Here is a 63,880-nt window from a genome sequence, read left to right on the forward strand (position 1 = left end):
CACCAAATTAAACTGTTCTGTGAACTTGCTTAATTATATAGCCAATCTACCAGTAATCACTAAAAGAGTCAAAGCAATGCTTTCAACACCGAGAAAAGAAAATCCATAGAAAAGAACAGTGTACAAAAGCTGTCAGCCATCTGTGGGAGAAGTTTAATAATATTCCTCAACTTGAAATGCATGAAGCAGCTCAGGACTATCAACACCAACTGGGCTCACTTGAGCTGAAATTCCTGACGGGATAAAGACTAAAAATGAATTCATCGTTATATCAAGGAGCTGGCAAGATAAAGTATTTAAAAATATGACCAGGCCTAATGCTCTAAATGAATCCTGTCTTGGGTTGAATTTCTCAATTATTTTTGTATGTAGGAAAAATAGCTTTAACTTTCAAATTTGTCTAAAGAATTTCACTCTGCCAACTCCTGAGTCTGCCCTCTTCTTTATGTCTGATGTTGAGTGCAGTGCAGAGGGAGATAAAGTACACTTTGAAGTTGGTGAGATGAAAAGAGAGAGCAGCACCAAGGCAGCTGAAAGGAGTAGTTTTTTAAACCTTGCGATTAAATGAGTTCCTTAACTACTCAACTCTATCTTAGCATTTAAGATTTACAAAGCAGTTCAACTGAAAACATACAAGTTCAGTCCAAGCTGACTTTTAAAACATTATCAGCCAACAGCTCTGTGACTGCACAGTAAAGAAAATAGCAATACAAGTTATTCTGTACAAAGGTTTCTGCTGTGCCTGTTAATATAAACAGAGTCTTTTTGAAACACAAGTGAGACAAGAATTGGTTAGGTCCCCCTGCTTCAGGGGGCAGGCAGTAGCTGAAACAGTCTTCTAACAGCAACTCATTTTCCCCCTCATCTTTCTAGTAGTGGACCTGAAGGTGAAGATAACTCTTAGAATCCCCACCCAGAAACCTGTGGTCCTACTATTGCTTGTGTCCCTGCACATCTTAAGGCCAACCCTATTTTTACTTTTAGTGACGTCTATTAGAAAAAGTAAGCAGATTTTAAGAAGATTTTATTTTTTTATGACAGGTTTCAGAGTAGCAGCCGTGTTAGTCTGTATTCGCAAAAAGAAAAGGAGTACTTGTGGCACCTTAGAGACTAACAAATTTATTAGAGCATAAGCTTTCGTGAAGTGAGCTGTAGCTCACGAAAGCTTATGCTCTAATAAATTTGTTAGTCTCTAAGGTGCCACAAGTACTCCTTTTATTTTTTTATATCTACTAAAGATAGTGTACAAAGTATCAAACTTGTGTTTCTGATATCTGGGTTAAGGCTCCAAAACTGATACCTGAAGTTTTGGGATTGGGAATATCTTGCTGTATTCTCTCTTGATTATTCTAAATTTACATCTAAATTTAAAATATGGCTTTAATTGGTGTTTGTATATATTTTTTCTTTCTTTATATAGGAATTAGATACAGTGCTCCTGTCAGCTAATTTCTAAGTTATGTGCAAAAAATCTAGAGTTTTGAGGTACCTAAGTAGCCCCTGGAATCACGGTTAAAGCTGCCCCCGCCCCAAAATCTAAAATGGTACCCCTATCTACAATGCTACAAATGCTCAATCCCATCTCCACTGCCAGACAAAACAGCAATGTAACTGTGTTGGGAGCCTGATTAGCATGCTGTAACTGGATCCCTTGTTAAGTCCCTTCCTACAACGGGGCCATTCCTTTCTATATGGGACTAGGTTCCTGTGAAGGATGTGCGTGACCTAGCACTTCACAAACATCCCTTTCGACCGGTGCTCAACTCACTGTGTGTGCAGGCTCAAAACCACAGCAGCACCCTGCAAACCCTACCCCACTATCACATGAGACCTCTCCACCTCAGAGTCCCTATCACACCCTGACACAGACCCTGGTCTACACTACGAGTTTAGGTCGTATTTAGCAGCGTTAGATCAATTTAACCCTGCACCCATCCACATGACAAAGTCATTTACTTTGACTTAAAGGACTCTTAAAATTGATATCTGTACTCCTCCCACAATGAGGGGATTAGCACAGAAATTGACCTTGCTGGGTCGAATTTGGGGTACTGTGTTCTCAATATGATGGTATTGGCCTCCGGGAGCTATCCCAGAGTGCTCCATTGTGACCACTCTGGATAGCGCTCTCAACACAGATGCACTGGCCAGGTAGACAGGAAAAGGCCCGCAAACTTTTGAATCTCATTTCCTGTTTGGTCAGCATGGCAAGCTGCAGGTGAATGCAGATCTCATCAGCAGAGGTGATCATGATGGAGTCTCAGAATTGCAAAAGAGCTCCAGCATGGACCGAATGGGAGGTACGGGATCTGATCGCTGTATGGGGAGATGAATCTGTGCTATCAGAACTCCGTTCCAAAAGACGAAATGCCCAAACATTTGAAAAAAATCTCCAAGGGCATGATGGACAGAGGCTATAACAGGGACCTGCAGCAGTGCCGCAAGAAACTTAAGGAGCTCAGGCAAGCCTACCAAAAAACCAGAGGCAAACAGCCGCTTGGGGTCAGAGCCCCAGACATGAATCATAGAATATCAGGGTTGGAAGGGACCTCAGGAGGTCATCTAGTCCAACCTCCTGCTCAGAGCAGGACCAATCCCTAACTAAATCATCCCAGCCAGGGCTTTGTCAAGCCTGACCTTAAAGACTTCTAAGGAAGGAGATTCCTCCACCTCCCTAGGTAACGCATTCCAGCGCTTCACCACCCTCCTAGTGAAAAAGTTTTTCCTAATATCCAACCTAAATCTCCCCCACTGCAACTTGAGACCATTACTCCTTGTTCTGTCATCTGGTACCACTGAGAACAATCTAGATCCATCCTCTTTGGAACCCCTTCTATGATGAGCTGCATGCCATTCTAGGAGGTGCAGCTACCACTACCCCACCCCTGTGCTTTGACTCCATCAATGGATTATCATACAACAGGGAAGCGCATTTTGGGGACGAGGAAGATGATGATGAGGAGAAGGTTGAAGATAGCACACAGCAAGCAAGTGGGGAAACTGTTTTCCCCGAGAGCCAGGAACTGTTTCTCACCCTGGACCTGGAGCCAATACCCCCCTAACCCACCCAAGGTGGGCTCCCAGGCCTGCCAGGCAGAGAAGGGACCTCTGGTGAGTGTACCTTTGTAAATATAATACAGGGTTTAAAAGCAAGCGTGATTAATTTGCGGCCAATACAGCTACTGGAAAAGTCTGTTAACATGTCTGGGGATGGAGTGGATATCCTCCAGGGACATCTCCATGAAGCTCTCCTGGATGTACTCCCAAACCCTTTGCAAAAGGTTTCTGGGGAGAGCAGCCTTATTCCATTCTCCGTGGTAGGACACTTTACCACCCCAGGTCAGTAGCACGTAGTCTGGAGTCATTGCATAACAAAGCATGGCAGCATATGGTCCTGGTGTTTGCTGGCATTCAAACGACATCCGTTCTTTATCTCTCTGTGTTATCCTCAGGAGAGTGATATCATTCATGGTCACCTGATTGAAATAGGGGAATTTTATTAAGGGGACATTCAGAGGTGGCCGTTCCTGCTGGGCTGTTTGCCTGTGGCTGAACAGAAATCTACCCCACTGTTAGCCACGCGGTGGGAGGAGGGGTGAAGCGATCATCCCAGAGAATTGTGTGTGTGTGTGTGGGGGGGGGGGGGTTGTTGGGTTTGTGCTGCATGTGAACCCGAAAACCGCAGCCCCTCCTTTTAAATTGCCAACCCATTTTAAATGGCCAACCCAATGGCTGTTTGGTATGGGAAATAAGGGTGTTGCTGTTTGAAACCATTCCCACGTTATGAAGGTTAAAGAAGCCAAAAGACTGTGGCTTACCATGGCTGTCTACAAGCCGAATTCTGTTGCCTGTCAGCCCTGCGTGTGTGATCTCTCACAGCAAACTGGCAGACCCTCAATATAAGAGGCAAAAGGCGACCTTGTTCTGAATGCACATGTGCTATGTAATGTTAACAGCAAGATTCACCCTGAAAGAGTCTACCCATTGTTCTCTAAAATGTGTCTTTTTAACTACTACTCTCCCTTTTTTTCCTCCCGCAGCTGCAAATGTTTCAACGCTCACACTATCATCTCCTTCCCAGAGGCTAGCGAAGATCAGAAGGTGAAAAAAACGCACTTACAATGAAATGTTCTCTGAGCTCATGCAGTCCTCCCACACTGAACGAGCCCAGCAGAATGCGTGGAGGCAGACAATGTTAGAGTCCAGGAAAGCACAATATGAACGTGAGGACAAGTGGCAGGTTGAAGATGATAGGTGGTGTCAGCTTGCTGACAGAAGGCAGGAGTCAATGCTGAGGCTACTGGAGGATCAAACTGATTTGCTCCAGCGCATGGTTGAGGTGCAGGAAAGGCAGCATGAGCACAGACCACCGCTACAGCCCCTGTGTAACAAACCGCCCTCCTCCCCAAGTTCCATAGCCTCCTTACCCAGACACCCAAGAACGCAGGGGGGAGGGGGGACCTCCGGGCACCCAACCACTCCACCCCAGAGGACTGCCCAAGCAACAGAAAGCTGGCATTCAATAAGTTTTAAATTGCAGTATGGCCTTGTCCTTCCCTCCTCCCTCACCCCTCCCGGGATACCTTGGCAGTTATCCCCCTATTTGTGTGATGAATTAATAAAGAATGCATGAATTTGAAGCAACAATGACTTTATTACCTCTGCAAGCAGTGATCAAAAGGGGGAGGGGAGGGGAGTGAGCTTACAGGGAAGTAGAGTGAACCAAGGGGGCGGGTTTTCATCAAGGAGAAACAAACAGAACTTTCACCCCGTAGCCTGGCCAGTCATGAAACTGGTTTTCAAAGCTTCTCTGATGCGCAGCGCATCCTCCTGTACTCATCTAACTGCCCTGGTGTCTGGCTGCACGTAATCAGCGGCCAGGGATTTTCCCTCAATCTCTCACCCCGCCATAAACGTCTCCCCCTTACTCTCACAGATATTGTGGAGTGCACAGCAAGCAGTAATAACAATGGGAATATTGGTTTCGCTGAGGTCTAACTGAGTCAGTAAACTGCGCCAGCGTGCTTTTAAATGTCCAAATGCACATTCTACCACCATTCTGCACTTGCTCAGCCTATTGTTGAACAGCTCCTGACTACTCTCCAGGCTGTCTGTGTATGGCTTCCTGAGCCATGGCATTAACGGGTAGGCTGGGCCCCAACAGTTATTTTCTGGTCTGGGAAGAAAGTCCCTTGCTGCAGCTGTTGAAACAGACCAGAGTTCCTGAAGATGCGAGCGTCATGTACCTTTCCCAACCATCCCACGTTGATGCTGGTGAAACGACCCTTGTGACCCACCAGTGCTTGCAGCACCATTGAAAAATACCCCTTGCGGTTTATGTACTCGCTGCCTTGGTGTTCTGGTCCCAAGATAGGGATATGGGTTCCGTATATCGCCCCACCACAGTTAGGGCATCCCATTGCAGCAAAGCCATCCACTATGACTTGACACAGCTCAGTGATAGCGTTGGCTACTTGGATCACCGCGGCCCCCACAGTAGATTTGCCCACTCCAAATTGATTCCCGACTGACCAGTAGCTGTCTGGCGTTGCTAACTTCCACAGGCCTATCGCCACTTGCTTGTGAACTGTGAGGGCTGCTCTCATCTTGGTATTCTTGCGCTTCAGGGCAGGGGAAAGCAAGTCACAAAGTTCCAGGAAAGTGCCCTTACGCATGTGAAAGTTTCGCAGCCATTGGGAATCATCCCAGACCTGCAACACTATGCAGTCCCAGCAGTCTGTGCTTGTTTCCTGGGCCCAGAATCGGCGTTCCACAGCATGAACCTGCCCCATTACCACCATGATGTTCACATTGCCAGGGCCCATACTTTGAGAGAAGTCTGTGTCCATGTCCTCATCAGTCTCCTCACTGCGCTGTTGTCGCCGACTCGCCTGCTTTTGCAGGGTCTGGTTCTGCATAGACTGCTGGATAATGCGCGTGGTGTTTAGAGCCGTCATAACTCCTGCGGTGATCTCAGCAGCCTCCATGCTTGCCGTGGTATGGCATCTGCAGGAGAGCAGAGTGGCAGCGGAAGCGGTGGGTGGATGACGATGCTGACAGCAATATGGCACCTGTACGAAAAAAAGGTGTGAAACGATTGTTGGCCACTGCTTTCACGGAGCGAGGGGTAGGCTGGCAGCAGACAGTGCAGTACTTCTAGCTGTCATCATCTCCTGGGTGCTACTGGCTGGGAGATCAGCCTGAGGCAGAATGGCCCCCTCAAAGACTGAGCTCACAACCCTGGGTTTACTAGGCCACGGCTCAAACCACTCAGGGATCACTCTACCAATAGTCCAGCCAGGACTGAATCTCCATTAGACAAAACTTAAAGAAGAGAATGACCAGAGTCACTCCCATTTAGTCCAGGCGCCTCGACAGACCTCGCTGATTCCACTCCCACCCCACAGTCCCATCCATCACCCCCCCCATCCTCCCACCGCACCCTGCAGGTCCCTATCACCCCCGCTCCCACCCTGCCATCCGTCACCCCCACATCACCCCGCCTCACCCTGCAGGTCCCTATCACCCCCGCTCCCACCCTGCCATCCGTCACCCCCATCCATCGCCCCGCCTCACCCTGCAGGCCCCTACCACCCCCACTCCCACCCTGCCATCCGTCACCCCCATCCATCGCCCCGCCTCACCCTGCAGGTCCCTACCACCCCCACTCCCACCCTGCCATCCATCACTCCCAGACTGCCCCATTGCACCCTGCAGGTCACTATCACCCCAATCCCACAGTGCCATCCGTCAACCCCACATCGCCCCGAGTCACCCTGCAGGTCCCTATCACCCCCATTCCCACCCTGCCATCCATCACCCGGACATCGCCCCGCCTCACCCTGCAGGTCCCTACCACCCCCGCTCCCACCCTGTCATCCATCACCCCCACATCGCCCCGCCTCACCCTGAAGTCCCTATCACCCCAATCCCGCCCTGCCATCCGTCACCCCCACATCGCCCCGCCTCACCCTGCAGGTCCCTACCACCCCCGCTCCCACCCTGCCATCCATAACCCCCATCCATCGCCCCGCCTCACCCTGCAGGTCCCTACCACCCCCACTCCCACCCTGCCATCCATCACCCCCACATCGCCCCGCCTCACCCTGCAGGTCCCCATCACCCCAATCCCGCCCTGCCATCCCTCACCCCCATATCGCCCCGCCTCACCCTGAAGGTTCCTATCACCCCCACTCCCGTTCTGCCATCCCTCACCCCCACATCGCCCCGCCTCACCCTGCAGGTCCCTATCACCCCAATCCCACAGTGCCATCCGTCAACCCCACATCGCCCCGCCTCACCCTGCAGGTCCCTATCACCCCACTCCCACCCTGCCATCCGTCACCCCCATATCGCCCCGCCTCACCCTGCAGGTCCCCATCACCCCACTCCCACCCTGCCATCCCTCACCCCCATATCGCCCCGCCTCACCCTGCAGGTCACTATCACCCCCGCTCCCACCCTGCCATCCGTCACCCCCATCCATCGCCCCGCCTCACCCTGGAGGTCCCTATCACCGCAATCCCACCCTGCCATCCCTCACCCCCATATCGCCCCGCGTCACCCTGCAGGTTCCTATCACCCCCACTCCCGTCCTGCGATCCGTCACCCCCACATTGCCCCATTGCACCCTGCAGGTCACTATCACCCCAATCCCACAGTGCCATCCGTCAACCCCACATCGCCCCGCCTCACCCTGCAGGTCCCTCTCACCCCCACTCCCGCCCTGCCATCCCTCACCCCCACATCGCCCCGCCTCACCCTGCAGGTCCCTCTCACCCCAATACCGCCCTGCCATCCCTCACCCCCATATCGCCCCGCCTCACCCTGCAGGTCCCTCTCACCCCACTCCCGCCCTGCCATCCCTCACCCCCATATCGCCCCGCCTCACCCTGCAGGTCCCTCTCACCCCACTCCCGCCCTGCCATCCCTCACCCCCATATCGCCCCGCCTCACCCTGCAGGTCCCCATCACCCCACTCCCGCCCTGCCATCCCTCACCCCCACATCGCCCCGCCCCCCGCCCGCTGCCCGAAGACCCGCCGCCCGGATGCCCCGGCCACCCCCGGGGGCGGGGCGGTGGCGCGCGGGGCGGGGGCGGGGGCAGGGGCCGCGGGCGGGGCGGGGCGGGGCGGGGGCAGGGGCCCGCGGGCGGGGCGGGGCGGCGCTGCGGGCGGGGTGTGCTGGAATGTGCGGCGCCTCCCGCCGCCCGCCGGAGACTCGCGGCCGCCCCGCGCCCTGAGCCCGGCCCCCAGCCCTCGGGAGCAGGGCCAAGCCCGGGCGGGCGGCGGCCCGGCGGCGCCGGTGAGTGGCCCGGGGAGCCAGAGGCGCTGTCCAGGGCTGATCTGCAGCGCGGCGGGGGCGGCCAGGCCCGGCCGGGGCGGGGGATCAGCACCAAGGCTAAGGGGCCGGGGCCTGGCTCGCGCTGCGCCCGCGGAGCTGCTCGGGCCGCTGGTCCTGAAGCGGCGCGCGGGCGGCGGGCGTGGGGGGGGGGCCGGAAGGGGGAGCGCGAGGCCTCGCGGCCCGGGAGGCTGGACAGCGGCTTCCTGCCCGGCGCTGGGCCTGGGTCTCCGGGGGGGGGGCGCGACCTTGGGCCGGGGCGCGGGGGCGGCGGGGGCCGGCGGGCGGCGGCGGCCTGCAGGGGAAGCAGCGCGGCGCTGGGCGCGGGGGAAGTTGCTCGCTGCCGGGCCGGGCCGGGCCGGGCCGGGGCGGGGCGGCGGCGGCCGAGGCTGCGGGGTGAGCGGGGCCGCGGCGGGGGCGAGCGGGGCGGCGGCTTTGTGTCGGGTCTCGGAGAAAATGGCCGAATGCCTGGAATGCAGCCGCCGCCGCCGGTGCCGCTGGCCCCGCCACACGCAGGAATCTGGCGGCGGGCGGCCCCCGGCCCGGCCCTGCGTGCGGGGCCTGGCGGCGCGGCCGGGCCCGGCCCCGGCCCCGGCCCCGGCCCCGAGCGAGCGAGCGAGCGAGCGGGGCCGGCGTGCCGCGGCCGGGGTGTGTCACGGGGGGGGCCGCGCGTTGCCCCTCGAAGCCGCGGCCCGCTTGGTCGTGGGGCAAACCCCGCGCAGCTTGAGCAGGCTGCGCCCAGCCCCGAAAATAAAGGCGTTTGTTGCTTTGAAAAGGCAGCTTTTGACGTCTGGCCCCCCGGCAGGAGCCCTCCGTCCTAATGCGGGAGAGTTGGTGGCGGGGGTTGCTTTTTAATATGGTGAACGCAACTTCTGGGCTCCTCTCTCTGGGTCTTTCACCCAGCCAAAAAAATCACACTCCTTCTCTCCCAGCAATTGTTGTTGATTGCAGAGGCCTTGAAGAAATTAACAGAACTGATTAACTTGTCAAGAGCTCTAGTCATCTGGAAGTTGTGATGAGCCCACGCCAAAGTCAATTAAATTGACCAATTATCACAGTCTCCCGGAGCCTAAGACATGGCTGCATAGGTAATGGAGGCGCAGCGTGGCCTCTGCAGTCGCCCAAGCTTTTGGATTCAGGGGAGAAGTGAAACCAGAAAGAGAGCTCTCTCCCAATTTCCCCCAAACTTCACATAACTCTTCTAAAGTTCAGAAAGAAAGAGCTTTTCCATTTTTTTGGGGAAAGCGGATGCAAAATGAGTCTCTTTGCAAAGAGGGTAGCCTGTAAAGCATGGGAATACGCCACTTCCAGCTTTGAATGAGAAGGGGGCAGGGGAAGGGATTCAGAAACATATCTTTAGACATATTCTAAATTTAGTTGGACAGTGAGTAATGTTTTATAAAGCTAATGTGTCTCATGATAGCGTAAAGCAATCAAGAATTTGTTTTAGATTATAGTTAAAGTAGACTTTTTTTTAAAAAAAAAAAATGATAAAGATAAAATTTAAGGCAGATTTTTCAGAGGGTGAGCTCATACTTGTGAGCAAAGAGTAAAAAGAATTTTAAAGAAAAATGAATGAGTATTTGCTCAGTTAATAAAATAAAATATTTATCTGATCTAAGGAAGAGAGAACTCACCAAATCTTTCTGTTTTTGTTCTATTTGTATTTAATAATAATAATTGACAGGCTTGGATAGATTTTCAGGCTTGGATAGGTTTCTGAAGTACACTCTTAGTTTTGGGTATTACAAAATGGATGTTTTATATTTGTAATTTAGATTTTTACTGGTGCTCTTTGTTTTTGTTTTTTGGACAGAACTGCTGTTATGGCAACTCAGGTGCTGGGGCAGTCTGGTGGGAACAGCCTATTTGCTGGCAATGCTAACATCAGTATGGCTTTGTCTAATGACATGTATGACTTGCATGACCTTTCCAAAGCTGAGCTGGCAGCCCCTCAGCTTATTATGTTGGCAAATGTGGCCTTGACAGGAGAAGTTAATGGCAGCTGCTGTGATTACCTGGTTGGAGAAGAGAGGCAAATGGCTGAACTGACAACTGTAGGTGACAACAACTTTTCAGACAGTGATGGAGAGGGTATAGAAGATACACAGGGAGCAGACAGTGATCCTGATGAACCTGAAAACATGGAATTAGGGTCTCTTGAAATTCCTAGTGTGGAAACCCAGGGTCCAGCAGTTTGCCCCACTCCTGAGACTTGCAATCTGGACAAGGACCTCCCATTGGAAGTACCAGATACTTCGGAGAGTGCGGAGGACAAATGTAAAAGCTTGAAGAGCAAGCCATTTCGTTGCAAGCCATGCCAGTATGAAGCAGAGTGTGAGGAAGAGTTTGTGCATCACATTAGGGTTCACAGTGCCAAAAAATTCATTGTAGAAGAAAATGCAGAGAAGCAAGTCCAGGTCAAAGAATCTGATTCTTGCACCACAGAAGAGGCAGATTTCTCTAAGGGGCCTATTCGTTGTGATCGTTGTGGCTATAACACTAACAGATATGATCACTATCTGGCTCACTTGAAACACCACAACAAAGCAGGAGAAAATGAGAGAGTCTATAAGTGCACCATATGCACTTATACTACAGTCAGTGAATATCATTGGAAGAAACATCTAAGAAATCATTTTCCTAGAAAGGTGTACACATGCTCCCAGTGCTCCTATTTTTCAGACAGGAAGAACAATTATATTCAACATATTCGAACTCATACAGGTAAGTCTTTCATCTGTATTTGAGTAGGAATATTGATGATGGGGGGGAACTGTACTAAGTATATCTAAGTGAAATTCTTGTATTTGCAAGATTTGCTCCACCCTGATAAGGCTCTCTGTTTGACTGTTGTACTCCTATAATATTACCAGGATAGCTTCCGACTACATGGAAGCTTTTATTTGTTATGAACTGCACTTTGTAGTCTTGAAGGACTGAGAAAACACATCCAGTGTCATGGGTCCAAGGAGAGATTAAGAGTATTTGCTCAGCTCAGCAGTCTAGAAAACACATTATCCTGAACAGAACATGAATATATATTTAAAAATGGTTCATTACCTTTAGAATTTCTGGACCTGCAAAGTGAAGGCCAGCTGACTTAAAAAACAAAATAAAATTGATATCAGACTATGGGTAAAGTTTTCAAAGGGCCTATGCGACTCAGGCACCTTTGAAGATTTTACCCTAAGGCTGAGCCAAAACTTGATCTTTTTCAGATTAAATTGCAATAATAGAAAACAAGGAATTCTCATTCTCTCTCTCTCTCTCTCTCTCTCTCTCTGTGTGAGAGAGAGAGAGAGAGAGAAAGGAAACTCCCCTACCTGCAAACCTTGAGCAACTACCAACCTGCTGAGAGGTTAAGAGCAGTATCCACTATAACTACATGAATCTTAATTGGCCAAGCTTGTGCAACTTTCCATCAACTTGATGGCATTTCTCTGTTTGGATGTAATGCAATAACTTTTGAATCCCATATTCAGTTAATTCCAGAATTTCAGGGAGTGTTCTTGGAATCAATGGGCAGAATCCTATTGATTTTGGGGAAAATTGGCAAACCATAGGGGGAAAATTGGGGACACACCAAAGCCCTGCTGTCTGTTTAGCGGTGCCACAGCTTCAAGTACCGTTGCAATTGTCTGTAGCTCAAGGTACTGGTTAATACCAGTTAACACTTGTTCTCAAACTTTTATATTGGTAAAAAGAAAAGGAGTACTTGTGGCACCTTAGAGACTAACAAATTTATTAGAGCATAAGCTTTCGTGAGCTACAGCTCACTTCATCGGATGCACACGAAAGCTTATGCTCTAATAAATTTGTTAGTCTCTAAGGTGCCACAAGTACTCCTTTTCTTTTTGCGAATACAGACTAACACGGCTGCTACTCTGAAACCTTTTATATTGGTGACGCCTTTCACACTGCAAGCCTCTGAGTGTAACTCCCATTATAAATTAAAAACACTTTTCAAAATATTTAACACTATTATAAATGCTGGAGGTGAAGCAATGTTTGGGGTGGGGGCTGACAGCTTGCGACTCCCCATGTAATAACCTTGTGACCCTCTGAGGGGTCATGACTCCCAGTTTGAGAAACCCAGAGTTAACACCTTCTGACATAAGAATACCCCGTTTTCATCCCTTTGCCCATTCTCCCAATAGACTTCAGCATGTTGACACCCTGACTTTCTTACCTCCCAACAGAAAGAAGAGAAGTAAGATGCGAGGGAAGGCACAGAGCCATGGCAGGGGCGGGTGGGGAACACTAGTATGGACGGAACAGGGGGTATACACAGAATCCTGGCTTGGGGGTGGGGAACAGGGGAATCACACAAAACCTATGATGGGGTGGAAGAATGGTATAGTATGAGGGGGACACAGAGCTATGGCATGAGGCAGGGAGCAAGTGTGTTGCAGAGAGTCTCTAAAATAGATGGGAGAGTGGCCCACAGGGAGCTTGAGGGGGGAATGGAGGGCTGCCAGGAGTCCCTCGTATGTACAGTGAGCTGGGCCTACTGAAGCTATGACATGTATCTGGGGCTCAGATGTTTCTAGGTCCCCATCGCTGCAGTATCCAAGAGAAATAGGTACATCATTTGTTAGCACACAGGAGTCCCATGTAGGAGATTTTGAACCAGTTTCCAATCTGCTACTAACAGCCTGAAGAAAAAAATTAGGGCCTCATTTTGCCTTGCACCAAGTGCGGTCTCAGGAATTTCTGTGAAGTGGCTCCAGGAGTAGGGCAGGACAGAACTTGGTCTAAATATTTTGCTATTTTAACAAGATATTTTTAAGCATGAGCAACCAGTTTCCAAATCTCTTACGTAGGGCTCCTATGCTGTCAATGTCACAAGTGCTATTACTTCTTAGCAAAATGGCTGCCAGTGCCACCAGTTTTATGTTTAATCACAATTGGTGTTTGTTTGACCAGATTCACTCCTGGGATAATGGGATCAAATTCTTTCTCTGCTTCTGTGGCACAGAAGGGGATTCACATGTGGCTGGGTTAGTTGGCAATGTGGTCACTCCTCCTGGGGGCAGCTTTAAATTTAGCCAGTGGAGATTACCTCAGGGAGAGAGACTCAATCATCGCCTCTTCCAGTTGGCCTGGGCTGGCCCCTCTCCTTCTGACCTGGTTCTTCCTACTGCGTGGGCTGTGCTAGCTGAACAAAGTGCACAGAGAATTTCTCCTTGTGTTTCTAACTCAAGTAAAATGGTTTTAGTGACTTAATCTTAATCTCCTGCACAGTCCTTCACAGTTTGAAATCTCTGTTTAGAAGTCCAGGACTGGAGTCATGAGATTTGCAGGTCAGGACTGAGGTGCAGTGGTGAAGCTACATAGAGAAACTTGTACAGTGCCAGCCTGCATTAGTCTGTGCCCTTAGTTTCTTGTCTATGTTAAAATGTACTCATATCTGCCAAATATCTTGGGTCTTGTTTAGAGGACACAGTCAGTTTAAAAAAAAAAAATCGTACTTCTGTCTGAAAATACTTTAATTACTGTTTTTAAAATCACACCTAAGATTATTAGAGAGACAGGGTGAGTGAACTAATAATATCTTTTATTGGACCAACTTCTGTTGGTGAGAGAGACAAGCTTTCATGCTCTCTCACCAACAGGAGTTGGTCCAATAAAACATACTACCTCCCCACCTTGTCTCTCTAATATCCTGGGACCAACATGGCTACAACACTACTGCATACCTAAGATGGTTGTAACTGAAAGAAATTAGGAAAAAAACAATATGTTCCTGTCTTTCAGTTTATTTTCTGCATTTGACAGCACTTTGTGTATGGTCAGTTTCACAGTTTTCCCTGTAGTTAGTCAGTTTCTGCTTTTGTTGGTGTGAATCTTTCAGCGATCACTAGGAGAGGGAAAACTTTTTAGAAATTATAAACTGTGATTGTAAAATCACTAAAATAGTGGGGCTAAAGATCAAGTGGAATTCCCTGAAACTACTTTTAATTTTTTTTTTTTAAATTGTCTTGATTTCTGGTTAATGGTGGCTCTTTAAAGTTTCCCCACTTTTGTTTGGATGCTGCAGTCAGCTGAGTCAGTTTATCACTCTGATAAACTCGCAAAAGCTCTCATTGAGATAAGGGTGCTCAGCATTGCGTAGGATCTAACCCAAAAGCAAGAGCCTTTCAAGACAGCATTTAGTTGATCACTCCATTTGGGGTGGGCAATAGTACACAGTAACATCAGTTATAATGTTTCAGAGGGGAATAAATGAGCAAAAGAAGAAATGAGCCTTGATCATTTTTCATGCTGTGGTACAAGGGCTGGTTTGCCAGTGTTTGGATCTCTGTAAAATAGTGTGCTGCATTTATGATTTCATTAAATGTTTTGTATTGACAAATGTTTGCTGCTAGTTCACCAATAAATTAAACAGGGAAGCTATTTTTTAAAAAAAATCAAATAAATCAAGTAGAGAGGGGTTTTTTTTGGTTTTTTTGAGTAACTGTGGCAGTCTGTACGTATGGTTCTTTACTTGGAAATGTCCTTATTACTGGTTAACACTGAACTTTGTATTTACAGTGCCTTATGAAACATCCAGCCTAGGTAGTTGCTTCTGATTTGAGATATATCTATTTTATTTCAGAGTAGCAGCCGTGTTAGTCTGTATTCGCACAAAGAAAAGGAGTACCCGTGGCACCTTAGAGACTAACAAATTTATTAGAGCATAAGCTTTCATGAGCTACAGCTCACTTCATCGGATGCATCCGATGAAGTGAGCTGTAGCTCACGAAAGCTTATGCTCTAATAAATTTGTTAGTCTCTAAGGTGCCACGGGTACTCCTCATCTATTTTATTGGAAATGAGGGGTATGCATGTGAGATGGAAGGAAGTGGAATTGAAGTAGTTAGTTTTGGGTTTGTTGCCAGTCAGGCTAAACAATCCATGCTGATTGCTACACAACTATTTTGCCTTTTGTTTGAAACTCTGATTTGTTACAGTCTCCATGTCTTTAGATTGCTGCCCGTCTGTTAAACTCACTATTGTTATGGTAACACTCTAATTCAGAAGGGGGCAAACTACGGCCTACGGGCCACATCCGGCCCGGAGGACCCTTCCCTCTGGCCCCCGAGCTCCTGCCAGGGAGGGGGGTCAGGACAGGCTTGCAGAGGAGCCAGCCCAACTCCCCGGCAGACGGGTGAGTGGGGCGGAGCCCAACCCTTGGCCCCTTCTCTTCTTCTCCCCTCCCTCCCTGCCGCCCTGCCCTCGCAGTCACAGTTCCCCCAGTGCCTGGGTGGGGTGGCTGCAGCTCTGGCCGGGCAGCATGGCTATAGCTTTGCCAGACCTGGTGGTCCAGGGTGGCACGGTCAGGGGGAGGCAAGGAGCAGGGAGAGTTGCGGGGGGGGGAGGGGGGCAATCAAGGAGCCTGGGCCCTGCTGCCGGGGACAGAGGCAGAGCAAACCAGGGCCCCCCTCCATGTCCAGCATTCTTCGCCCCTATCCCCAGCAGCCAAGCCCAGAAAGGGAGTGTGCCCTGCCCAACTGCCAGGGAGAGCAGCCAAATAAGCAGGGGAAATTCACAGGGAAAGGACTGAGCCCCCCTTTCCCCTACCCCACAGGTAACATGGGGCAGGGAGGATTGGATAGGGGGCGAGGAGGCCCCAGGGGGGCAGTCAGGAGGTGGGGAGCAGGGGAGATTGGATGGGGCGGGGGTTCCGGGGTAGGCAGGGGGTGGGGAGCAGGGGGGATTGAATAATGGATGGGCGTCCGGGGGGGGATGGTCAGGGGGCAGAGAGCAGGGGGGGTTGGATGGGGGTGGGAGTTCCAGGGGGCTGGAATGGGGGCAGGGGCCAGGCCACGCCTCGCTGTTTGGGGAGGCATAGCCTCCCCCAGTCTTCCCTACCCGGCCCTCCATACAGTTTCTGTACCCGATGTGGCCCTCAGGCCAAAAAGTTTGCCCACCTCTGCTCTAATTGAAGCTCTCTTATGTAGCTTTTACAATAATAATTACATTTTCTACATTAAATATTTTATTTTGATGTTGCTAATTGTTTATTTTCCATTTAATAGTCTGAAATTGCTGAAGTGGATGTTCTTTCTTAAATCAGTTTCCTAATTGTTATTAGAATTACAGATTTTGCATATCGATTTTTTTCTACTAATTAGTTTCACACTTAAAATGCTCCTATATGATGAAAAAGATAAGTTCAAGGACTGATAATCATCCTTATTGTAAGAACAACACAAAATCAGACACAAAATTGATACATAAATAGACTGTGCTATATTTGCAATCACGACTGCCTTCTCATGTGTTGAACCTCCACACTTCAAGAGAGCTGAAATGCTTTGATCAGGCGTTATGTCGCTCAGGTTTTCAGATTGAAGTCAATGTGTATGTCTTCACTGCAGAGTTAATTTTGGAGTGGGCACCCGGGTTAGCTTAGTTCAAGAGTGAGCAGCCACATGGCAAAGCCCTACCTGAGTTACCATGTCCGCTCTGGTGCTGTGCTCTTAGACTTCTGCGGTCATATCCCTTGGTTCAGCTGTGGTAAGCTGAGCAGCTCTGTGGGAGAGTGTCTGTCCTTCTGGGCACACGGGGTAAGTGTGGGAAAGCACTGGAGGAGTGAAAGCACTACAGAGTGAAAGCGGCACTCGGGCTTTAGCCTATACCCCAGGTATAGAGTGCACCAGCAAGGTCTACAAACAGAGCACAACATGTTACACAGGGGTTCTCAAACTTCATTGCACTGCAACCCCCTTTTGATAACAAAAATTCCTACACATCCCCAAGAAGGTGGACTGAAGCCTAAACCTGCCCGAGCCCCGCTGCCCCAGGCTGGGAGGTCAAAGCTGAAGCCCAAGGGCATCGGCCCCAGGCAGGGATCTTGTAACCTGAGCCCTGTGCCCAGGCCTGAAGCCCTTGGGCATCGGCTTTAGCCCCGGATGGTGGGGCTCAGGCATGGGCTTCGGCAAGTCTAACGCTAGCCTTGGTGGCCCCATTACAACGGAGTTGTGATCCACTTTGGGGTCCTGACCCACAGTTTGAAAACTGCTGCATTACAGGGCTCTGCAGTTAATACCCCTAAAGAGTGTACCCTGCAGTACTGTGGAGCTGTGCAGACAAACTCTGCATCACTTAAGGTGCTTTTGAAAATTCCACCCGTAGGTGCCTACCTTTTTAGGCTACTGTTTTTTAAAATTTTGGTGTGTGTCCATAAGAGAGTTCACCATTACTTTGCTAATATGTTGAAAGTCTGTAGTACCTTTCACTGTTTTATACAGAAACAAAGGGTATGCCTTTGTTGCACAGTGATTGGCACCAGGGTCTGAGCATCTGAGGATAGCCTAGCCCAAGTATGCATGTATTTACAGCAAAACCCAACATCCGTACCTGGGTTCTCAGTGTTCCTGCATTTGCCTGTGAGTCTCAAGGGAATCAGTAAGTTAAATCAATTATTTAAATTGCTGCACCCCCTTTAAAGTTATCTAAAAGTGTAATATTTCTGAATTTTAAGATTTGTCATTCAATCAAGACTATGAAATGAAAAGCACTGGTAACAAGCAATGACAAACTAAAACAGACCAGGACCTTTGCTCATGTAGTTTCAGATTGTAAAGAAAGTCTCATCTGCTTGGAGGAGGCATTTAAAAACAAAACTACTGCTTTACAACAGTAGACCCATTCCTCCCTTAATTTAATTTTGTGTGTCTGGCATAAATCTCCCACACTGTTTTAAGTAGGGGAGAATGAACTTTTTTTAGGAGGGGGATTAAAATGTTTTAGGGTGGAATTTTTCTTTTAGTTGCTGATCTAATTAACAATGATTGTATAATTGGATTGATGGGAGGAATTGGATTGGTGGGAGGAAGAAGCTTAGTTAAAGGGCTTGTCTCCAGGTACAGCGCTGCAGTGCTTAGTGAAGACGCTACCTACGCCGATGGGCGTAGTTATTCTCTTCCCTGAGAGGCAGTACCTATGCTGATGCGAGAAGCCCTTCCATCGACATAGCTCTGTCTACACCAGGAATTCGGTCGGCTTAACTGCGTCGCTCAGGGGGGTGGATTTTCCACACACTCAGGTGACATAGATTTGCTGACATAAGTCTGTAGCATAGACTAAGCCACAGAAATTCCCAAACAATCTTGGCCCTATCCCTAGACCTGTCTCTATCACTGTTGGATGTGTCCACACTAGGAAAAAGGTGTGTTCTTAAAATCCTAGTGAAGACAAGGAAGCGGGTAACTTTCATGTGTTTTCCAGGTCCAAGTAAACACCAGTTGGGAGCCTAGGATTTACCTTGACCTGCTTAACACGTGTTAATACTAAAACAGCCTTGTCTTCACTAAGGACTTTCCTGGTGCTAGGGTTTATCTACAAATGAAGTTAATCCAGAATAGCGAATGCATTTTATGTTTGTTTATCTTGAAAGTAGGTTAACCTAAAAATGAAAAAGCCAGTGGCTTGTCTATCAGGGGACACCCAGGATGCATCTGCACTAGAGACTATACCACGTAGTCCTATAGTATACATGTAACCTACGCCAACAGAAGGAGTTTTTCCGTCAGTCCAGGAACACCACCTCACTGAACGAAGTTAGCAATGTCAACAGACTCCCTCTTCCATCAGCATAGCTGTTCCTACACTGCGGCTTTTGTTGGCATTGCTGCATCACTCGGGAAGTGTGGGGCTTTTATTTGAATTTACCATGTTTTGTTTTTATTTGAACTCACTGTTTGTTTTTACAGGAGAGCGTCCCTATCAATGTGCTATGTGTCCCTATTCAAGTTCTCAGAAGACTCATTTAACCAGGCACATGCGAACTCATTCAGGTTGGTAAAAAGGCAGTAATCACAGTAACCCAGAAATAAGCTAATGACTTTTTGGTTTATTCCACAGAAAATATTTATTAAATTTCTTTAGTGTTGTCCGAGCTTAAATGATCATAATGAAAACGATCTAGCTTTTTAAGAGGACATTTTTAATCTTATGCAATTCAAACAGGCACTGTTGATTAAAGAACAGGATATCTGGTATCCTAGTGATTTCCTACTTGGGATGGACCATTAGAATCAGATTGTCAAATTAAGCTGTTTTACTCAAATGCTGCCTGTTCTTACTTCACTCTCTTTACTATGTATAAAGTGACATGCAAAAGTGTTAATATTGTGTCCTATAAAAAAATGTTTTGGGTTAGATTGTGAAGATTTGGATAGATTTTGAAAAAGTAGGTAAAATCTCTGGGACAGGAAAAAGAAGGCCATGCTAATTTTTGCATTAGTAAATGCATGTTGTTTGAAAAGAAGAGACTGCACTGCTGCTTACTACCATTGTTGGTTTACATGAAGACGGCAAGCTTAAAAGTGATGATGTCAAGTTTACTTCGTTATTTGAAAAGTAGTTGAGATCCTTAGATGAAAGGGGCTATAAAAGTGCAAAGTATTACTATTAAAAGTCGTAAGGAAGGAATAAATATTTTCCCATTGCTATCCAAGGTACATTCCAAGGCTTGGTAGAGAACCTTCATTCCTTTGTGCTTTTTAAGCCATGATATAGGTTCAGGCGCAATAGGGGAAGAGTGTAGGAACAGATCCTCAACTCGTGTAAATTGTCATAGCTCAGTTGAAGTCAGTGAAGCTGTGACAATGCACACCAGGTGAGGATCTAGCCTGTAATATCTAATATATATCTGTTTCAGCAATTCAGAGAGAATAGTTAATTTATGCTTGGTAATTAAATAAAAATCTGTCACGGTTATGTCCACAATGTAAGAAAATGTCTTATTTAGCTTTTATGAACAGTATCACCAAAAAAAAAAATTTGCAGAAAATGTTTACACAGTCATATTCCCTAGGATTTAAGGCCAAGATGGTAATTGTCACTGTCATTTATTTCACTGTTGGTAAAGTCATGTTTGTGTTCTCAGTAACCTATTATAACTGCGTTTGGTCTCTCTTTTACAAATCTTGTTTATGAAATGGCAGCATTTACTATTGTACAGCTGCTGTTGTATTGAGGTGATAGTCACAAGAACAACTCATTTGTAGCTCTAGGTAAACCTCAATGTGAACTTCAACCTACACTATACCTATTGCCTTAATTGTGACTCTTGCCGAGGTAATGAGGGCAGGATTCAAATCCTAAATCAGAAGAATATAAATATAGTAAAAAGAAAAGGAGGACTTTTGGCGCCTTAGAGACTAACAAATTTATTTGAGCATAAGCTTTCATGATCTACAGCTCACTTCTCACGAAAGCTTATGCTCAGATAAATTAGTTAGTCTCTAAGGTGCCACAAGTACTCCTTTTCTTTTTGCGAATACAGACTAACACGGCTGCTACTCTGAAACCTATAAATATAGTAGTCAGATTATGTTACCGATCTCCAGACCAGGAACAAAATATTGTGTGTGCAATGTTGAAAGAGATGAAAGACAACTAAGTCTAATAAAGCAGCAATAGCATATGTAACTATTTTCATATAAGTGGTTGTATGTCATAGAATCCTAGAAATGTAGGGCTGGAGGGGACCTTGATAGGTCATCTAGTCCAGCCTGTCGCCCGCTGAGGCAGGACCAAGTAACCCTAGCCCATCTCTTGACAGGTGTTTGTCCAACCTGTTCTTAAAAACCTCCAATGACTGGGATTCTATCTTTGAAGCCTATTCCAGAGTTTAAATATAGTTATAGTTAGAAAGTTTTTCCTAATATCTAATCTGAATCTTCCTCCTTGCAGATTAAGCCCATTATTACTTTTCTTACATTCAGTGAGCGTAGAGAACACCGTCCTTTTTAGAACAGCTCTGAATACATTGGAAGGCTATTACCAGATTCCTCCCTCAGTCATCTTTTCTCAAGACTAAACATGCCCAGTTTTTTAGCCTTTTCTCAGAGGTCAGGTTTTCTAAATAGTTCATCATTTTTGTTGCTCTCCTCTGGACTCTCTGTAATTTTCCCCCATCGTTCCTGAAGTGTGACCCCCAAATTGGTTACAGTACTTCAGCTGAGGCCTCGCCAGTACCGAGTGGAACAGGGCAATGTGTCTTACATTCAACACTCCTGTTAATACCATGTCTTGACATGGTTTAAAGAAGCAATTTCTGAGCACCTGAAGCAGTTGGAACAGATAATTCTCGAACACACAAAGGAAGTGGTGCTCTTCACCTAGTCCTAAGTAAAATACAGTAAAATATAGTTGATCCACTAATTATTGGTGATAATCGTGTAATTAAGTTCAGGCTCCTCAGGGAAAGGATTGTACCATACCAAACACTAGGACTGTGATGTTAAACTTGAGAAAGGAGGATTAGAGGGGGAACTAAAAAAGAAAGAAAGAGGAAGATCATTTAAAAAACAACAACAAGCAGCAGTGCAGTTCTGGTCTGTGCTTGGTGTTTGTTCTAAGGTGCTATAGTGATATAAACAATATTAAAAATATTCTAAAGTCAGAAGTGAGGAAATTAAAATCCTTAGCCTCAGCAAGGGAGACAACTTAATTATATCCTAACAGTGACACAGAAAACATGCAGAGTTCTAAACAAACAAAGAAAGGGGAAAGCAAAAGCTAAAACAAAACTCCTGCGGAATTAAATAGCAAAGGACCAGAAGTTATTAAAGCCAAACAGATACCCTTCAAAAAACTGAAATGTAGCCCGTGTGAAGCCAATAGAGTGAAATTTGAATTAGGACAAGTTAAATTTAAGATGGAAATTAGAGGGCTAAATGGGCATTTGAAAAACAAATAGCCAAAGATACAAAAACAAACAAGAAAATTGTTTAAGTATATCGGAAGCAGGAGCCCTCTGACATCTACAATGCAATTAAACACTCACAGCTGGCCCATGTGGCTGACATGGGCTCGGGCTAAGGGGCTGCTTAATTGCAGTGTAGCTGTTCAGGCTCAAGCTGGAGTTTGAGATCTGGGATCCTTCCCACCTCATGGGGTCCTAGAGCACGGGCTTCAGCGCAGGCCCCAACATCTGAACTGCAGTTAAACAGCCTCTCTGCCCGAGCCCCACAAGCCCAAGTCAGGTGACACAGGCCAGCTGTTGGATTTAATTGCAGTATAGACATACCCTGAAGAATGCCATGGGTCTGCTGGATTACTAGAGATAAATGGAACAATTAAGGAGAATTAGGACATTAAAGAAGCTAAATGACTTCTTTGCATTCTCAACATAGAAGATCTTTGAGAGAGACCTACATTTTGTCAGTTAATAAAAAGAGGTACTGCCAGGGGTTAAGGTGTCTAAAGAGAAGGTGCTAGGGCAAACTGTTGAATTAAACAACAAGACACTAGGACTGGATGGCAGCTTACCTAATTATTACTGTTTTGGGGGTTTTTTTGCAGATTTTTCAAAACTGTTGAACTTGTCTTGTTACACTAAAAATTTTTTGTTTGCATTTATGTGAAATAAACCAAAGTAGTTCTGCAGTAAACTCGTACACTAGACAATATGTTTTGTAATACCCTTGTCAAGAAATGCTGCAAAAATGCAGGTGCCCTAGGACTTCATTAATGATATGAGAGAGATGTGCTCAATGGAATTGGTCTTCTGTTTTTAAAACTAACATGCAAATGCTAAACCAAATAGGATTTGCACATTATATTTAATGCAAAGTAATATTTTAATATTTAAAGTAAAAATTCAGAGAATTGAATTAATAGGGGTAATGATCATCTGAATGGTGTACATTTTTTCCAGAAAATTCTATTTTTAAAGTGTGCTTTATTGCTTTGCTTGCCATGTGTAAGAATCAATTTTCATCCATTTCATTTTCAGTGCAAATAGAAAGTATATTAACCCTTTGTAAAGTTGGACTTTTTTGGAAATATTTGTGTAAGACGATTATTCATCACCTGTTAATTTCCATTTTTCTACAATGCATTCAATGGACCAGTTGGGTATGGATTCCATTTGCTAATATTACTATAGAATGATCTATTCCGGTATGTATTCATAGACAGAGTGTGATGTAGTTACTGCTTGTTTGGTTGTTTTGTTTTCCCTTCTCTTTTCTTTGTGGTGTTGTTGGTGTCTTTGTGAACATGTTTGTGACTATAAAATTATGATTTTGGATTTCTTAAGTTGATGTACTTTTAACAAAGGAGCATGGACAATTTAAAAAAAAAAATCATGTATGTACCTATATAATGTTGAGTAATTGTTTCTTCTATGTTTATTAATCATAATTCCCCACTCCTTCCTCAGGTGAGAAGCCATTTAAATGTGATCAGTGCAGCTATGTGGCCTCAAACCAGCATGAAGTAACTCGTCATGCAAGGCAGGTTCACAATGGGCCCAAGCCTCTGACTTGCCCTCACTGTGACTACAAAACAGCTGACCGAAGTAACTTCAAAAAGCATGTAGAACTCCATGTCAACCCACGCCAGTTCCTTTGTCCTGTCTGTGATTATGCTGCATCCAAGAAATGTAACCTGCAGTATCACATCAAATCCAGACATCCTGATTGTTCGGATATCACAATGGATGTTTCCAAAGTGAAACTACGGACTAAAAAGAGTGAAACTGACTTTTCTGAAAGCGTGAATGACAAGATGGAGAAAGAGCAAATGAAAGGAGATTCATCTGAAAAGAAAAATGAGGGAGCTGTAAAAGTGGAGAAAAAAGAGAGCTTATCAAAAGAAAAGAAACCAGCCAGCAGCGTTTGTGTAGGCCAGGTGACAACCAGGAGTCGTAAATCAGCTTCTGAAAACAAGGAGGTAGATATTAAAATTGACAAAAGTAAAGAGAAATCAAGTAAAAGAAAGAAGACTAAAAGAAAAGTAGAGGCTGCGTTAGTTTCCTCAAAGCAAGATCTTGAAAATGACACACAAGCAATAGCAAAAAAGAAAAAGAAAGTGGAAAATAAATCCAGAAACTGTCAGGAAGCTCAAAAGAGTGAAGTCAAATTGGAGGTGCCTAAAAAACTGAACTCTTGCCTTAAGAAAAACAGAAAAAAGAAAGCTTTGAAGAATAAGCATAGTAAGAAAAGCAATAAACTTGATCAGGAAAAGATCCAAGGTGAGGTAATCCCTGAAAAGTCTTCTCTCCTAGAGCAGGACAAAAAGGGGAAGTCTGACAGTAATGGGAATGACGAGCAGAAGGAGCCAGATCCTGTTGTTAGTCCACTGTTAATGAACACTGACAGCCAGATTCCTGATGGGGAAAGCCAGACTACTGATGGAGAGTGTGTGCAGGGCCAGGGACAACTTCCCCCACAGCTTCGGGATGAAAATGTAGACCCAGAGGTAAAAGACCAAGAAATGCCCACTTCAGAGGAGGAGAATAAAGAAACTGTTTGTCAGAAAGAAGTTGAAGAACAGCCAGATAAAGATCAGGTCACTTGCTCTGAGGAGTCTCCTAGCACATCATCCTCTCAACAAAACCTAGATGTGCCAAAGGATGCATTACCAGATTTGGCGCATCAGCCAGAGCTGGTGCAAACTTGTGAGACAGAAACTGTGACTAATCCAGATCCAGTAGATCTGTCCAAAACAGACTTACCAGCTGAAGAACCAGCTCCACAGCCACCAGAAAAATGTGAGCAAGACCCTAAAGAAGCTCTGGCTTTGTCATCTGCAGATAACATGGCAGTGAACGAATCTCAGGAAATTGATGAGGATGAAGGCATCCACAGTCATGATGGCAGTGATATAAGTGACAACATGTCAGAAGGAAGTGATGATTCCGGGTTAAATGGTGCTCGATCTGTGCCAGAGGAAACAAGTAGCAAAGCATCACAGGAAGCCGCAGAGGCAAAGGTTACAAAGGAGAACTATGTGTGTATTTTTTGTGACCGCTCATTTAAAAAAGAAGGCGAATACAGTAAGCACCTCAATCGCCACTTAGTGAACGTGTATTATCTTGAGAAGGCAACAAAGGGGCAGGAATAACCAAATTGCAGTTTGATGGCAAGTTTATCCTTTTGTCTGTAACATCTTACACAGTTTATGTACAGTTGTAGTCTTTTTAAAGCATGGTTTGCTTTAATTAGTGTCTAGTTTATTTTTTTTAAAGTTGAAAATACTTGTGTAATGTTGAATTCATTAATTGTATCTCTTGATTAAAGAAGGCACGTAGGTAGGGTATGTGAGGCTGTATCCTATTAAATCAGCGTAAGCCTCTAGTCTGTTCGTTTATGCACAATTATTTTATAAATTGAGGTTTAGTAAACAGACTATAGCTACTCCTGCATAATTCAGATGCATTTTGAACCATAAGAACCTTTTTGTTCTTAGCTGTCAGTTTTTCCTCAAATTAAGTTTTCGTTCGATTATCTTAGCATATCTTCATATCAACTACTAATTGATTTTTCTACAAGGAAGATGGCTTCTGTTTCATAAAAAGAGCACTTTGTAAAACAAATCAAATTTGTCTAGAGATAAACATAATGATTTGAGATCATTGTAATTTTGAATATACATTTCAAATCCCCTAATCATGAGCAGAAAGCCAAAATTTGGAAGTAGTATTTCCAACTTTCGATTGCAGATCTTGGTAAATATATTAATTGAAACTGTAGTTGTAATTAGCATAGTTATGAGGGGAGCAAGTGTTATGGTTTTTTTTATTCTTTACTTTTGACTGTGCTTTAAGGGCTTAAAATATTGCACATTATATTTTTGATTTTTACCTATGCAGTTTAATCCTTTAGGAATAGCATTTGTACAGTATATGTACATTATATATGCATGTTTGGTTTTGTTCATGTAATTTTTTTCTTTATTTTGAAATTTTCAGATTTGTTGCTTACCATGGGCCAGTTTTCTTTGATACTCTTTGCTACAGTTTTTCTTGTTTTCGTGGGGTATTATTGGTTGTGCATGAATTTGGTAAAATTATGGAGTGTTTGGTTATATTTTTTAAGTAGCTTTAAAATTGTATAGTTTTTTGGGCAAAAGATGCTGATGTAGGTTCAAAACATTTTGAATAACCATATTCATGGCATTTTCATTGTATTTTGTCAAGAAAATATTACTTCTGATATTTGTAATACTTAGTGTATTCATTTTAATTAATTTATAACTTCTGATCACCATAAAGTGGAATATTCATTCTAGAGGGAAACAGACTGCATATTTCTATAAACCTTGTTTTCTTTTTTCTTCTCCACTTCAAAGTGGGGCAACTCTCAATCTACAGGATTAAAACTAATTGTAGCACTGATGTAAGAGTAGATCATCCAAATCCAAAATCGCATGCACCAAGACTGGTAAGCAACAAACCTGGAATTAGGAAAGATGTAGAATTTTCTGTTCTTTATTCATTCAAGATTTAATTAAATAATTAAAAAAATAGCCTTGATCTGTTAGAGAAAATAAATTGGTGACCATACTATAAACTCATGCTGATATGTGAGGAAAGACATAAGTAATATTTGAATTCATGGCTCCATCCAGAACAAAATACAGATGATCTTCTGAGGCTTGCAAGTGCTAGGAAGGCTGCATGTGTGCTAGCTGTGTGCCTACCAGTTGCAAAAACAAATAGGCAAAAAAAAACAACCATCTCTGCAGCAGGGGAATCCACATTTATGTCTCTTGAATAGGGCGCAGCCTCCTTAGCTTTTCAGCCCTGAATGCTTGCCAGACCTCTGTGGAACAGTAGTTGTGGATGCAAATGTCAGCAGAATAGAACCCTCCCAGTGGGTGAACTCATCTGCCAAGACATTTTGTGACAAGTCCTCTAAATATGAACTCTGCTAAGAAAGAAAAATAAACTCCTACTATTCTCCCCCCCAGGGGACAGCAGAGTTTGTATTTATTCTGATAACTTCTTGTTTTGTCTAGAGACATAAGTTCTGGAAACTGGACATCTGTGCATAAATATAACTTGAATGAATAGAGAACAAAGACAGTACACTGCTTCTGCTTATGGGGGGGGGAGTGGTAGTGGAAGGCCAAAGATTTGTGTGTGTGGGGGGAGATCCCTCAAGACAGAAATAAATTGTATAATGTATAGAGAGTTTGTGTGTGATTAGATAGTGTTCAGTGCTTTCCTTGGCTGTGACAATCATTGTCAACTGAAGATCAAGTTGCAACTATATTTATGTTAAAACATTTAGAAAATAAACCTAGTTGAATTGTCTTCCTAAACAACCAGTTATGATAGTCTTAGCTATAGCTTTTCTTGTTAATAGTGTGTTATCTTTTTATATATAAAATGTTACCATCTTGTGTAAGAGATTTGAACAGAGGCTGGGAATTCCAGTGACATGTAGAGGTTTTATGGATACCTTCATATTTTTTAAAAGAGCAATTACCATCTTGCAAGAGATTTCAAGAACTTTAATTATATTCAGATAAAGTTTTTGGACAAGCCTGGTTTTTGAGCTGGAAGTTAAAATATGGCAGTGAGATGAATTAAATTTTAACAACCTGCCATTAAATCAAAGCAGACTTACATTTCTCCAAGTAAATACTGTACGCTGCTGGGAAAAGGGCTGAATGCTTTTTACTTTATGCTCACAGGGACTCCATGAAAAGAATAATGCCTATATTAGGCAATATTCCTTATCACAAGATTTGAAAGTGAAAATTAATGTGTTAAGTATGAACAAAAATAAAATGTGGATTCTTCCTACTTAAAAATATACAAGAGATGTGATCTTTTTGCCTTGAAATACTTTAGATACGAGAATGAAACCATGTTGGAATTTCCATTTTTCTGATTTGCTTTTAATAGAGCTAAAGCTAGGAATTTGGAAGTATGAACCTAAAGCAGCAAAAGATGTAATATGTCACTCATCTCTAACACTATGCTTAGACGTGGCTAATGAATATTTGAAATAGGGTGTAAAACTTAGGTTAACCTACCTTGTGTTCTAAAATATGTATTTTTCAACTCTCTCTTTAAACATATGTACCACATTGTGTTTCTTTTCCAAGAACGTTAAATTATTTGGTATACTTTGTTGCCAGTACTTCCCTCTCATAGGGCTTTTCTGGGTGACAAAGCCTGTAACAATATCTCACCTTAAGATGTGCCTGGAGGGATTACTGTAGGCTTCCATGTAATGCTAGCCCACACTGCCAATCCATACTGAGTAACATGGTGTTTGTGGCTTTCACATATATGTAAATGTACACTCAAAAAGTGACCATCACAAGAAATGACCTAAAAAGTGGATAACCAGGAACTTGTAATCCATGGTAACGTAGTTACTATTTCTGAATTTTGATAAACTGACAGGTCAGTTAGCATCCAATAACGTTGTTGATTTCAACAGAGTAATAATGTAGCTAATAAGTGTTAAACCAAATTCAAGACACCTCTTGAACCTTGGTGGTGTAGATACCTGATTTACATACAATATTAACTGAATCCAGGTAGCTAATGGAATTGTTTCACATGTACATATGCTTTTTTCTAAAATTACACTAGCTAACAAACTTTTGTAAGCTGGCACTGAAACATTTTTATAATGTTTTGTTGCACCATGTTTGAAGCTTTTACAGTGCAATACTTGTATTTTCTGAATTAAACCAAAGGTAATTTTTTTTCATGCTGTTTATCTACTGTAGTGCATGACAACCTTTTATACATTTGTAATAGATATAAAACAAACCAGATCACAAGTCCTGTTTTACCTAAACTATGTACAAGTCTTTTGTCCAAAATGTAGTGTAAAGTTAAACTAAATTGCATTATATTAACCTTTAGGAGTGTATTTTCCTAAGCATAGTCATGATTAAATAAAACTTTATTAAACTTGTGGCTTACCTATACCTTTTATTAATGGCTAGTAAACAATCTCACGGTCTATGAAAACTGTCTGTAAGTAACCCCTTGCATTAGTTAGCAACATTCATATGGAAGCCATCTTCATTATATGGGACCATTGTGGGCCACATATGCAGCTCTGTTGTGTGGGCCGCATCCACGCAATATATATTCTGCCTGTGTGGCCCCGAGGATGTCACATGGGCCGCAGCTTTGTGCTGACTGGGCTGCAAGGTTGAGAACTGCCCTAAATGAAGAACTTGCTGCTGAAATTAGTTTACAAATATTAACAGTTTAAAGGGGCAAAGCAAAGTAGTTTAGACTTAGACTTATCTTTGCAGTTGTCTATAACTTGACAGGGAACATCAAGGGAATGGGAATTTTATAGTCAGTGTGGCAGAGCTCCGACCTTGTCCCCGTGGGTCCTGCACTTCCAGGCGGTTTATGCTGGCTTCAGAGGCTCACTGCAACCCTCCACGTAGCCCTTCTCCCTAGGGCCAGGGATACAGTCTACTAAGCCCTTTTCATCTTAAGCCAGCAAAGAGGTTGGTGAGAGAATTCCCACAGTCTCCGTTGCTCCTATGGCCTCATACCAAAACAGTTTAACTTCCTGTCCTGACAGGGGCCTGTTTTCCCCTCCCAGGAGGTGTTTCTCTAGTGGTGGGTTGGGGGAACCTGGGCCCACCCTCTACTCTGGGTTCTGGCCCAGGGACCCTAATGGTAACAACTGTTGGCAGCCAACCTTTCACTCCCAGAGTTTCTACATTTCCCTGGGCCACTTCCCCACAGCTCTCCTACTTCTCCCTTCTTCACCCTTACCTTAGGGCTCCCTTACCGATGACTTGAGGGTGTCTTCGTTAACCAGCCTTTCAGCCATACTTCCTCTCCTCTGCCTGACTGGAGTGAGCCCTTTTATAGTATCAGAGGGGCCTTAGAGTCAGGTGGTCACATTAGCTTAATGGCCTCACCTGACTCTTTGAAGGTTAATTGGAGTCAGGTGTTCTCATTAGCCTGGAGCAGCCCCTGCTCTGGTCAGTCAGGGAACAGAAACCTGTTCATTCAGTGACCAGTAGACACGCCTTCTGCTCCTCTGCTGAACCCAACTGTCCTGGGTCTATCACATATCCCTCCTGCCTGCTCAACACCAAGGTGTTGGGCAGCTTGGGATGCCAGACAGCGTATGCGTGATAAGCCATCAGCGTTGCCATTACAACTCCCTGCTGCGTGCTGTATGTGGAACTGGAAAGGTTGGAGGGATAAGAGCCACCTGGTTACCCTTGTGTTCTTTTCCTTGTTCCATTACATCCATTGAAGAGGGGCTTGGTCAGTCACAAGGATAAATCTGCACCCCAGCAGATAACACAACATTTCCATGGTCCATTTTATGGCGAGGCACTCTCTCTCTACCACTGTGTATTTTTGTTCCCTCAGAAGGGGTTTCCTTCTGAGGTAGAGAATTGGGCGTTCTTCTTCCCCAACCATCTGCGACAGGACAGCCCCTAACCCCACCTCAGATGCATCTGTCTGTAGGATGAATTCCTTGGTGAAATCCAGGGCTATCAATATGGGGTTATTGCAGAGGGCAGTCCGTAGGTCCGCGAATGCCCTCTCTGCTGCACCAGACCATCTGACTGGATCAGGGCCACGGGCCTTCACTAAGTCCATTAGGGGACTTGCCCTTGTGGCAAAATGGGGTGGTGGGGTATTACCGGCGTTTCATCCCCCTAGGAATGCTTGGACCTGCTTCTTACAATTCGACCATGGCCAATTTTGGATGGGCTCTAACTAATTCAGTTGGGGTTTTACCAGACCTTTTCCTACCACGTAGCCAAGATATTTGGCCTTCATGAACCCTACAGCACACTTAACAGGGTTTACTGTAAGGCCAGCTTGCCTGAAGGTATCAAGGACTGCCCTCACTTTTCCCAAGTGGGTGTCCCAGTCTGGGGTATGAATCACCATGTCATCCAAGTAGGCCACAGCATAACTGGCATGGGGGGGGGGTGTAATAACTTGTCCATGAGGTGCTGAAAGATAGCTGGGGCCCCATGTAGTCCAAAAGGGAGGACCGTATATTGGAAGAGACGCTCTGGTGTAAAAAACGCCATCTTTTCCCTTGCATCTTTGGCTAGGGGAATCTTCCAGTACCCCTTTGTCAAGTCTAGGGTTGTCAAGTACTGGGCATTCCCCAGATGGGCACTAGTTCGTCAATGCGGGGTATAGGGTAGGCATCAAACTGGGATATCTCGTTTAGTCGACGGAAGTCATTGCAGAACCTCATGGTGCCATCAGGTTTGGGCACCAATACTATTGGGTTGGATCACTGACTGTGGGATTCTTTGATGATCCACATCTCCAGCATTTTCCTAACTTCCGCTTTTATTTCCTCCCTTTTGGCTGCTGGCACCTGGTAGGGCCTCATAGTTACTCTGGTCCCAGGGTTCGTGATGATATGTCCCAGTTGTGCGACCCGGCTTTGTCGAGAATACGTCTTGATATTGGGCAATCATCTCAGTTACCTCTTTCTTCTAGGCTGTCATTAGATCAGGAGACGCCCTCACCTGTTCAGGATTTTTGTTCCCTGGTTGCAGCTCTTCTCGAACCACTGTGCATGCCTCACACTCATTCCAGGGTTTCAGAAGGTTGACGTGGTATATCTGCTCTAGTTTGACGTCCTGGTTGTCGCACCTTGTAATTTTCTTCCCTTACGGGTTCGACTACTTCGTAGAGCCCTTGCCACTGGGCCAACAGCTTACTTTCAGCCGTGGGTACCAGTACCATTACTCGGTCACCGGGTTGAAACTGATGAACCTTGGCTTGACGGTTGTAGTAGGTTCTCTGGGCCTCTTGGGCCTTCTCTAGGTGCTCCCTCACTATAGGAGTGACCCAGGCTACATGGTTCTTCATCCATAGCACATGATCTATTACGTTCTTCCCCTCACTCGGTTCCTCCTCCCAGATTTCCTTGGCTATGTCCAGGATTCCTCAGGGGTTGTGTCCATACAACAGCTCAAAAGGGGGAGAATCCAGTGGAAGCTTGGGGGACCTCACAGATGGCAAACATGAGGTACAGTAGTAGGTTGTCCCAATCTTTCCCATCATTGCGTACCACCTTTCTTATCATGACCTTGAGGGTCTGGTTAAATCTTTCCTCCAGACCATTGGTTTGTGGATGGTAAACCAAGGTCTGCTGGGTCTGGACATGGAGCAGGGAGCACAGGTCCTTCATCATGACATGAATGGTGTTCCCTGATCTGTGAGGATTTCTTTTGGTAGCCTTACCCTGGCAAAGATTGCCACTAATTCTTTGGCAATGCTCTTGAAAGCTGTGTTTTGTAAAGGGACAGCTTCTGGGTATCTGGTTGCATAGTCTAGGATGACAAGCACATACTGGTAGCCTCAGGTCATTTTCTCTAGTGGCCCCACAAGATCCATGGCGAGCTGCTCAAACAGAACTTCGATGGTCGGCAGGGGTACCAGAGGAACTCTTAGATGTGGACAAGGGCTGTGCAGTTGACATTCGGGGCAAAAAGCACAGTGCTGCCGGACGTCTTCATGTACCCCCGGCCAGAAGAACCTTCATAAGAATTGCACTTGGGTTTTCTCCACTCCCAGGTGTCCTCCAAAAAGGAGGCTGTGAGCAAGGCTTAATATTGCCTTCTGGTGTTTCCGGGGTACTAGGAGCTGGTGTTCCTCTTGCTCCTGCATTTGCACAATCTGGTATAGGAGATTCCTCTTGATCACAAAATAAGGCCCTGGCTCCCGGGCCTTTCCCTCTGTAGATACCTCTTATATCTCAGTCACCTCCTACCTGGTGTTCTCATACCTTGAGTCTTCTACCTGGTCCCGTTCAAAAGTCTCTCTCCCAGGGCTTATCAGCCCGAACTCCGAGGGATCTGTCTCTGCCCTCTCGGCTGGCTCCGTGAGATTGGAGTTGGAAGCGGTCTCTGACCCCTCCACCGTCTTGGGGCCCTACACGGGCAGCCCCCTGTCCTTGTATCAGGATCTGGGTACCCAAGGCCTTGGCCACCCTCCTTTCTCTTGGTCTTCCTGCCTTTTCCCAGGACAGGGAATAGCTCCTGGGACATTTCCACAAAAAATGGGAGGTGACCTTCTGCCGTGGAAGCCTCCTGAAGTTCAGGGAGCTCCTCTCCTCCAATCCCTCCGGTGGGAGCAAGTTTCCAAACCCGGGGAAATCTCTACCTATGAACACGGGGTATGGGACGTTTGGGACTACCTCTGCTCTCACCCAGATGACTATTTTCCTGAATTTCAATTTTCACTGGTATGATAGGGTAGTAACTAACAGTCCCATGGACACAGGTTACCCCCATACGTTTAGCCTGCATTAACTGTCTGCGCTTCACTAATGTACCCAAAATTAGGGTGATAGCACTCCCTGGGTCTACGAGTGCCATGGTTTCTACCCCATTCAATTTTACCTGCCTTGTATATTTATGTGGGGTGACTGCGACCCCTACAAGATTGAGTAGGCTGCATGGGTCTGCCCTGTCCCCAAGGTTACACTGCATGGGCTCTAAGACACTGGGCCGCTATGTGACCCACTCCCCGCACCAGTAACACTTACAATTACTTCTAGTCACTCCCCTATCATGTGGGTGAGGGGGTTTAGTCCCAGGGTCCCCCCCACTCAGGGCTTTTCTTTCCTTCTGGGTTACCGGCTGGTTTTCAGCCCCCCACTTCTTCCACCTAGGACTCCCTGGAGATTTGGCCACCCAACCCTCCAGGGTCAGGGTCAAGTGTTTGCTTCGTGAGGGGCCTTCCTTGGGGAGTTGGGTCAATTCCCTGGCTGTCATCCGTCTTTCCACCAATGTGATCATTTCATCGTAGGTGGACGAATCATTCTGGTATACCCATTTGCAGAGATCTGGCGACAGTCTCCGCATGTAATGGTCCATTACCAAAGTCTCCTCTGGGCTGCATGCCTTGGGCCATAGCCACTTCCGAGTGAGGTGTATGAGGTTGAATAGTTGGGACCTCGGAGGTTTATCCTCCCTGTATTTCCACTCCTGGAACCTCTTCGCCTGTACTGCTGCCATCACGCCGATCGTGCTAGGATCTCTGCCCTCAGCCGGGAATAGTCAGCAGCATCCTTGGTGGGCAGATCAAAGTAGGCCTCTGGGCCTCTCCACACAAAAAAGGGGCGAGGATGCTGGCCCACTGCTCTTGGGGCCAGGCCTCACGCTGAGCAGTCCTTTCGAATGAGAGGAGATATGCCTCTACGTCATCTCCTGACGTTGTCTTTGGCAGACAACCAAAGGGTTGGACCCTTGGGCCTGGGTGGTGAGGATCTTCAGTTGGTCCACCACCTCTCTCAAGAGGGCACGATTTTGGGTCGCCTGGCTCGTTAATGATTGGTTGGTTTCCTGCTGTAACCTCATGGACTCCTGTTGTACCATCGCCTGGGTGGCCTCCTGCTGGGCCGCTGTGATTTGCACCAGAGCTCTCACCACCTCCTCCATTGTGGTACAAACAAAAACCCAACACCAAAAACCCTAGTGCACTTTTTTTTTAAGCCTCTTTGTTCCGCCACGCTGTGAACAATCACGATCCCATCCCTGACACCAATTGTGGCAGAGCTCCGACCTTGTCCCTGTGGGTCCCACGCTTCCAGGAGGTTTAAGCTAGCCTCAGAGGCTCACTGCAACCCTCCACGTAGCCCTTCTCTCTCTAGGGCCAGGGATACAGTCTACTAAGCCCTTTTCATCTTAAGCCAGCAAGGAGGTTGGTGAGAGAATTCCCACACTCTCTGTTGCTCCTACAGCCTCATGCCAAAACAGTTTAGCTTCCTGTCCTGACAGGGGCCTGTTTTCCCCTCCCAGGAGGTGTTTCTCTAGTGGTGGATTGGGGGGAACCCAAACCCGCCCTCTGCTCCGGGTTCTGGCCCAGGGACCCTAATGGTAGCAGCTGTTGGCAGCCAACCTTTCACTCCCAGAGTTGCTTCATTTCCCTGGGCCACTTCCCCACAGCTCTCCTGCTTCTCCCTTACCAATGACTTGAGGGTGTCTTCATTAACCAGCCCTTCAGCCACACTTCCTCTCCCCTAGCTCTCCTCTGCCTGACTGAAGTGAGCCCTTTTATAGTATCAGAGGGGCCTTAATTAGAGTCAGGTCACATTAGCTTAATGGCCTCACCTGACTCTTTGCAGGTTACTTGGAGTCAGGTGTTCTCATTAGCCTGGAGCAGCCCCTGGTCAGTCAGGGAACAGCAACCTGTTCACCTAGTAGATCTGTCTCTGGCTTCTTTGCTGAATCCAGCTGGCCCGGAGGGAGATTCCTGCTGCTGCTGGCCCCACCGCTCCAGCTACTTCCCTGGCTGGGCTGGGCCGGGCCAGACACCCCCCACCCCCCTTCTCTGCTACCTGGTTGCTGACTAGCTGCTGGACTCTCCCCCTTGGGTGCTGCTGATCCAGCTGCAGCCTCTTGGGAGGGGGGGCTGCTGACCCGCTCCCCGGAGGGGGGGAGTGAGGGACCCCACCCCAGCCGTCGCCACTGCTGCTGTGGACACCACCACCACCGCCTGTGCGGGGTCCTTCCTGCCGGCCTGGCCACCGGGCTGCTGCTGCCTTTGCTGCCTGGAGCTGCTGGAGCCCGACGGAGGCGGGGACGGGGCCGTCTGCCGCTGGGGGAGCGCGCGGGGACTCTGCCAACCGCTGTGGAGGGGGCCTCAGGCTGAGTAACTTTCCAACTGTGCTCTTGTGGTGGGGGTCTTGACTGTGTTTTTGGGGATACCAGGGCTGTGGCATGGAGCCTGCCCCCCAGTCCATCTGCATGTCCTCCTCCAACCCCTATTACCACCATCATCGTCGCTGCCCCCTCCACCACCCCCGCTGGCTGCGCACCATCTGCCTCAGCTCCTGCCTGTGGGACTTGGCTGCTTGCTGGGCCGGCTGCTGCATCAGACCCAAAAGGCGGGGAAAGGGCTCTATCTCAACCGCCACTGCCAAAGCACCTGCCACCGCCCCCACCAGGGCGCCAGCGGCAGCGGGCATTGGGGTGACCTCCCCCCCAGCCGGCAGGAAGGGCCAGGGGAAGAAGAAGGGGAAGGGCCCCACCAAAAAGACCAGGCCCTCCATGGCAGGGACTGCCCCCACTGCCGCGGCTCCACCACCGGCCGTGGTGTCCCTCCCCGCTGCTCCCTCCACCAGCTCTGCGGGTGTCCCTCCCCCAGCCCCCAGGGCATAAGCCCAGGTGGCGGCAGCCCCCCCACCTGCCGCTACATCATTTCTCCAGCCCACCGCCTCCGCTACCATCTCTAGCGGCCGGGGCCCCTTTCCCACCATGACCAGGAAGCACGGCGTCCGTTGCCTCCTGGTGCCCGCCTCACCCCACGTGGAAACCTATGTGCGGGCGTTGGCGAGGGTGGTGGGGTCCACGGCCATTGTGGCAGCCTCCAAAATGTATGGCAAGGTCGTCTTCTTCTTAACATCGGAGGCCGCTGCCCAGGAGGCGGTGGAGAAGGGCCTGGCAGTGGGGGGCATGTTCGTCCTCCTGGAGCTGCTGGACAACCTGGGCATCCGCCTCGTCCTGACCTCAGTCCCTCCCTTCCTTCCCAATGCTGCCCTATTACCCACTCTCTCGACCCTGGGGAAGCCCCTTTCCGTCCTGAGCCCCCTCTCACTGGGCTGCCAGGACCCCGCCCTCCGTCACGTCCTCTCGTTCCGCCGGCAAGTGCAGCTTCAACTGCTGCCAGCAGCACGTGACGGAGAGGCGCTGGAGGGGTCCTTTTTGGTCCCCAACCAGGGGGCCCATTACCGGGTGCACTATTCCATGGGGGAGGCCCGGTGCTACTCTGCCGGGCAATGGGTCACGTCTGGAGACCCCCGCCTCTGCTGCCTGCAGTCCGGTGGGGCATCTAGAGGAGGGTGCGGCTGGGATACCATCGAGTGTGGGAGAGGGCCTGCCCCAGGGGGATTTTACCCTCCCTCATGCCACCCCACCGCTGCCTCCCACAGTCCCTGAGCCATCGCCCCTGCCTCCCGACCGACCCCTGTTAGTTGGCCCCCTGATGATGCCATGGAGGGCTGGGCCCTAGTCCTGGGGAAGCGGGACAAGCGAAAGGCTCGAGCTCCGCTCCCTTCCACCGATGCAGAAGCCCCCCGGAAGACCAGAAAAGGGGGCACCGATGCTGAGCCCTCTGCCTTGCCCACGGGCGCGTTCCATCCCCCAGTGCCGGCTGGGGAAGACATGGCAGCACGGGAGGGCAGTACCGTCCCTCCATTGGAGCCCCTTCCCTCCAAAGCCCCCGATGGGGCCCCTCCTGCCCCGTCACCATCCGGAGCCCCTGTGAGTCCCGAGGCGAGCATCACTTCGGGCACTGGTGGGGAGACCTCCGGGGTGGTGGAAGGGGAGCTCCCCTCCATCTACGAGGAGATAGAGGCCCTGGGTCTGACCCCGGTCACCCAGGGGGAGGACAACTCTCTGCCAGCGGGCCTCGAGCTGAGCGACCTCACCGTGGCCCCCCCTTCTCCATGGTCTTCCTCCCTAATTGCTGCTTCTGCTCCCGCCCCCGAGGGTTGCCTGGGCTCCTCCATCTGCCCAGCTGCGGGTGGCACCCTGCTCTCGGCCGCCGAGCCCAATGAGGCGATGGCCGGTGCCGTGCGGCTGGGACCCGGGCCCCACGGGCTGTCCCTAGTGGGCGTGGGGCAACCGACCTCCTTCCCGGGTGGGGACCCCACTGAAGATGCTGTGGCTACTCCACCGACCGTGGTGCCAGAGCCCAGTGCCATGGAAGCCCCCCTTCCCACTCCCAGTCCCTTGAGCTCAACCAAGGGGGGCCAATTTCCATCTGTGTGGCTCCTGGAGCCCAGGATCCTGCCTTTGCCCCTCTCCCTGACTCTGCTTCTTACCCCTGTCCTGCTCCTACTCTGGATCCCTGCCCTGCCCTTGATGTCAACCCCGTCCCTCTCCCCTCCATCTCCCGTGATATCATTGCCGCCCCTGGGGCCACCATCTCCTCGCTCCCAGAGGATAGTCCCCAGGGAGCGGCCTCTGTATTTCCCAGTCCCGACTCACCAGGGGCTGCTATCTTCCCTCCGCTGCCCCCAATTGAGCCGGGGTTTGAGGGGGGCCATGTGGTGCCAGCCCATCGGGCGCCACGTCGGGGGTCCGCCCCTTGCCTGCCCATCTCGGTGGGCCATGGGGCTGTGTTGGCGGTCCCTCTGGAGCAAAGCCGGGGGCTAGTGACCCCGGCCCCCCATACGCTGCGAGAGGAGCTGCGGGAGTTCCTTGAGGAGGTCCGTGGCTCCCGTAACAAGGTGCAGCTCGCTCTCCAGCGATGGGGGGACTTCCATCAAATCCTCTGGGCCGCGAGGGCCCTCATGGGGGAGGGTAAAAGGACCGGGAGGCCGGGCGCCACGGCCTACCAGCGGGTCCGCCTCTTCCGTGACTCCTTACTTACCTACGGGGTAGGTCACAGACTGCTGCGCAGCCCGTCGGGAGCCGCGAGCGTTTCTGTTGGCGAGGATCCCCCCCAGCCCTCCTCATGGCACTCTTTACCATCGCAACATTGAACACCCGTGGCTGTAGGATGGGTCTCCGCAGGTCCCAGGTGCTCTCCTTCGAGAGGGGAGGTACTCTGTGGTTTTCCTGCAGGAGACCCATACGGATCCGACCGCCGAAGACAGCTGGCGGCTGGATTGGGGGGACAGGGTCTACTTTAGACACCTCACAGTTCGTACGGCTGGAGTGGCGACCCTGTTCTCCCCCGACCTACGGCCCGAGGTGCTGGGGGTCACCGAGGCTGTGCCGGGTCACCTGCTGCACCTCCGGGTCCGCATGGAGGGGCTTGTAGTCAACCTCGTCAACATCTATGCCCTGACATCGGGCCCGGAGAGGCTGCATTTCTTTCAGCAGGCGTCCGCCTTCCTCGGCACCTTGGATCCTCATGAGAGCCTGGTCCTGGGAGGGGACTTTAATATGACCCTCGAGGAGCGGGACCGCTCGGGGACCCAGCAGAGCCCGGCTGCCGTGGATGTCCTCCGGGGGATAGTCGACCATCACTCCCTGGTGGACGTCTGGCGCGACCACCACCCAGACAATGTCTCGACTTTCACCTTCATCTGGGTGGAGGTCCATCGGTTGTGCCACTCCCAGTTGGATCGCATCTACTTATCATGTTTCCACCTTTCACGGGCCCACTCCTCCAGCATTCGGCTGGCCCCGTTCTCCGATCACCATTTAGCCACCGTGACAGCCTCCCTCTGCGCGGAGAGGCCGGGGCTGGCCTATTGGCATTTTAACAACAGCTTGCTGGAGGATGCGGGCTTCGTGGCGTCCTTCCGGGAGTTCTGGCTGGCCTGGCGAGGGCAGCGGCGTGCCTTTCCCTCAGCACGGAGGTGGTGGGACCTGGGGAAAGTGCGCGCCCGGCTCTTCTACCGTGACTACACCCGGGGCGCCAGCCGACGGAGGGATGCGGTGATAGGGCAGTTGGAACGGGAGGTCTTAGACCTGGAGAGGCGTCTGGCCGCCAGCCCTGAGGATCCACCCCTCTGCGGAGCGTGCCAGGAGAAGCGGGAGGAGCTCCGGGCCCTCGAGGACCATCGGGCCCGGGGTGTCTTTGTTTGATCCCGCATCCGCCTCCTTCGGGAGATGGATCGCGGCTCCCGCTTCTTCTAAGCCCTGGAGAAAAAGAGGGGGGCTAAGAAGCATGTCATCTGCCTCCTCGCGGAGGATGGCACCCCCCTCACGGATCCGGCGGAGATGTGTGGGAGGGTCAGGGCCTTCTAAGCAAGCCTTGCGATCGAGCCCTTCCTCTGTCTCCTCCATAGGAGGTTGACGGGGTTGGTGCTGTGGGAGCCGAAGCTGCGGCTAGTCCTGTTGTCGTACGCCGACGATGTGCTCCTTGTAGTCCAGGACCCGGGCGACTTGGTGCAGGTGGAGGCTTGCCAGGCCATCTATTCGGCAGCCTCCTCCGTACGGGTCAACTGGGTCAAGAGCTCTGGCCTGGTGGTAGGGGATGGATGGCAGGCGAGCTCTCTGCCACCTGCACTTCAGGCCATCCGGTGGAGCACGGGTCCGCTGCTCTATCTCGGCATTTACCTTTCTGCCATGCATCCCTCTCCGCCAGAGAACTGGCATGATTTAGAGGGCGGGGTGATAGAGTGGCTCCGGAGATGGACAAGACTACTCCGGTGCCTCTCCCTTCAAGGGAGGGCACTGGTGCTTAAGCAACTAGTCCTGTCCATGCTCTGGCACCGGCTCAACACCCTGGTCCCAGCCCCGGCTTTCCTGGCCAACCTCCGGACATCGATTCTGGAGTTCTTTTGGTCAGGACTGCACTGGGTCCCTGCAGGGGTTCTCCATCTACCTCTGGAGGAGGGATGGCAGGGCCTGAAATGTCTGCTTACTCAGGTCCATGTCTTCCGCCTCCAGACCCTGCAGAGGCTCCTTTATGGTGCAGGTAGTCCGGCGTGGAGCATACTGGTGCACGCCTTCCTGCGCCGCTTCCGAGGGCTCCGATACGACCGGCTCCTCCTTTATCTCCATCCGAGAGGTCTTCCGCGAGACCGCTCCGGGCTGCCGGTCTTCTACCAGGACCTCCTCCGGACCTGGAAACTGTTCACAGTACCAGGTCCGTGGCGGCCTCCGTGGGGGCAGATCTCCTCGCGGAGCCCCTGCTACACAACCCCCAGCTCCGTGTGCAGGTGGCGGAGTCCCGCTCGGTGCTCCAGAGGTTGGTCCTGGCAGAAGTCACAAGAGTCGGAGACCTCCTGGACTACGACTGGGGAGACTGGCTGGATCCCATGACGCTCGTTCAGCGCATGGGGCTTTCCAGACCTCGTACTCCCTGGCGCATACTTCAGGAAGTGAGGGCCGCTTTGCTGCCCGCTGCTCGGGTTTTTCTCAACCGGGTCCTAAGAGAGGGCGTGCCCCACCCACCCTCCACGCCAGCCCCTCCGGACCTTTTCATTGGGCCTCTGCTCCGTGGACCTGACCGGCCCTTCTGCCCCTTCACCGTGAGCCGGCTACACGAGCTGCAGCCAGTCCGTTTTCAGACCGTGCCAAGGAAAGATCTATACACGCTCGTGCTCCACACCCTTCACATCACCTTCGCGTCCCGCCCTGATACAAAGTGGCGGGACCTCCTGCCACCCCTAGATGGTGAGGAGCCCCGGTGGGCCAGCCTCTATTCCACCTTGGTCCCGAGACCCGCCAGGGATATCAGTCGGCGGCTCCTTCTCGGGACAGTGAGCACGGGCATGTACTTGGCGCGGTTCACCCCAATCCCAGACACCTGACCCTTTTGTGGCATGAGGGAAACCCTGGCGCACGTCTACCTAGAGTGTGCCAGGCTGCAGCCCCTATTCCAGCTCCTCACGAATATTTTGTTAAGATTTTTGGTTGCACTTTTCCCCTCAGCTTCTTATCTATGCACTCCCTGTCCATGGCCCCACCAAGTCACGGGACCTCCTGGTCAACCTCCTCCTGGCCCTGGCTAAAGTGGCCATCTATAAAACCAGAGTGAGGAGGTTGGCCGATGGAGTCTCCTGTGAGTGTGGGGCCTATTTCCGATCCTCCGTCCGTTCACGCCTCCGGGCAGAGTTCCTCTGGGCGGCGTCCGCTGACTCCCTGACGCCTTTGAGGAGCAGTGGGCGCTGTCCGGGGTTCTCTGCTTGGTGTCCCTGTCCGGTTCCCTTCATTTGACCCTTTAACCGCACCCCTGTCCCTGTTGTTCATTAGTTGTTCCCCGTAATTATTTGGCTTTCCAGGTCCTGTGGATCCCACTCTTAGGCTGGGGGGGGCGGGATCCTTTAGCAGTGAGCGGGCTTCGCCCGCCCAGTTCCTGGACCCCAATAAGGCTACTCTGCTGAACCCAACTGGCGTGGGTCTATCACACCAGCCAGCCAGCAAGAGCTGTGTGCATCATTTCAATAGGACCCAGGTCTTGTAGCCCTCCACAGTTAACCCCCATTGATGCCAAGGAAGGCTACTGCCTGGCCTCCTGTGGGACAGTGCTGTTCGTGCTGAGGGGCACGTGTATATTTTGAGAGTAATACTAGCTGCTCTCTCAAAAGTGATGAATGCAGGGTGGGCTGCTGCGACCCTGCTACCACCTACAAGTGCCTCTTAATCACTGGTTTCAGAGTAGCAGCCGTGTTAGTCTGTATTCGCAAAAAGAAAAGGAGTACTTGTGGCACCATGCTCAAATAAATTTGTTAGTCTCTAAGGTGCCACTAGTACTCCTTTTCTTAACGCAAATGCAGTGCTCCTAATGCACTGCTATAGTCAGAAAATAGGCTAAAAAATGAAATCACAAGGTTGAAAAGTCCTATGACAACTACCTGGAGCTCAATAAACAGTCTTATTTCAGAACTGGAAATCAAGGCCCCCTGAACTATATATTTTTTATCACATACTGATTATTTCTCTTAATCACTGCCATTCTTGAAAGCCTGTGCTGTTCACACAAATGGCTTGCTATGCCGGAAGTCTTGCTATTTTGGTGTCCCCAAGTGGAGAATTCACTTCACGGTCTGGGGCTGTAGAGGTGCTGACTCTATAGGGGTTTGTCAGCTGAAGGCTGGAGACCCTGCGCTGGGAATGGCATATTACCTAGAGATGAAGGTAAATGTAATGTTCTGATCTCATTTGTTCTGTGCCGGGTGAGTGCCCCAGTCAAGGATCTGCCCTGGCTCAGGCAGCAAGGCTGACATGATGCAACAGGGCTGGCAGGATGGAACACAGACTTGGTTGTCGTGAAATGATCACTTATGACACAGAAGGTAAAAGGGAGTTAGGGGAAAAAGAGGAAGCTAGTGGGGAGAGGTTAGAAGACAGCATACGTGCTTTGTCACCAATCCAGAGAGTGCATCTGCAGTGGGGATTTTGCTGTTGGCTGCGTACTGGTATCATCATGCTGTCCAGAAGGCATAGCCACCAGCAAATAGCAATCAGACAGCTTGAGGGTGGGACATGTGGAATGGGGCAACACAGGAGAAGTTGGGGGTGGGGGTAGTGGATTAGTGGCTCTTAGCAGCATGCTTAGCCAAGATTTTCACGGCCCAGCTTGATGCAAACCCACTGTAAATGGGGGGCAGAGAAGCCAGCTTTCTTACTATAGCGTGGCTCCAGCTGTAACCCACCCCTCCTGCTAGTCCACACACAGGATTGTTAGAGGGCCTGACTAGGCTAAGCCCAGCGCCACTAAGATTAACTGACTGTGCCCTGGGGCCAGGAAGGCGTTTTGAGGCTCAGTCATTACCTGGACGGGTTCTCCTGACAGCTGCCTATTGTGGTTTCCCTTCAAGAGGCCGGCGGAGGTGAATGAGAGCACAGGGCCACTTACTCTTCCAGGATTCACAGGTTGGTGACTTGGGGCTAGATGCACAAAGGGACTTGGGTGCTTAAAACCCAGAATTTGGTCCCACGGGGATTCACAAAACCCCCGCTCAGCTGCCACTAAACCCTGTTGATTCCTAAGCTCCCTTGGCACCTATATTTTTGCTGTAAAGTTTCTCTAGGTACCTATGTTTCTGCCTCTGAGCATGCACCCTGCAGCCTCATGCCAGGCCTCCCTACCTCTCAGTCCTAGGGCACGGCACGAACCAGGCGAAAGTAGGTATTCCCCTGCCTAAGGCACCTGCAGGGCCTGAGCCAGGAAGTGTGCTCAAAGCTCACATGCTGGACTGCGCCTCTATAGACAAGTTTCAGAGTAGCAGCCGTGTTAGTCTGTATTCACAAAAAGAAAAGGAGTACTTGTGGCACCTTAGAGACTAACAAATTTATTAGAGCATAAGCTTTCGTGAGCTACAGCTCAGTTCATCGGATGCATTTGGTGGAAAAAACAGAGGAGAGATTTATATATACACACACACACACACACACACACACAGAGAACATGAAACATGATAAACCCATTGTTTCATGTTCTCTGTGTGTGTGTGTGTGTGTGTGTGTATAAATCTCTCCTCTGTTTTTTCCACCAAATGCATCCGATGAAGTGAGCTGTAGCTCACAAAAGCTTATGCTCTAATAAATTTGTTAGTCTCTAAGGTGCCACAAGTACTCCTTTTCTTTTTTTCTATAGACAAGCTTACAGAAAACACGTGGGCGAGGACCACCTCCTTCCTAAGCATTAGCCCTGTGGCTGAGGGCCTCACTGAGGATAAGGGCAACTCACCCGCTTCATCAGGTGGCAAATCCCAGTTCAAATCTCTTCTCCCTCGCAGGTTATGGGGGGACTTGAAGCAGGGGCTGTCCCACATTCCAGCTGAGTGTCCTAGCAGCTGGGCTACTAATTCAGAGGAAGGTTTTCTTCCACACTTCCCCCTCAGAAAATCTGGTGATCAAACCTTTTTAATACAAAATGTTACAATACTGTTGAGAAATAAGTAATACCCGTGTGCACACGTGAGTAGGTAGCTAACAATGTCAGAGGAGCAGGCTAGTGCATGTCGAATGCCACCAGGCTAAAGGTTAAAATGGTTTACATCACTCCTGGATACGGTCAAGTGATTCCTTCATTTGAAAATGCCCACCTCTTTTGGCAGCATGTAGCCTGCAGAGTGGCTGATTTTGGCTTTGCTCCCAGCTGACCTATTCATCAGACGATCAGCTGGGATGCAGAAGCCACTTTCTGTACTTGCTTTTGCACAGGTCTGTGCCACAGGGCCAAAGAGGGACGGTGGAGGCTTCATGTAACAGCCTGGCCACACTCACGCTGCTGCTCACCAGATTTAGAGAAGCCAGACACTGGACCCCCATGTAATAAATCTGTGGCCAGGGATTACTTGTTTGCTTCGTGTTGGAGAGACACAAGGCTGTTGGGTTTGCTCTTTTTAAATAACACACTGATTCTCCCTACTGGAGCAGTAGTTCTTCTCCACCATGATTTAAAGTAACATGCTCTCTCCATCAGTCTGGGATTTGACAAAAGCCCTTCTTCTCTGAGCTCCGTAGCTGGTTCTTAGGAGGTGCTGGGTGCTCAGCACTTCTAAAAAGTCAGATTACTTATTTATTCAGGAGCATAAATAAGGAGCAAGGAGCTAAAATTGTAGGCTCCAATTTTTAAAAATCTTGGCTTTGCACGTGTAAGTGAACATAGGTCATGCTACTGTATAATGTAGGGCTGTCGATTAATCGCAGTTAACTCATGCGATTAACTCAAATTAATTGCGATTAAAAAATTAATCTTGTTTTTCTACATGTTTTTCTACATTTTCATGTATATCTTGAATTCTGTGTGTGATTGAAATCAAAGTGTATATTTTGATTACAAATATTTTCACTGTAAAAATGATAAACAGAAGAAATAGTATTTTTCAATTCATCTCATACAAGTACTGTACAAGCAATCTTTGTCCTGAAAGTGCAACTTTCAAATGTAGATTTTGTTGTTGTTACATAACTGTATTCAAAAACAAAACAATCTAAAACTTCAGAGGCTACAAGTCCACTCAGACAAACAAGATTATTTACATTTACAGGAGATACTGCTGCCCTCTTCTTATTTACAATGTCACCAGAAAGTGAGAAAAGGCATTTGCATGGCACTTTTGTAGCTATCTTTGCAAGGTATTTACGTGCCAGATATGCTAACCATTCGTATGCCCCTTCATGTTTCGGCCACCATTCCTGAGGGCATGCTTCCATGCTGATGACGCCCGTTACAAAAATGAGTTAATTAAATTTGTGACTGAACTGCTTGCGGGAGAATTGTATGTCTTTGGCTCTGTTTTACCCACATTCTGCCATATATTTCATGTTACAGCAGTCTTGGATGATGAGCCAGTACATGTTGTTCATTTTAAGAATACTTTCACTGTAGATTTCACAAAATTCAAAGAAGGTACAAATATGAGATTTGTAAAGATAGCTACAGCATTCAACCCAAAATCTAAGAATCGGAAGTGCCTTCTAAAATCTGAGAGGGATGAGGTGCGGCGCATGCTTTCAGAAGTCTTAAAAGAGCACCACTCTGATGCAGAAACTTCAGAACCCAAAACACCAAAAAAGAAAATCAGCCTTCTGCTGGTGGCATCTGACTCAGATAATGAAAATGAACATGCGTCTGTCTGTACTGCTTTGGATGGTTTTGGAGCAGAACCTGTGCAACATGGACACATGTCCCCTGGAATGGTGGTTGAAGCATGCACATCTGGCACGTAAATATTTTGTGATGCCGGCTAAAACAGTGCCATGAGAACACCTATGCTCACTTTCAGGTGACATTGTAAACAAGAAGCAGGCAGCATTATCTCTTGCAAATGTAAACAAACTTGTTTGTCTGAGTGATTGGCTCAACAAGAGGTAGGACTGAGTGGACTTGTAAGCTCTAAAATTTGTCATTGTTTTATTTTTGAAAGCAGTATTTTTTGTACATAATTCTATACTTATAAGTTCAACTTTCATGATAAAGAGATTGCACTACAGGACTTGTATTAGGTGAATTGAAAAATATTTGTTTTGTCTTTTTACAGTAGAAACACTTGCAATAAAAAATAAATATAAAGTGAGCACTCTACACTTGGTATTCTGTGTTGTAACTGAAATCAATATATTTGAAAATGTAGAAAACATCCAAAAATATTTTAAAAAATGATATTCTATTATTGTTTAACATTGCGAATAGTCGTGATTAATTTTTTTAATCACTTGACAGCCCTAGTATAATGTGTGCATACTAGAAATATAAATTCTCAGAAAACCAGCTGGACTGTTCCTAGGAAATGTGATTTCCAAAGGTTGAGTGATGAAGTGGTTGTAGATGAAAAGGGGGTTGGTTTATGAATGATAAAGCAAGCTGTTGCTGGAGTTTAGAGTTGTGGACCCTGACTCTCCAGTCTAGCCAAGAGCACTTAGGGTTAGTGGAGGGGAGCATGGCTGCAGGGAGTAGGTTGTGGCTCCCTGATTCAGAACATCCCAACTTCAGTGCAAGGTGGGGCTCCCCAGTGCAGACCTAACTTACTCCATGGGCATGAAAAATCTTCGATGGTTGAGTGAAAATTTTTGCTGCAATCAAAAGCCTAAAAAATTTACCTATTTTTCACTTTTTGTCTAAATGTTTCCTAGGTGGGGAACCACTTCCCAACCAGCTCTGCAAGGAATTATTCCAACTGAGTAATGAGGGGATACATTAAAGGAGCTTTTAATTTGATTCACTGGAGAGCTGGCCAGACCTGTTGTAGAACTGATGACTGCCTGAGCCTAACTACCATAGCATTAAATTAATATTACATTCTCAGATGACTTCACCTGGATGTTAAATCTGCCCTCAAACTGTATACGATTAGTGGAGGCAGTGCTGAAATTCTTCTCCTGTTATTTCTGTTAGTGTTCTTGAGAGCTTCTGTTGTTTCACACCATGTTCTGTCCTCAAACTCTTCATGCTGCTCCTCAGCCTCTAGGAGACTGTTTTATTTAGCTTTTTATTATGCAAGGATAGAGACTGTGTTTTCCTTGGTTTTCTGAATTTATTTTCTCCACCCTGTGTTCCTGGGGAGGACCAGTCCCTAGTACTCTAGAGTCTAGCTGCCCTGTCACATTTCCATTTCTAGTATGAACTGTGCACTAATCACTGCTAAAAGCAACACTTTTTGCTGCTGTTGGTGGCAGTAGTGGTTTTTTCAATCAGGGAAGATGATTAAGCCGAGTATTGCATATACAATATGCAAAAGACTTGTTCTGTGCTGCCAGGACCCAATGTGCCCTCAGTGGTGCATTCACTGAAGGCTGGAGATTATTAATTTACTGCATTTTGGCACCATCCGCATCTTTTTCCAAACATTTCCATGCAAAAATTTTCTCTGGCTGTGCACCCCACTGTGCAAAACAGGGAGGTCACGGATTGGACTTTAGCTGCGTGATTCCTATGAACATTAACAGGAGGTGCACAGCTGAGCTAACAGCTACCATGCTGCAAATTCCCCCTGAGTGTGTCCAGTTCCTTATTTATTTCATTTTGATCATTGGTTCTTTCCCCACTCAGTTTAGTACATACTTGCTTTCTCTGTGATCTGTCCGTGGTACTTGCTGTACTTACTTGTAGGCTCAATTTCCACAGATGAACTGCAAAGCCAAAACTGAAGTTGATTTCAGTCCAGATTTATGTGCTGAGTGCCTCCACTCAACAGGTGTTGGGGCGAGGGGGGAGGGCAGAAATTGAGCATACTGATAAGTTTTGTTACTTTTTTTCATCCCCCTTCCAAGGAAATCCTTCTGGTAGTTCAGTGAAAATATTGCTGCATATGTAATCATAAATATCAAAGTTCATTGCAATCGATGTACTGTCCAAGGCATTTGTGGTGTCACACTCACCTTAGGTGCAAGCGGTCATCTCTAGAAGATGAAGCGACCTATTTTTTTTAACAAATATTTTCCTTTTTTTCTTCTCCCTGGCCCTTGCTCCGTCTGTTCCAGTGCATTCCAAGAGACATTTAAACCGTGGGTTTCTTTCTTGCCCAAAAAGGTCCTGCACTGCACCAATCAAAAGTGTTCCCTGAACTCTAAGCAGATTTAGAAACTGAGGCACAGAGAGATTAAACAATTAGTCTAAGGTCACACAGGCGAGTCTGTGTCAGAACTGGGAACTAAACTGGGCTCTCGAGACTCACTCCAGTGCCATAATGACATGACCATCCTTTGTCCTAAATCTCTCGTGGATGGGACGTCTCTTCTTTCCCAAAATCCTGCTTTCAGTGACTTGAGCACCACCACCATGGAAGCCTGTGTCAGAGAACCAGTCAGACCTCAGGCCTCCCGCATTGCAGTCCCTCGCCAACTGTAAAGGATCACAGGCTGCCATCACTACCTTCTTGCACCCTGTGTTTTATTTTGCTACACTGAAATGCCATCATGTATGACTATTGGCCGAGTCAAATCCACTCCCCAGGCAGTGAAAATGAAGCCACATGAGAGGCTGGAGTTATATTCTCAACTCCACTAGAAACGACCTTGTACAACCTCAGTCATCTTATATGCAAAATGGGGGAGAGGGGAGATGACAGTTGTGGCACCCGAGGGTGGAAATATTAAGACTTCATTAATAATAACAGTTGTGAAACAATATTGTCAGCAGAAGAGGAGATCTGAATCTATGGTCTGGCTTGCAGCTCAGTGCACCTTTCCCTAGGTACAGGCTATTTTGTGGCTCTGGTATTGGACTAAGATTCAGGAAGTCTGGGCTTGATTCCTGGCTCCCAGGCTTCCCATGTGACCTTAGGCAAATCACTTAGGCTTTGGCTAGACTAGGAAAATGCGTGTCTTAGCTAACATCACTTAAACCCCACTGCAGATACTGTTTAAAACTGCAATCCTAGGTTTGCCACTACAGTCCCCCATGACCACTAGCCTGGTTCTAAAGTGCATCTGCATAAGAACATATAAGAACATAAGAATGGCCACACTGGGTCAGACCAAAGGTCCATCTAGCCCAGTGTCCTGTCTACTGACAGTGGCCAATGCCAGGTGCCCCAGGGGGAATGAAAAGAACAGGTAATCATCAAGTGATCCATCCCCTGTCGCCCATTCCCAGCTTCTGGCAAACAGAGGCTGGGGACACCATCCCTGCCCATCCTGGCTGATAGCCATTGATGGACCTATGCACTAGGTCTTTGGTGGCTACCCAAGTGGGTTAACTAATATGGCATTAACAACAGTCTTTTTCCTAGTCTAGACAAGACCTTAATCGTTCTGTGTCTGTTCCCTGTCCGTAACATGGGGGTAGTGCTGCTTGCCTACCTTGATGGGGCAGAGGGAGGCTAGATTACTCAATGACTATGAAGGGCTGATCCAGGACTGATGGGGCCACACACAGACTGGCCTAACTAGAAAGCCAATTGAAAAGCATTTGCCACTCATGTCCAACAAACAATGGACCTGCTGCTTGCAGCTCCCCGTGATGTCAGAACTGGGTCTCGGCTCAGGTAATAGTGCTTTAGGCGTTATTTGTTCCAATCCATTTCCAAGTCAGGAGTCTCCTGTGAGCCATGGTTTTGGAAAATGAGCATGTACCTGGTGGAACAAACCAAAAGCGCAGCACGCAGTGTGGCTGTGCTGGAGAGAGATGGGAAAAGGTTCTCTTTGCTCCTGGTTAGTCAGAGCCAAATGGGAAGCACTCCAAAGTAAAGGATCACAGGTTGCCATCTGAAATGGCATGTCTCGGCTTGCAGATAGGGCAAAGCAACACTATCCTCCCATAACTAGACACAGCTGTGGGTGCGGCACTCACTGCCTGGGGCATGGCTGCCATCTCTGACAGCGTCCTAATGGTGCTTCTGGTTCCTGCTCTTGCACGCACTATCCTGGGAGGAAGCGCCGCTCTAGTGATGGTGTGACAATCCCTGCTTCCAGAGGGGCTGCTGATTTCCAGAGTGGTGAGCGGAGACACGAAGCCTATCAGTGCTAGAGCCCACTGGTTCACGTGTTCTCCAGCTGCTCATTACAGTCTGTATGTCCCACAGCCTGGCAGTTGGCAGGGAGGGTGGGGGGGAGTTTGATACCAGCACTAATCTCAGCTTCAGGTTTTCTTTAGGAAATCGGATTGCAATTGCAAGTGCTGCTCACTTGGGGAAATCTGTCCCAGGGCTCCCCAGGATGGGTCAGTGCCTTCATCCATAGGCGTCAACTCCATGGGTGCTCCGGGGTTGGAGCACCCACAGGGAAAAATTAGTGGGTGCTCTGCACCCACCAGCAGCCAAGCTCTCCACCCTACCCCACCCCCTGCCTCACCTCCTCCTCTGCCTCCTCCCTGAGCGCACCGTGCCCCCGCTCCTCCCTCCCTCCCTCCCAGCGCTTGCAGCCACTGAACAGCTGTAGCAAGCTCTGGGACGGAAGCGGGAGGAGTGGGAACATGGCATGCTCAGGGGAAGAGGCAGGGAAGAGGCGGGGCTGGGGATTTGGGGAAGGGGTTGGAATAGGGGCAGAGAGGGGGCGGAGTTGGGGCAGGGACTTTGGAGAAGGGGTTGGAAGGGGGGTGGGAAGGGGCAGGGGAGGGATGGAGTTGGGGCGGGGCCAGGGGCAGAGGGGGTCGAGCACCCACCGGCACCATTAGAAGTTGGTGCCTACGCCTTCATCCTGCTCTGGGACCCATTGGATCAAAAAATAAATAAAATAAAATCAGAGTGGGCAGAGACCAAGCCTGGGAAATATCAGCCAGATTGGTGAAAGCTGAGAGAGCCTGAAAACAGGAGTAATCACAGGACCAGGTGGGCAGCCTTAACTACAGCAGCAACAACAAATCAGCTGTAGATAGCTAAGGACATGTAAGCTCTTGGTCAAGTCTGACAGTGTCTCATCAGGTGAAATCCTGGCCCAACTGAAAGTAAAAGGAGTTTTTCCATTACTCATCAGTTTCAAGACTCAAAAGGACTGTTATGCTTTTACACTGACCTCCTGCATAGCACAAGGCCAGAGGATGTCACGCAAAAATGCCTGCATCAAGCCCATCTGGTTGAGCTATAGCACATCTTTTAGACAGAGAATCCCATCTTATCTCACCCACTATGGCTAACAGTTCCAGTGCAGTTGTGTCTAGATCCCCCATGCTTGGATGACGTATTGTTCTTCCCTTGGGCCACACAGTAAGCCTGGTTCTAATGATTTCTCCAAATACAGTCCCAGTGTGAACCCCTGGATTTTCCCTGTCTGAAGAACCCTCCCATTCACAGGCACATCCTCTTCCTCTGTACTATTCACTGACTGCATGGACTAGAAGCGAAGCCATGCTGAAAGCTGTAAAGCTACCAAGGACTGAATAAAATCTCCTTTATCATCATGCTGTCAGGAATAAACTGATTTGCTGGTCAGCAGAAAAGGTTTATTTATCTGTTTAGTTTCTTTAGACCAGTGGTTCTCAACCTTTCCAGACTACTGTACCCCTTTCAGGAGTCTGATTTGTCTTGTATACCCCATGTTTCACCTCACTAAAAACTACTTACTTAAAAAATCAGACATAAAAATACAAAAATGTCACAACACACTGTTACTGACAAATCACTTACTTTCTTATTTTTACTCTGTCAGGTTCCCTCCCCACTCTGAACTCTGGGGTACAAATGTGGGAACCTCATGAAAGATCCCCTAATTTCTACCAGCTTAGGTTAAAACTTTCCCAAGGCACAAATCCTTCCTTGTCCTTGGATGGGTACTGCTGCCACCACCAAGTGGACAAAGATTCAGGAAAAGGATCACTTGGAGTTCCTGTTTCCCTAAAATATCCCCCCAAGCCCCTTCACTCCCTTTCCTGGGGAGGCTTGAGAATAATATCCTAACCAATTGGTTACCAAGTGAGCACAGACTCAACCCCTTGGGTCTATAGCCATTTTAGATTTAATTTTGGTGAATAGCGAGGACCTCATAGAAGAAATGGTTGTAGGGGACAATCTTGGCTCAAGTGATCATGAGCTAATTCAGTTCAAACTAAATGGAAGGATTAAAAAAATAAATCTGCAACTAGGGTTTAGGATTTCAAAAGGGCTAACTTGCAAAAATTAAGGAAATTAGTTAGGGAAGTGGATTGGATTGAAGAACTTGTGGATCTAAAGGTAGAGGAGGCCTGGGATTACTTTAAATCAAAACTGCAGAAGCTATCAGAAGCCTGTATCCCAAGAAAGGGGAAAAATTCATAGGAAGGAGTTGTAGATCAAGCTGGATGAGCAAGCATCTTAGAGGGATGATTAAGAAGAAGCAGAAAGCATACAGGGAGTGGAAGATGGGAGGGATCAGCAAGGAAAGCTACCTAATTGAGGTCAGAACATGTAGGGATAAAGTGAGACAGGCTAAAAGTCGAGTAGAGTTGGACCTTGCAAAGGGAATTAAAACCAATAGTAAAAGCTTCTATAGCCATATAAATAAGAAGAAAACTAAGAAAGAAGAAGTGGGGCTGTTAACACTGAGGATGGAGTGGAGGTTAAAGATAATTTAGGCATGGCCCAATATCTAAACAAATACTTTGCCTCAGTCTTTAATAAGGCTAAAGAGGATCTTGGGGATAATGGTAGCATGACAAATGGGAAGGAGGATATAGAGGTAGATATTACCATATCTGAGGTAGAAGCAAAACTGAAACAGCTTAATGGGACTAAATCGGGGGGCCCAGATAATCTTCATCCAAGAATATTAAAGGAATTGGCACCTGAAATTGCAAGCCCATTAGCAAGAATTTTTAATGAATCTGTAAACTCAGGAGTAGTACCGAATGATTGGAGAATTACTAATATAGTTCCTATTTTTAAGAAAGGAAAAAAAAGTGATCCAGGTAACTACAGGCCAGTTAGTTTGACATCTGTAGTATGCAAGGTCCTGGAAAAAATTTTGAAGGAGAAATTAGTTAAGGACATTGAAGTCAATGGTAAATGGGACAAAATACAACATGGTTTTACAAAAGGTAGATCGTGCCAAACCAACCTAATCTCCTTTTTTGAAAAAGTAACAGATTTTTTAGATAAAGGAAATGCAGTGGATCTAATTTACCTAGATTTCAGTAAGGCATTTGATACCGTGCCACATGGGGAATTATTAGTTAAATTGGAGAAGATGAGGATCAATATGAACATCAAAAGGTGGATAAGGAATTGGTTAAAGGGGAGACTGCAACGGGTCCTACTGAAAGGCGAACTGTCAGGTTGGAGGGAGGTTACCAGTGGAGTTCCTCAGGGATCGGTTTTGGGACCAATCTTATTTAATCTTTTTATTACTGACCTTGGCACAAAAAGTGGGAGTGTGCTAATAAAGTTTGCAGATGATACAAAGCTGGGAGGTATTGCCAATTTGGAGAAGGATCGGGATATTATACAGGAGGATCTGGATTACCTTGTAAACTGGAGTAATAGTAATAGGAAGAAATTTAATAGTGAGAAGTGTAAGGTTATGCATTTAGGGATTAATAACAAGAATTTTAGTTATAAGTTGGGGACGCATCAATTAGAAGTAACGGAAGAGGAGAAGGACCTTGGAGTATTGGTTGATCATAGGATGACTATGAGCTGCCAATGTGATATGGCTGTGAAAAAAGCTAATGCGGTTTTGGGATGCATCAGGAGAGGCATTTCCAGTAGGGATAAGGAGGTTTTAGTACCGTTATACAAGGCACTGGTGAGACCTCACCTAGAATACTGTGTGCAGTTCTGGTCTCCCATGTTTAAAAAGGATGAATTCAAACTGGAGCAGGTACAGAGAAGGGCTACTAGGATGATCCGAGGAATGGAAAACTTGTCTTATGAAAGGAGACTTAAGGAGCTTGGCTTGTTTAGCCTAACTAAAAGAAGGTTGAGGGGAGATACGATTGCTCTCTCTCTATAAATATATCAGAGGGATAAATACAGGAGAGGGAGAGGAATTATTTCAGCTCAGCACCAATGTGGACACAAGAACAAATGTGTATAAACTGGCCACCAGGAAGTTTAGACTTGAAATCAAACGAAGGTTTTTAACCATCAGAGGAGTGAAGTTTTGGAATAGCCTTCCAAGGGAAGCAGTGGGGGCAAAAGATCTATCTGGTTTTAAGATTCTACTTGATAAGTTTATGGAGGAGATGGTATGATGGGATAATGGGATTTTGGTAAATAATTGATCTTTAAATATTCAGGGTAAATAGGCCAAATCCCCTGAGATGGGATATTAGATGGATGGGATCTGAGTTACCCAGGAAAGAATTTTCTGCAGTATGTGGCTGGTGAATCTTGCTCATATGCTCAGGGTTTAGCTGATCGCCATATTTGGGGTCGGGAAGGATTTTCCTCCAGGGCAGATTGGAGAGGTCCTGGAGGTTTTTTGCCTTCCTCTGTTGCATGGGGCATGATTGACTTGAGGGAGGCTTCTCTGCTCCTTGAAGTCTTTAAACCATGATTTAAGGACTTCAATAGCTCAGACATGGGTGAGGTTTTTCATAGGAGTGGGTGGGTGAGATTCTGTGGCCTGCACTGTGCAGGAGGTCAGACTAGATGATCAGAATGGTCCCTTCCGACCTTAGTATCTATGAATCTATGAATCTAAAGGACACTGAAAAATCAATCAGGTTCTTAAAAGAAGAATTTTATTGAAAGAAAAGGTGAAAGACTCACCATTGTAAAATCAGGATGGAAGATAACTTTACAGGGTAACAAAAGATTCACAAACACAGAGGGGCTTCCTCTATGCTCAGTTTCAAAGTTGCTAAAAACAGGAATAATCCTCCCTCTAGCAAAGGGAAAATTCTCAAGCTAAAAACAAAAGATAATCTAACCCGTCTTGCCTTATTTATTTACTCTTTTTGCAATATTGAGACTCATTTTAGAATGATTTCAGGAGAAGTTTTCTGACCTGATGCGTCTCTGCTTCCCGAGAGAACACACAAACAAAGAGCACAAACAAAGCTATCCCCCCACCCTGCCCCAGATTTGAAAGTATCTTCTTTCCCCATTGGTCCTTTTGGTCAGGTGCCAACCAGGTTATTTGAGCTTCTTAACCCCTTACAGGTAAGGAGGAATTCTAGGCTACCCTTAGCTGTATGGTTATGACATGCTCTATGATTATAAAATAAATTGGAATATAAATATTGTATTTACATTTCAGTGTATAGTATATTATATAGTGCAGTATAAGCAAGTAATTGTATGACATTTTAGTTTGTACTGACTTCGCTAGTGTTTTTATGTAAAACTAGGCAAATATCTAGATGAGTTGATGTACCCCTGGAAGACTCTGCATACTTTCAGGGGTACGTGTACCCCAAGTTGAGAACCACTGCTCTAGAATCCAAGTCGATACACAGTAGCACTCCTGCCATTTGTCTTTCTCCTTAACTAGTGCTCCAGAAAATGAGTTATTTTTGGATCAGTTACAAACATACATTGAGATGCCTTTAGGATTTCATCAGACTGATGTATAGGTATTTAATACAAAAAACTTAAAAGTTATGTTAGAGAATGTCAGCATATTTTCTTGGCAATTATACTTGTCATAAAAGTCATTCCTTCAAGACAATAGCAGACACAGCAAGTCTATCCACTTCCTCCTGGGAAGGGTAACCATGCTTCTCAGTCACGATAACCTGAAATGTATGTTACAGTCTGAAATCTCACCCTAAAAGAGAAGTCTCATAGAAAAATACTGCACAAAACAAATTCCTACTGGCCTAGGGAGGTTGGACTAGATAAGATATGGAAAAGCCGCATCAGGTTATTTCTGTGTTCCTTTCTTAAATAGACTGTACCCCAAGCCAGCAATCCTGTAGGTGAAAAAGCCCTTACTAATATCTTGTTTGAAGTTTAGCTTTATCTCCTTGGGTTTTACTCTCCATCCCGAGCAATAAACAGGTTCTTGCTAAGATCTCTGGGTAATCTCAGCTTCATTTTTTAAGGTTAACTTCTCAAAGCTTTTTCTTATGCATGTGCTTAGATGGAGATAATACTCAAGCTAATTAAAGTCTGGACAGCAGTGAGTGATAGTGGAGGAAAGGACCTAGTTATAGTGGTAGATCTAAATTCTTGGTACACTGTGCAGCAGCCATAAAAGTGGCCAATAAGTAAAAGTGGCAATAGGGTGCTGGTTTGTATCAAGAAGAGTGCATTACAGAGGGCTAAAGATGTGTTTTCACAAGGTTTTTCAATCATTCCCATGGGACTGGCCTCAAACAGATAGGTCAAACCACATTTTAGTGGGGAGACTGTCTCATGGACATCCCTGCTCTCCTTCCATTCACAATTACACAAACCACCTCCTCTCCCATTCATAATCCTATGGCTTCCCTGGGACAGCTATGAATAATTGCTTAGAGGGGAAGGTAATATTAAGAAAGCATTTAAGGCCATATTTTCAAGAGTGCTCAGCACCCATAATCCATGCCCCATGACTCTTTCTTGACAGAGTCAACCCATCTGCTCCCAACCGGCTTTTACAGTGGAATTAAGTTAACTATTGCCTACACAGATATGTGAAACATTATTTTGCCCCTCTTATTCTCTGCCACAAGTGTAAAACAATCATAAAACCCGTCCCGAAAGAAGAATTTCAGAGCAGGCCGTCAACTTCAATTTAATTCAATCACAAGAAGGCTCATAAAAGACATTGCATACTTTCTCCAGGCATAATTGCTTCCACACTGCAGTCCACCATGATACCAAGTTTGACATATATAGTCGGGAATGTAACTTTTTTCCCTGTTTAATTTTTAAAACCAACATTCAAACACTGAAATGTGAGGGGAGAAATACCTGCTTTTAAAGTCCATTCGTAATCTGGAATAAAAATACTACAGACCCTGCCTTTATTACAAAAATACACAGCTCTGCTGAGACTGACTTCTTATTCTTTGGAGCCAGTATATACCAGGGCAAATCTTCAAAAGTGCCTAAATCCCTAAAAATATCACTTAGGAGCCTTTGTCTTACTGAAAGTCAAGGGGCTTAGGTGCTTTTGATCATTTAACCACTCTCCTTAAGCAACGATATGATCTTGATTCTCCTTTTTGCTCTGGGTAATTTATTTTCAAATACTCAGTGAACGGGGACCAAATTTGGTCACAATCTGCGGCACACCCACTTGCTGGATAGCAAGTCTTTCCCCTTAGAAGAACTCCCAGTATACACTGCATCGTTTCACTATTGATGGTTTTAAAGTAAGGCTGCATTTTTGAAGCAAATGGACTAGCTGCACAAAACATTTTTCATATCATATTGAGACAGGACAACTAAACTAGCAAATACCCATTGGTCTTGGAGGGGTGGGCAGGCCAGCTTTACATTAGCGACAAATTTGACAATTATTATTCCAGCATGTGGAGAAGCTCATCATTTGGTTTGTATTGTTAGCAGACTTACAGCCTTTGAGGAATGTTATAAAAGGAGAGGTTACTCTCCTTGTGCAGTAGCTGGAGTTCTTTGAGATGTGCCCCCCATGGATGTTCCACTTCAGGTGCACATGCACCCCCACCTGCCTTTGATAGAGATTTTTGGTAGCAGTGCCTCTTCAGCCATGCACCCTACACATCCTCATGCCCCATATCAAGAGTATAGAAGGCTATGTGGGCAACCTCCCCTCAGTTCCTTCTTATCAGCCTGTAGCCAGAAATGGAGCATCGAGCAGGCTTCACTTCACTTCTATTTCACCATAGTTTAGTTGGAGGTTTGTTGCTCTTTCCCCATTTGAGTTTTTTTTCCTGAACTTTTCATGTCTGTTTTACATTTTAATAAATCAGTTTTTACAGCAGAATGCAGCCAAACCCATTTTTCGGTTTCCCACTTTAAGCTAGTTTATTGAGCCAGAGGCTGTTTCCATGCCTGCTTTATTGTGACTATTCTTGTTGAGGCCTGACCAGTAAAGAGGCTGTTCATTCGGAGAACTTTTTTTTAATCCATTGGTGGTTGAAATGCCTTCTCAAGGCTTTGCTTCACATTCTCCTTACACTGACAGCATGACATTTTGTGTATTTGTACAATAGCTTATTTGTGAAGTGAAAGCCAATTTTACACAGTTCATTTTGGTTTGGAATAAATTCATGATTGGTAAGATTGAACTAGTGCCCATTTTCAGCAGATTAGTGGTGCTAAATTGTCTAGCAACAGCACCCAAGACATAGGAAGAGCTGGTTTTGAAACATTTTCCAACTGCAGTGCTTTTTTCCAGACCGTGACAACCTGAAAGCATGTTTATATATTTACTAGGTGGGATATCTTACAAAAAATGTGTATCCATTGAAGAGTGGACAAGATCATTTGCCATTATTTTTAACTGCAACCAAATGGTAAAGATGTTAGAAACTAGGTTTTCATTATACACACATGCTTTCAAAAATCTTCATGTAAGCTCAGAAATCAAAATGTTCAGATCACAAAGTTTTGTATCCATTCACATGAAATATGACGGCAACAATATGCTCATTATTTTGCCTTTAATAAAGTGTTTTTACTGCATAATTCCCTATGCCTGATGTTAAAGGAGATCAGGTAGCAATGAGAGCTTAGGTGCCCAGACTGCGATGCTGGCACCTTGCACTGCACCCACTCACAAACTGCCCTTGATTTTCTTTCTGCAGACTGGAGGCCCGCTCTCCAGCATGGCTGTCTCAGCATACATGGATATCAGATCTGTAAATTGTTACAAACTATTGACCTTTTGGTAACCAATGCTGGAAAGGGCGAAGTCCAAAACAAGGATTTCCCCTCTCCCTTGATATGCCTATGCCCCTTTTCACCCCAGGAGCTCTCTCATTCCAGTCTACTCAAGTGTCAGGGAATTTTCTTGTCCTCCAACGTTCCAAACAGCAGCTTCTCAAACGCTCTCTCTTCTCCTCAATAGAAGCCATGTTCTTTCCCATTCCCCTGCAGGCTAAGCAGCACTCAGGGGTGCTAACATGATGGCTGGCAGTGGCATGTAATGGATGAGTGACCAAATTTCAAGCCTGTAGTTCAAAAGGGCACATGATGATTCATTAATCTAGTAAGATTAAAACATTTTGACGACCCCTGTTCAAAAGGTCGTCTGTCTTTGGCATTCTGTGCAGAGTGGCAAATACCGTAAAGAGTCCCAAATTTCAACATTCTAGCTCATTGGGACATAGACATCAACTGTGTCAATCAGTCACCTTGTAATAAAAAGCTGTATTTGATTGGTGAGATCAGTTGTGATATTATATGCCTCTTTAGATCATTGTTGTGACATTTCACTCCATATTCTTTATGAAAATATGCTTATGATATGAATATGACATAACAGATGTATTTTATGCAAAATGGTTCATGTGAGATCTCACTGGAAAGGTTATGATTTACTGAATGCAATTATCCAATTTGTATGCCTGTATCATTTCTGTATCTGAAGTTAGGAATATTGACTATGTATCTGTATTTCAATTATGCTACTTTGGGTGACACCCACTGCTAACACTTCTGGTACAACATGGAAAAACCAGACAGGGCGGATGGCCCATCAGTGACAACAATGGACTGTGAAAAGCTTGGCCTTCCTGTGGACGCACCATACTGCCCCTGACTCATGGATGCTGTGATCCTACAGAATCAGGTGGTCTTGTGACCTGATACTAAAACATACCTGGGACTTCTTGTAACTTTCCACTGTAAGGGAAGGGGGGAGTCAAGTTTGGGAAAAAAAGGATTTAAGGATGGGGAGGAAGGCAAACAGGACTCCTCCTCTCCATGGCCTGTCTGCCCAAGAAGAAAAACTGCAAAAGGGAAGGCAAAGAGGGAGTCCAGACTGAGACAGGGGTCCAGTCTGAAGAGGAATATAACTGGAACTCTGAACCACAGAAACTTTGGAAACTGCCTGCAACAATATCTAGGGTGAGAAATACTATTTGTGACCAATTTCTTTAGTGAAACTAGCTTAGTTTGCATGTTTGATTTCATTTGTTAGTAATCTGCTTTGTTCTGTTACCCCTTTTATCACTTAAAATCTGCCTTTCATAGTTAATAAAATTTATTTTGTTAATTATTGACCCATTTCGGTAATTTCTAGCTGGGGGGAGGGGCAAGATGTGTCCCCACATTGAGGGAGGGAGCAAATTTCATACTATATCTTTGGGTCTGCACTCCAAGGGAGGTGGACATCTGAGTGCTGGAGCAAGTCCCTTAAACTGAGTCTTTCCAGAGCTGATCTGCAGCTGGGTGTGGCCCAGCCTGTGTGTGTTAGAGGAGATTTTAAGAGCCTGGCTCAGCAAGACAGGCTGGGTATGACCCTGCCTTCGTGTGTTAGAGGAGGTTTTAAGAGCTAGGCTCAGCAAGGGGGCTCATGCTGCTAGAACCGGTAGACTCAGTGGTATCTCAGCACATCAGGTGGCTGCCCAAGGGGTCCACCCGTCAGTGGTGTAGTCGGGCAAGATAGTGTGCACTGCTTATTGCCCTGAAACACGGGTGGTGATTTTAAGTGAGTTTTAAGTGTGGTGACTAGAGAACAAAGTGGTTATTGGTTTGTTATTTTCTGTTTGCTTATTTCAGACAAGAGAAGTAGGGACAGAAAAGTATGAAAATGAGTGAAAGTGAATCTACCAAGAAGTTAGAGCTCTACAGGCTGCAGAAAGAGGAAAATGAAAAACTATACCAGGGACAGCTAGAAGTGAAGCAGATGGAAATTGATGAGCAGAAAGCAGCTCATGAGAAAGCTATGGAACTGAGACAGCCAGAGGCTGACCAAGAAACAGAAGTCAAGAAGCAAGCCCTGGACCTTGAAAGACAAAGAAATTGAGGCCCAGAAGCAAGCCATGGACCTGATACACAAAGAAATGAAGCATGAACTGGCTGTAATGGAGTGGAGAGACAGAACCCCACACCAGGGGACTCCACCTCTCCAAAAATCCACAAGTGGGAGCGGTTATGTCCACCATATAATGAATCTGGTGACACTGCTGAATATTTCATCACCTTTGAGAGACTGTGTATGTTCCAAGTGATTTCTTATGATCAAAACATGATCACTTTGGTGCAAAATTGACTGGGATAGCTCTGGACATACTGAATACGATGCTCATGGGTGGTACTTCCAATTATGGTAAATTTAAGGATTTGGTTTTGAAACAGTTTCAGATTACACCTGAAATTTATAGAGTAAAATTTAGAAGCCTTAAGAGAGGGGCTGGATTAAGTAATGTGGTTTATGTGAACCAAATGAGAGATTTACTGGATAAGTGAGTGAGGAAAAAAGGTATTACAAGCTTTGAAGGAATGTGTGATTTGATTGCTCAGGAACAGTTCCTGAATATGTCTAGTGATGATGTAAAACAGTGTTTATGGGATAAAAAGGTGGAAACAGCCGATGAACTTGCAGTTTTTGCAGATAAATTTGAGCAATCTCAAGCACCTAGTAGGAATAAATCACAGGCAGAGGGTTTTAAGTTTGGTGAGAAGCAGAGTCCCTGTTTTAACCCTGGGAAGAAGGACGGTGGAGGGAGGCTGGACATTCACCTTCCCAGGTTCACTCCTCCAGTCGTCCTAAATTTCCTGTGAAAGCAGTGGAGCCCAGAAGGTGCTATCATTGTAATTCCACTGAGCACCTGAGGAATCAATGCGCTGTGCTGAGTGGGAACTGGCAGCAGGCAAGTCATGGAAATGCTTTGACCCAGAACACAGAGACATCTCAGGCAATTGCCACTTATCACACAGGATTTGTAAAGGTTGCCACTGCACAGCCAGGCAGTAAGCACATGAAGGCTGTCAGAGTAAATGGCAAGGAGCTCCCTGCATGGAGAGATACTGGTGCAGAAATCTCTGTGGTCAGGAGAGACCTGGTTCAGGAGGAAGACATACTGCCAGGACAGTTGGCAGAGCTTCTGTTAGTAGGGGTCAAAAAATCATAGAATATCAGGGTTGGAAGGGACCTCAGGAGGTCATCTAGCCCAACCCCCTGCTCAAAGCAGGACCAATCCCCAATATCCCTAAATGGCCCCCTCAAGGATCGAACTCACAACCCTGGGTTTAGCAGGCCAATGCTCAAACCACTGAGATATCCCTCCCCCCAAATCCTTATGCCTTTGGCTAAAGTGCACATGGAAGCTGGGGATTTGCAAGCTGAGTTAACCATGGCTGCAGTTTCTCATAACCCAAACACAAATTATTTTGGGTAACGACTTTTTCAACGTGGCTCAGGATGTCCAGGGGTCTGTCAGCAGTGAGGAGAAATCTTGTGCTGGAACCCCGTGGGAAGGAGCAAAGCTACAGAAACTGCTGAGGAAATGAGTCTCTTTAATTCCTCTAACGCCCTGCAAATCAAGTTGCCACAAGGGGTAGGGGTGGAGGTGGGTAGAACCAGCTCCAGTCCAGTGGCTGTTGCCTCAGGGGACGGGAGTGTTTTGCCTGATGGTAGGGAGACTGTCCAGGTTGTTGGCTGCCAGGAAGTTGCAATTAAGCAAGAGAGAAATCCTGCTCTAGGATGCATAGGGAGATGTGTCCTGGAAGAAGCCTTAGAGGGGGAAGATAGGATCCAAGAAACCGCTGCGAGGGGTGAGGATTCCATGGGCTCTGTAACTGGAGGCCAGCCCAATTCAAAGACAGAGGAGGGTACAGGGCTTGCCAATGAAGGGTCTGTCATGGCTGGTAACTGTGAGCTCACAGCTGGACAGGGGACAGATTGCCCTCCAGGGAGCACAGGGTGTGTGCCTTGGGGGGGAGGGGGCAGAGAAGAGGTTAAGAAGGACCCACTTTTTCAAAATATTTTTCTTGCTGTACTTGTGAAAACTAACTGACTCTTTGAGGCGGCAGAGGAGGGGGAGGGAAGTTTCTTCCAAGCATTTTGATGTCTGTGAACATGCTAATGATCCATCTAATGAAGGGGTGGAGACAGCCACTTCCTGGGCAGATAAATCCCTCCCCACAGCTAAGCATCAGACAGTCAGTGATGGGGGTGAACACCACATGGGTTTAACCCTGGGGAGGAAATGTAACTCTACAGGGAGTGGGCCAGTAACATACAAGGTCTCCTTACACCCTTTCCTTGCCAAAACCCCCCACACATACCCAAAGAAAGAACCTTTACAGAGAGGATGAAAAATACAATAAATGCTGAACAAACTGATCTGTTTAGAGAGAAGGCATGGTATGATAATCACCTCTCCGTCATGAATGTGCTGGTAACTTTATGTCTCTTACTACACACACTGTGGGTTAAGACAAAGAATTTGATACTGGTGGTAAATACTTTAAAAATATGTAAGATGCATGATTTTTGGAAAAATCTTTGGTACAGACTAGGAGTGGTAACAAGAAAGTCCTATGAGAATACTGCTTCTCAGCTAGTACCTGTAGACAGGCATAGAGCTTGGCACAGTGGAGAAAGCATAACTGATCTAGACTGCTGTGAGGAAGGGGAAACCAAGGTACACCACCTGGTGTGGCTAAATGCCAAGACACCTAGACTTTAAAAAAATATTGACATCTGCATTATGTACACAATGCTACACACCAAAATATTTTCTGGCA

At 47.1% G+C, this 63,880-nt stretch overlaps 1 protein-coding gene across 2 annotated transcripts; it reads left to right on the forward strand.

Annotated features, from left to right (window-relative positions):
* Positions 1–8,153: 8,153 nt before the first annotated feature.
* REST (RE1 silencing transcription factor) lies at positions 8,154–29,011 on the forward strand. Of its 2 annotated transcripts, none has more exons than XM_038399706.2 (4): positions 8,154–8,303; positions 10,156–11,066; positions 19,043–19,126; positions 23,506–29,011. In XM_038399706.2, the coding sequence occupies exons 2-4, from the start codon at positions 10,166–10,168 to the stop codon at positions 25,188–25,190; spliced, it is 2,670 nt and encodes an 889-aa protein (XP_038255634.1). In that variant the 5' UTR covers positions 8,154–8,303; positions 10,156–10,165; the 3' UTR covers positions 25,191–29,011. The 2 variants fall into 2 exon arrangements, with proteins under 2 accessions (XP_038255634.1, XP_043369779.1); XM_043513844.1 differs by lacking the exon at positions 8,154–8,303 and adding an exon at positions 8,712–8,735.
* Positions 29,012–63,880: the final 34,869 nt, after the last annotated feature.

Source organism: Dermochelys coriacea, chromosome 4 (assembly GCF_009764565.3).
Source record: "Dermochelys coriacea isolate rDerCor1 chromosome 4, rDerCor1.pri.v4, whole genome shotgun sequence".
In the NCBI taxonomy this organism is placed as follows: Eukaryota; Metazoa; Chordata; order Testudines; family Dermochelyidae; genus Dermochelys; species Dermochelys coriacea.

Excerpts from the sequence above, each read along its gene's own strand:
- REST (XM_038399706.2), top strand. The coding sequence starts at position 10,166 with ATGGCAACTCAGGTGCTGGGGCAGTCTGGTGGGAACAGCCTATTTGCT. Across the intron at positions 11,067-19,042 it reads ACATATTCGAACTCATACAG|GAGAGCGTCCCTATCAATGT; the intron begins GTAAGTCTTTCA and ends TTGTTTTTACAG. Across the intron at positions 19,127-23,505 it reads GCACATGCGAACTCATTCAG|GTGAGAAGCCATTTAAATGT; the intron begins GTTGGTAAAAAG and ends CTCCTTCCTCAG.